This window comes from Vigna unguiculata, chromosome 10, assembly GCF_037176805.1.
Source record: "Vigna unguiculata cultivar grain cowpea cultivar isolate G323 ecotype 2 chromosome 10, ASM3717680v1, whole genome shotgun sequence".
Lineage (NCBI taxonomy): Eukaryota > Viridiplantae > Streptophyta > Magnoliopsida > Fabales > Fabaceae > Vigna > Vigna unguiculata.
The window spans coordinates 11454083-11526171 of record NC_140801.1 but is presented as its reverse complement, the minus strand read 5'-3'; the positions used below and the strand labels follow the sequence as shown (position 1 = coordinate 11526171).

General features: G+C 35.5%; 2 protein-coding genes and 1 pseudogene across 6 annotated transcripts; 2 read left to right on the top strand and 1 right to left on the bottom strand.

The window, feature by feature from the left end:
• Window positions 1–39219: 39219 nt before the first annotated feature.
• Window positions 39220–39920, top strand: LOC146882142 (uncharacterized). The gene is made up of 2 exons (XM_085667292.1): window positions 39220–39390; window positions 39618–39920. The coding sequence occupies exons 1-2, from the start codon at window positions 39220–39222 to the stop codon at window positions 39918–39920; spliced, it is 474 nt and encodes a 157-aa protein (XP_085523418.1).
• Window positions 39921–43289: 3369 nt separating this feature from the next.
• Window positions 43290–49537, bottom strand: LOC114165244 (uncharacterized). Of its 5 annotated transcripts, XM_085667821.1 has the most exons (10): window positions 47023–49537; window positions 45710–45792; window positions 45392–45628; window positions 44655–45317; window positions 44308–44570; window positions 44059–44226; window positions 43880–43984; window positions 43742–43790; window positions 43562–43657; window positions 43290–43472 (listed from the first exon to the last, which is right to left on the bottom strand). In XM_085667821.1, exons 1-10 carry the CDS (start codon window positions 49535–49537, stop codon window positions 43383–43385), a joined length of 4269 nt encoding a protein of 1422 aa, XP_085523947.1. In that variant the 3' UTR covers window positions 43290–43382. The 5 variants fall into 5 exon arrangements, with proteins under 5 accessions (XP_085523947.1, XP_085523951.1, XP_085523950.1 ...); XM_085667825.1 differs by lacking the exons at window positions 43290–43472; window positions 43562–43657; window positions 43742–43790; ... (2 more) ...; window positions 45392–45628; window positions 45710–45792 and having other exon boundaries at window positions 44304–44570; window positions 44655–44923; window positions 48028–49537; XM_085667824.1 differs by lacking the exons at window positions 43290–43472; window positions 43562–43657; window positions 43742–43790; ... (2 more) ...; window positions 45392–45628; window positions 45710–45792 and having other exon boundaries at window positions 44304–44570; window positions 44655–45230; window positions 48086–49537.
• A 1663-nt stretch (window positions 49538–51200) lies between these two features.
• On the top strand, window positions 51201–67915 carry LOC114165243 (alcohol dehydrogenase-like 7; annotated as a pseudogene).
• Window positions 67916–72089: the final 4174 nt, after the last annotated feature.

Here is a 72089-nt window from a genome sequence, read left to right as displayed (position 1 = left end):
TCGGCAGAGATTGCCCCACCCTTGTGAGAACAGCGACGCGTACTCCAGTTCCAGCCCCAGTTCAGAATCAGCAAAGGAGGGGAGGCAACGGGCCTCAAGCATCGGGCAGAGTGTACGCCATGACTGGAGCAGAGGCAGCAGGCTCAGGTAACCTTGTCATGGGTCGTTGTGTGATTGCTGGTAAATATGCATGTGTTTTGTATGACTCTGGAGCAACACACTCTTTTGTGTCTGAAACTTGTGTGCAAAGGTTGGGTCTGCCAGTTTGTGAACTGCAATGTGACCTTGTGGCATCTACTCTAGCATCGGGTTTGGTCAGGACATCGTCTTTGTGTACTAGGTGTCCAGTGGAGGTAGAAGGCCGCAGGTACAAAGTGAATCTGATATGCCTACCTTTACAGGAGTGGGAAGTGATCCTAGGAATGGATTGGCTCTCCGCCACTGTATCCTTATAGACTGCCGCGAGAAGAGACTGTTATTTCCCAACTCAGAGGAGCTTGAGTTGTTATCGCCTCACGGTGTTATGAAGGAGCTATAGGACGGTGCTCAGTGTTTCCTGATCTTTACGCACCTGGAGGTGGAGGGAGAAGAGATGAAGTCCGTGATACCGGTAGTACAAGAATTTGAAGACGTGTTTCCAGAGGAAGTACCGGGATTACCCCCTAGTAGAGAAGTGGAGTTCTCAATTGATTTGGTACCTAGAACCGGGCCAGTGTCGATGGCTCCATACCGTATGGCTCCGGCAGAGTTGGTGGAACTCAAGAAATAGATAAAGGATTTACTGGGGAAGCAGTTTATCCGACCCAGTTCCTCACCTTGGGGAGTGCCGGTGCTGCTGGTGAGGAAGAAGGATGGGAGTTCGCGGTTGTGTGTAGACTACAGGCAGTTGAACAAGATGACCATCAAAAACAAGTATCCCCTCCCGAGAATAGACGACCTGATGGATCAGTTGCATGGGTCATCGGTATTCTCGAAGATTGACTTGCGGTCGGGTTATCACCAAATATTGGTAAAGGCGGATGATGTGCAGAAGACGGCCTTCAGGTCCTGGTACGGATACTATGGGTACGTAGTTATGCCTTTTGGGGTGACCAATGCTCCAGCGGTGTTCATGGACTACATGAACCGGATATTCAGACTGTTTCTAGATAAGTTTATCGTGGTCTTCATAGACGACATCCTTATCTATTTCAGGACTCAAGAGGAGCACGCCGAGCACTTGAGGATAGTGCTTGGTATTCTGAGGGAGAAACAACTGTATGCGAAACTGTCCAAATGTGAGTTCTGGATGGATGAAGTTCAATTCTTAGGTCACATGATATCAGCACAGGGCATTGCAGTGGATCCAGCGAAGGTTGATGCAGTAGTTAAATGGGAAAGTCCCAAGTCAGCAACAGAAATCAGAAGCTTTGTGGGTTTAGCCGGCTACTATAGGAGATTCATAGAGGGATTTTCCAAGATAGTGGCGCCCCTGACCCAGCTTACTCGAAAAGACCAACCCTTCGCTTGGACGGATAAGTGTGAGGAAATTTTCTAAGAGCTAAAACGATGTTTGACGAGCGCCCCGATATTGGTTATCCCGGATGTTGAAAAACCCTTTGAGGTTTATTGTGACGCATCCCACCTTGGACTTGGTTGTGTTCTGATGCAAGAGAAGAAGGCAATGGCATATGCGTCGAGGTAACTCAATGTACATGAGAGAAACTATCCCACTCATGACCTGAAGCTGACAGCTATAGTTTTTGCCTTGAAAATTTGGAGGCACTACCTCTATGGCACTCAATTCCGGGTATTCAGTGATCACAAGAGTCTGAAGTACCTATTCGACCAGAAGGAGTTAAACATGAGGTAAGGAAGATGGATGGAATTCTTGAAGGATTATGATTTCGAGCTTTTGTACCATCCAGGGAAGGCGAACGTAGTAGCCGATGCTCTGAGTAGGAATACGGTGCACACCGCTCACCTCATGATCAAGGAGGTGGAATTGCTGGAGAAATCCAAAGACATGAAACTGCAGGTGGAGTTGGAGTCGGGATTCATTAGATGTAGTAATCTGACCATATCTAGTGACTTCCTGAACTCGATTAGAGAAAGACAACTGTTGGATAATAGTCTGAACAAGGTTAGGGAGCAATTAGGGTCAGAAGGGACAAAGGACTTCGCTTTGGGTAACGACGGCATATTGAGATTCCAGGGCAGAGTGTGTGTGCCTGATGATGTAGAGGTGAAAAGGCTAATCCTTGAGGAATGGCATAAAAGTCGTCTTAGCTTGCATCCGGGCATGACTAAGATGTATCAAGACCTCAGGGAAGCTTTCTGGTGGCAAGGGATGAAGAAGGATGTGGCACAGTTCTTGTCTGCCTGTCTGACCTGTCAGAAGGCAAAGGTAGAGCACTAGAGACCCGACGGGATGATACAGCCGCTGGAGATACCAGTATGGAAATGGGATAGCCTCTCGATTGACTTTGTGACTCATTTGCCACGAACATTTAGAAGGCATGACACCATCTGGGTCATAGTGGACCAACTGACCAAGAGTGCGCATTTCTTAGCAATGAACCTGAGGATGTCTATGGTTAAGTTGGCTCGATTGTACATCAAGGAGATTGTGAGATTGTATGGGGTGCCTTCGAGCATTGTATCAGATAGAGATCCACGGTTCACATCGCGGTTTTGGCACACCTTGCAGGGTGCTTTGGGAAACAAACTCACGATGAGTTCAGCTTATCACCCTCAGACAGATGGTCAGTCTGAGAGGACGATCCAGTCACTTGAGGACTTACTGAGGACATGCATACTATATCATTTGGATGCTTGGGATGAAGTGTTACCGTTGATTGAGTTCACCTACAACAATAGTTTCCATGCAAGCATAGGGATGGCACCTTATGAGGCTCTTTATGGCCGAAAGTGTAGGACTCCTTTGTGTTGGTATCAGGATGGGGAGGCAGTGTTGGTTGGACCAAAGTTGTTGGAACAGACCTTCGAGAAAATGATATTGGTGAGGGACCGTATGTAGGCGTCCCAGAGTAGACAAAAGGCTTACGCTGACCGCAAGAGGAGACCTTTGGAATTCGAGGCTAGGGATCATGTGTTCTTGAGGGTGACCCGAACCACCGGTCTGGGAAGGGCGCTCCGCTCAAGAAAGCTCTCTCCTAAGTTCCTTGGCCCCTATCAGATCACGAGGAGGATTGGACCAGTGGCTTATGAGATAGCTTTGCCTCCTCAGTTGGAAAATCTTCACCCGGTGTTTCACGTGTCGCAGTTGAGGAAGTATGTGTTTGATCCGGCCCATGTGTTGGAAGCTGAGGATATACAGATCAGGGAGGACCTCACTGTGGAAGTGCGCCCATTGCTCTAGAGGATACAAAGGTGGAGGAACGCAGAGGAAAAACAATCAGACTGGTTAAGGTCATCTGGGATCGAAGGGCAGGTGACTCTATTTGGGAGTTAGAGAAGGACATGAGGAAATCACACCCACAACTCTTCACTTGGTAAGTTTTCATTTTCGAGGTCGAAAATTTTCTTGTTGGGAGAATGTAAGACCCACTTTTCTTTTTGTGCCTTTTTCTTTAAAGGGTTGCCCCATCTTGTGGGCCTAAGGGCAGGCCCAAAGGGGAGGGTCAGACCTACTATGCCCCAACCCTAATCATGTGCTCTTTTTCGTAAAACAGAACCCATGTGCCTCCTTGAGCAGCCGCACTCTCTGCTAGGGTTTGCCTTCTCGCCGCTTCCACGTTCGCTCAAGTTGTTCCTATTCCACATGAGTATTTCCGATCCGTACTCTTCCCTTCTGTTGGGTTTTCGTATTCTCAGTTGGGTTCACCATGATAACTTTTTTTTGCAACTGTTCCACCGTTCATTTCAGCTTCTAGGATCTACTCTCTAAACTGTGGTGCTCGTAGTCTAAGAGTCGAGGTCTTCCCAATAGCTCTTTCCAGGTAAGGGAAGCTAGACCTTACTGTATTTTTCGTGGGATCTGCTTATTTTACGAGCTTTTGATGATTTAATGGCCTATGTGAGAATATGAGTGTTTAAGAATGCATGTTTGAACTGTTTGGAGGCGTGTGGCTGGCTGTTGCACGAGAAAACAGTGGCGGGTGCTGGTTTTCTCACCTAAGCGAGCTAGTCTCGCCTAAGCGAGATTATCAAAGGCTCGCCCAGGACTTTCCCACTCGAATTGTCGCCTAGGCGACTCGTGTTCTTTTTGAGTGAGGAGTGCTCTCACCTAGGCGAGAAGGGACTCACCTGAGCGAGACCTCGCAAAGTCTCTTATCCCCTCGTCGCGCCCTCGCCTAGGCGAGATTGGGTTCGCCTGAGCGAGAGGGTTCCCCTCGCCTGAGCGAGCCCTGTTAGGTTGAGCGAGGCAGAGGGTAGTTTTTGATGTTGTTATCGCGTGGTTTACCGATGTGTGGCTTGTTTATCTGTCCCAAATACTCTACTAGAAGAGTTGCGTAATGATAGTATGATTAATATGTTATATTTGAAATGGAAATGGCATGTTATTTGATTGGGTATGAATTGGAAAGCATGAGTGGTATGACTTAGTGATTATACATGATATTTATGTTATGGGAAATTCTTGATTGGTGGGTGGAACATGCTTAAAGTATGGGTAGGGCATAATTCCACGAATCTTGTAGTGAGAGATCTTGGTGGCGCCTCGTCGGTTCGACGTAATTCCATGGACCCTCTTAAAGGGAGTCCCTGGTGGTGCCTCGTCAAAAGGACGTAATTCCACAGGGGGTCGTGGTGGTGCCTCAGGGCCAGGGCATAATTCCACGAAGGCCACGTGGTGGTGAACTCCTGTAAGGGTATAATTCCGTGAAGGCCTCACGGTGACGCCTCATTGCTAGGACATAATTCCACTGCCACGTGGTGGTGCCTTAGATACGTATCCGGATAGTCAAGTCTTAGGTTTTGATATGGATGAGTACTTCACATGTGGGTGTCTGCTATGTATGTTTGAATGTGAAATGGTATGTTGAGTGCATGATATGATGACTTTTTCGCTAGCTTACCCTTTTGCTTGCTTGTGTGTTATGCGTGGTCTCTCCCTTTGCAATGATCATCAACCTGGTTGATGTGAGCAGATGTGAGAACCCCTGGCATTGGTGAGTGTAATAGGGATGCTGCATCTTGATGGATTGGACAGGTGTTGGACCCACTGTGGGGCCCATTATTGGAGGATTTTATATTATTTATGCTTTCTTGTCCGAACAAGGCCTAGTATATTTATTTGTTTTCTTTTCAGTATTTTTTTCTGGTGGGGCCATGTGGGGCCCTTTTCTTGTAATCTGGGTATATTTGACGTATTGTATACCTTCATACCCTAAATCCGTACTCTCTGAATATTCATGTATGTGATGTTTTATTAATTGAGGTTATTCAGTTTTTGGGGCGTTACAGGCAGAATGTTTTATATTAATTCTTTGGAACTTATTATAAGAAAACATTCTCAAATATGAAAATATTCAGGAAAATAGATGAAATTAGAAAAACGTATTTAACATGAATTTCATATCAAATACAATTTCAAAACTATAATTTTTTTAAGAAAAAACATACAAAAATTTTAATACTAAATTATATATACTTTTATTATATTAATAGTAATAATTAAATATATAAAATTTCGGTACATTATTTTTCCTCCTCCAAATTTTTTATCAAGATCACCCAATACTAACTTTCCTCCTTCTCTTCACATGAATCAAACGACACTCGTTTAAAGACTAATAAAAGAACCAATATATAAAAACAAACAAAAACTCAAGAAATTGTTAAATTTCACGACAAGCATCATAAAATGCATTAGATACTTTAACTGTGTGCTTTAAATAGTCTAGCTATTTTAACTTTAAATAATCTCAATCACCTAAATTATTATTTTAGCTAATTAAAATTGAAATATATTCATTATTTATACCTATTTTAATTAATATAGTTATCTATTATGATAAATAGAAAAACAAACTATATTTTGGCAGAAAAAATACAGTGTTGTCAAATGATTATATGAGATCTGTGTATATGACAACCCTTTTTATATTTTCATAATTAATAACTGAATTTATAAAAAAAATATTATATTTTAGTGTATAAATGAAAAATACATACAAGGTATTAGATAAATAACTAAAATTATAAATAAAATAAAGCTTTCAAAATATCAGAAATTAAAATAAATATGTTGTTGAAGATTAATTTATCTTTATTATTATTTAATTTTATTTAGAGAAAAAATAACTTTCAACATCGCCTAAAACATAAGAAGTACCCGTAACTTGTTTTTTTTTATCTGAAAAAGACAAAAACGTGAAGTGACGTAATTATGAACTATTGCTATAGATAAATTTTGTTTACAAGTACATAATTAAATTAATATTAAAATCATTTACATCATAATTATATATATATATATATATATATATATATATATATATATATATATTTGAAGTTAAATATTCATGATTTAAATTATAAAAAATTTAAAATGCATTTAGTTTAATTAATTAAAATTAAAGTATGCATTTACTTTTAATATTGAAAATAAGTTAGTGTTTTAATATATATTATCACCTTTTCTTTTGTTTTTGTATAAATATTAGTAATTTGTAATAAACAGAGCACGAGGATTGTAATCTATTATTTTTTTTAGAAGAATTACAATAGACGAAAATGTTTCAATATATAGAATAGTTTTTCTTAAATACTTTTTGGCCCACAAATGTAATTGCATTTTATATTTTTAACATCCTATTATTTATTACGATTGTATTTTTAATGTGTGAGCAAATAAATAAGTAATATTAAGTGTGTATATTTTAGTCAAATTCATTAAACTAAGCAACACTAATAAATTATATTTGATTCACTTTTTATTGTATAATATAATTATTTTTAATTTCATCTTAATTATTTAGATTAATTTGTCAGATTTCATATTTTTGAAAACAACTTGTATTAAGTATATTCTATAAAATATAACAGTTAAATTATTACAAGTATGTTAGTGTAATTATCATGTACAAACCCACTTATGGTTCTCACCGTCATATTTAATAATAAATATATGTGATATGGATTTTGTAATGATTTCAATATCGCCTAAAACATAACAAGAACCACGTAACTTGTTTTTTATCTGAAAAAAAGACAAAAACGTAAAGTGACATGGTTATGAACCATTGCTATAGAAATTTTGTTTACAGGTACATAATTAAATTAACATTAAAATCATTTACATCATAGTTTTATATATTTGAAGTTAAATATTCATGATTTAAATTATAATAATATAAAATGCATTTATTTTAATTAATTAAAATTAAAGTATGCATTTACTTTTAATATTGAAAATAAGTTAGTGTTTCAATATATATTATCACCTTTTCTTGTTGTTTCGGCATAAATCACTAGTGGAAAAAGAGGAATCTATGACGACAGGTATAAGCCACCTATCATAATAAGTTGACAGGTGACATTTTTGTAATAAAAATAACAATTATTATGACTGGTAAAAAGGAATCTATCATAATAAGTGAGAAGGAAAAATTTATTATGACAGGTGCAAAGGACCTATAATAGTAGATGGGCACGGTGGCAAAATTGAAATTATGTTAAAAATATATTATGACAGATTTACATAAACCTGTCATAATATCTTCAAATCCCTAATTTTTTTCCTTCCCTCATTTCTTTTTCTCTTTCTCATCTCCATTTTCTCCAACATTCAGAAGCATAGTTTCTTTCTCGAAATAGTCATTCGCACATCGTTCTCACGCCATTCGCTGACCTTCCACTCGCCGTTCACTCACCTTCCGCTCGTCGTCCGCTTGCCCTTCGCTCGTCGTCCGCGCGCCATCCTCATTGTTCGCATGCCGTCCGTGGGCCGTTGGCACTATTCGTGCGCCGTCCACGAGCTGTCTGCTCGTCCTCCGCGCACCATCCGTGAGCTATTCGCGCGTCCTCTGCACTATTTGCATGTCGTCTGCGTGTCGTCCGCACTGTCCGGGCGCCGTCCGTGAGCTGTCCGCTTGTCCTCCAGGCATCGTCCGCGAGCTGTCCACGCGTCCTCCACGCATCGTCTGCGAGCTGTCCACGTGTCCTCCGCGCACCGCGCGCCGTTCGCCCTCCTTATGTTGCTCTTTTTCACAAAACGAAATTAAAAAAAGGTTCCAAGTAACTGATATAATTTTTTGTCTTTATCTCAGGAACTGTTCCTTCTATTGTGCACCTTCTCACTCTTCCTTTCATCCCTGATTCTCCCAAGTGGCTGGTGAGTTGTTTTTAGCTTCTGGAATTTTTCTCTTTCATCAGTGCATATTGGACACATATCACACAAGCAACCAAGTTTTTTCTTCTGTTTGTTAAATGATTAGTTTCAACACATGTCATCTTCTGCAGGCTAAGGTTGGTCGGTGGAAAGAGTGTGAGTATGCTTTACAGCGCCTAAGGGGAAAGCATGCTGATGTTTATCAAGAGGCCGCCGAAATCAGAGTATACAACAGGTTCTTGGTTTGGTTTCAAATTGTTTGGTCTGGTGATATGAAAGTTATTTGCAGGTAAATTGAATGGAAAGAAAAATGGTAAAATAGAAAAATCATTAAAAAAAATCTGACTTACTATGACGTAGTTTCCACTACCTATCATAGTAAGTCTGACTTACTATGACAGGTTTCTGCAATGTCGTAAAAAACACGCATTTTCTATGACTCCTGAAACTATGACACCAGAATACCTGTCATAGTAAGCTCGTTTTACCTATCATTATAAGCCCATTTTCCAGTAGTGAATATTTGTAATTTGCAATAAACAAATCACGAGGATTCTATTTTTTTTTCAGCAAAGAATGAATAAATTAAAGAAGAGCATTTATCGGATACTCTAACCCTTTTACAAAAAGATCAATAACCTGTACAAAAGGATATAAAAACTTGGTATCAAAATCTTACAAAACATGACAGCCAATAACTAGAGATCCATCAAAGAATAAAAAGACCCTAAAGAAGATGCACATGGGACTAAAGCAGTAGCCATAAACTTGTTCTGCTGTTCCAAAATACACAGCCAAAAACAGAGACAAAAAGACCCTACACATGAATAGGTATAGGCAAAGTTTATAGAATGATGCATTCAAAGGTCACCAATACTGTGGAACCCAACCAGGAGCCAAACATAACCTCAAGCAATAAGACATAATAATTTATTATTTTATAGTTTAGAAGAATTACAATTGACGAAAATGTTTCAATATCACAGTATTTTTCCTCAAATATTTTTTTCTCACAAGTGTAATCGCATTTTATATATTTAATATTATGATTATATTAATTGTGTAAAACAAATTGCAAATTTGAAATCTCTAAAACTATTTATATACAAATATTATATATATATATACATATATATATATATATATATATATATATATATATATATATATCTCAAAAACACTACACAGTGAAATATTTCTAATTGTTATGAATTAATGGTCGTCGATTGATTTGATACAATTACTCATATGATTGATATGATTGATACTCATATGATTCATTACTCTTTATGTAAATATTTGTATTAACTATTTGATTTATATCCTTTATGGGTTACCATGTTATATCTATAAATAGGACTCTTCCTATCAATATTAAGACACAGTGAAGTTGCTCCTCATTCTCTCATTCTCTATCTTTCCTTTACTTCTTCTCTATATTATTAGCTTTATTTTATAACACGTTATCAGCACCATGCTCCAACCAACTAAATGCTAGTGGAAGCATTTTCCTCTCTGACGACAATGTCGTGTCTCAATCCAGTCTCTTTCTAATCCTTACTTCATTTACAATTTTATCTTATATTTTTATTCTTGTGATAAGAATTGTTTGACTTTATCAATTTTCATCTTCGTCTTATTATTATTATTTTTATTATGATGGTGATAATTATTATTATTATTTTTATGATGATTATTACTATTATTCTATGTACTAATTTTTAAACATGTCAAATCTTGCAAATTTTGAATTTTTCATCCTTGATATTACAAGGAAGAATTACTTATATTGGATTTTAAATGTTGAAATACATTTAGATGCAATGGGTCTTAGGATACCATTAAAGAAAGAATAAAGCATCTAAGCAACTAATTTGCTTCTACGACAACAATATTGTGAAAATAGATTTCACAAATATTATGAAGTTATTTCATGTCTTTGTATGGCTAAACAAAGCAATGAAGCTTTTGATGAAAAATCACGAGATTCGTCCAATCTGCTCCATTCCCTAAAGTGAATGCAACATTAAATATTATGAATTTATTTAATGTCTTTGTGTGGTTGAACAAAGCAATGAGTTTTTGATAGAAAATCATGAAACATGTCTAACACATTTTTTCACCAGAAGTGGCACAATAATGTGAAAAAGGGGAGAGAAAAATGTGAAAATATTGGTAAATAAGATAAAAGTATATATTATCATTACAATGGAAAAGGTCATTTGAGTTGTACTTGTCTTACATCAAAGCATCTTACAAATAATGAGAAGAACATAAAAACACACTTTTCTTATGAAGATGGTGATTCTGATTATGACCATATGCATTGGTGGATCTTAACCACAAGTTTTGGAGGGGCCAAATAGTATAATTCTTTTATCATTAAATTGTTGGATCATTAGTATAATGTTTTAAAAATTGGTTCCTCTAACTGAATAATTTGATTTTTAGTTTAATGTTGTGAAAGATATAATCTATCATGTTTTCATCTTCACGAATAGCTTCACTTTTATCATTTTTGAATAATGAATATATTCTTTTATTCTTCATCAATATACCTATTTTTAAAATAATATTAAAAATAATTTATCATACCTTACTAAAAAAATTGAGAAGCATAAATATTAAAGAAAAAAATAGTATACATAATACATTGTTATTTCTTCTATATTCATAAACAATGAATATACCAAAGGCTCATGAGATAAAAAAAAAACAATGTTAACTATTAAATTAATATTTCATTATCAAGTAAGATAAAAGATAATTACTTTTATTTTCTTCAAAAAAGAAATAAGACAAATGAGAAATGAGAGAAAAAATAATTACCTTTTTTCTTTAAAAAAAATATATGAGAGTGAGAAATGAGTACAATTTTTGTAAAACTAACAAGACAACAAGAAATAACATAAAAAATATCTTAATAAATATTTGGTTTAATTATTCTTTTGAAAATGTTAAGTTGGTCCTCCAATCTTGTTTAATTTCAATTTGGTTTTGAATTTTGAAAAACTGATGCAATTTGGTTATTTTCATTAAATTTTTTGAAATAGATCAATGTTTTTTCATTAAACTTAAAGTTGTAAATAAAGATAGTTTGTTTTGTTGGTGTAATTAACATAATCTCACTATTACTCTTGATGAAAATCCTTGATCCGCTTTAATAAATTTAACGAGAATGACCAACTTGTATCAATTTTTCAAAAGTCAAGATCAAATTGAGACTAAAAAAAACTTAAGAACCAACTTGATATTTTTAGATGAAAATAGTGACTAAAAGATTAATTAAACCTGAATATTTCTCTCTTTATATATATATATATATATATATATATATATATAAAATTTATGTTTTATTATCTATTAACATTAATTGGTTGTATTTTATAAATAAAAAAAAGACGAACAATTTAATTTTCATCCATTTATAAAATATACTACTTATAATTAAAAAAAAATTTAAAAATTTTAAAAATTTCAAAATGTATATATTTAAAAACAAAAATTCAAAAATCTTTGGAGGGTATTATACTTTCACAAAACTTCCTCAAACCAATGAGTTCTCATGTATTATACTTTCACAAAAGTTGATATTAAGACCATCACCAAAAAAATTAGAAATGAGTCAATTTCATTTTTAGAATGAATACATGGTGATATTTGTGTTCTAATACACTCACCATGTGGATCATTTATATATTTCATAGTTTTAATTGGTGCATCAACTAGATGATCACATATTTGTTTATTATCAACTCGCAATCAAGTATTTGCAAAGTTATTAGTACAATTAAGAGCTCACCTCCCAAATTATCTGATTAAGAAAATATGTTTTGATAATACTAATTAAATTACATCTCATGCTTTTCATGAGTGTTGTATATCAATTGGAATTGAAGTTGAGCATCCAATAGCACATGTTCATACTCAAAATAGACTTGTAGAATCATTAGTAAAACGTCTAAAATTGGTTGCATGAGCATTACTTATGAGAGCTAATATTCCAATTGCATTGTTGATTCGCATCAAACCAACAAGTTATCATAAATACTCTATTATGCAATTGGTTTTTTGGTCAATGACCTAATATTCTCATGTAAGAATATTTGAGTGTGGTGTATATGTTTTCCCCACTAAAAGGGACTATGATGGGTCCTTAGAGACAATTGAGAATATATGTTGGATATGATTCTCCCTCAATAATGAAATCTCTTAAACTACCAACATGAAACTTATTTACAGTTCGAATTTTCAACTATCACTTTGATGAATAAGTTTGTCCAACATTAGGGGGAGAAAGAAAACAATTGGAAAAGAATATTGGTTGAAATGAATTATCATTATTTTATCTTGATCCTCATAGAAAAGAATGTGAATTGGAAGTTCAAAAGATAATTAATTTACAAAATTAGTCAATCAATTACCAAATGTTCTTACTGATAGAAAGGGTAATCAAATCATATATATATATATATATATATATATATATATATATATATATATATATATATATATATATATATAAGTTGCTAATGTTCCGAGTATATTTGATATTAATTCATAATACGCTTGAAGCGTGGTAGGCCTATTAGTTCTAAAAACATGATTGAAGCGTTGTAGGCCTATTGGTTCCAAAGATAAAAACTCTTGAATGAGAAATGAAGCTAAAATGCAAGATGACCTAATCGAAAAGGTGAAAATCCCAAAAGATTCATTTGACATAATTAATGATTTGGTTCCAAAAGAATCTCAAGTACCTTAAATTGTTGAAAATGATGAGATCTCAATAAATTATGTCATGAATCATATAATATGGAACCAAAACGAAATCAACATTGATGAAACTTTTACATATAATATAGCGATGAATGACAATGAGGATCAATAACCAATGATCATTGAAGATTGTCGACAAAGGAATGATTGACCAAAATGAATGCAAAGAAGCATAATTATATTTGCTTGCTAAACAAAAGGTTTTTGGACCTATAGTTCGCACACCTAAAGGTGTGAAATCCATTGGGTACATATGAAATTTTGCACAAAAATCAAATTATGAATGATGAAATTGTTAAATACAAAACACAGTTGGTTGCTCAAGGTTTTTTATATAATGAAACAATAAAAATTTCTGATGGTTTAATAAATTATTAGAATTATACATGTAAAAAACAGTTTGTATCAAAACAAATTTAACCACCGGTATTGTTGCTAGACAAAAAAAATACTAGCAATTAAAAACCACTACAAAATTTTTGATTTTATGAAATTTTACCATATTTTAACCGTTAAAACTGCCACAAAATGTCATATTTTATTATTATTATTTAACAATTATTGAAGGTTTAAAATTGTTTAACTTATTTTTAAATCCTCTACAAACAGTTTAAGAACAGAGACACCCTGGTACAAAGAATACCACTATCAAATAATTTAAAAACAATTCAGAAAGCATTCTAAAATTTTTAGGCATAAAAGAAACAAGAAAGAGCTAACTAAGGAAGACAAAAATGAAAGGAATAAGGGAAACTTTACTTTGTGCATTCATCAAACGCTCGAAAGGTTAACCGTGATACATTGTGCCTTATATATGACATTCATAATGGGACACGAATAAAAATTTCAGCATCTATATAGATAGACAAAAGCAAAATGAAGGATGTGTTGAGATATCTGCTTAAGGAAAGTAAAATGCAGAAGAATATGAGAAGAACAATTAAAGCTCCAGTAACGAACTAGATTTAACAAAGCATCCTATGACTTAGACGGACAAAATAGCAGGTTCAATTGCTTAAGCCTCTTTTCATAATGAGCCAATCATTCGAAGAGATTTTCCCACAATAATGGGCAGAGAAGCAAAATTACTTATAAATTTGTTCAATTTAAGTCCAGTTCTAGATTCATTAATACAAAGAAGCCATAGGAAGAAAAGAAAGCCATAAAACATATTTTATTTTTATTAAAAGATGTAATTTTTTAAATTATTTTTATTAAAAGATGTAATTTTTTAAATTTGTAAAAAACTATAAATTAAAAGTATATTACTTTTAATAAACCATATTTTATCATTAATACATGTGTTAAACGATTGACAGTTGTACAATGTCATGTTAATAAAATTATTAAATATTTAATACAAGACATATTTAGATAATCATAATTATATAGTATTCTATTTTAATGATTAAATTTTAAGATAATACAAGTATGATATTTAATAAATTAAAGACAATTAGTCAATTTAAATTTACTTGTTAATATAATATAAATAGAAAATTGTTACGAAATGAGCCTAATAAGAAACAGAAGAAGGAGAGAAAGGATAGAGAATAAGAGAATATGGAACAACTCTCATATGTGTATTATTTATTAATAGGAAGAATCTTATTTATAGATACAACATGTAATCTATAAAGCAAACAAATCAACTAGTTAATACAAATATTTACATAAAGAGTAATAAATCATATGAGTATCAATCATATCAATCATATGAGTAAATGTATTGAATTAATTGACAATCATTAATTCATAACACTCCCCTTTGAGTGTCCATTGATAAAAGAATGTGTCTCGTTAAAATCTTACTAGGAAAAACCATTTGGGATAAAAAACCAAGTGAAGGAAAAAGAGTACAACCTTCTATATACTTTAATACAATATTGTTTATCACATATTCTATCTCTCCCCCTCGTATAAACTTACATCATTAAGGTGATGGAGTTCAAACTTGAATTATTTGCTCAAAAGTTCTTCTTAGCAAAGGTGGCAAAACGGGCCAACCCGACCAGTTTTAGCCCGACCCTATTTTAGCCCGCATAAAATAGGTCGGGCCGGGCTGACCCGTCAGGTGAAAATGGGTTGAAATTAAGAACTTAACCCGCGGGCTGACAGGTTGACGGGCTAGCGGGCCAGCCCGCCATTTTTTTTGATTTCATATAAAATAATTTGAAATACTTTAAATTAAACAATGACATTCACATGCAACTAAATAAATTGAGCTTGACGAACAGTAGCACTTTCTCAATTGGATAGAACATGCACATGATTAAAACAATGGCTTTATATAACAAAATAACCACTCTGGTATCTTTCAATTCAAAACAACAATAGAAATTAAAATAATCTTTAACTTAAAAACATCAGTAGAAATTTACAATTTATCCAAGAAGTTCAATGCCAATCATTTTCCATTAGACACAAACAATTATTTTCAATTCCAATTATTCATCGCAAGCTCTTTCAACAGGTGGTCCAATTTTCTTTATTTATTTACACAACTTCCATTACGGTAACAAGAAAGGAAATGACATAACATTATCTTCAAATTAACTTCATGGTTAACAGGAAATATTGACTTAGAACCACTGCCACTTTTGTAACATTCTTAAGGAATATTACTTTTAAAAAAATATAAGCGAATTAAAATAAAATAAAATAAGACGCGATAATATTGATAATACCTCATTTATAATCACATGTTCCTAAAATACGAGAAAATTGAAAATCGCAACGTTGCAAACATTATAAATGTTCGTAATCCAAAATTTATACAAACTATAAAAGCTAAAATAGCTAATGTTCAAAAACATGAAAAATATCAAAAAACTCAAAGTCTTCAAATGCCCATATAATCCTGCTCTCCAAACTCAAGCGTCTCTTGGCTCACTTGTCAAATGATCTGCTCCCGGATAATAAATTATCCGATCATCGCCACACACAAGCAGATAGGGTGAGCTATGCACATATAAATGTAAAATAAATATGACACCCATCCCAAGAAATAAATTTTACTGATATCTGTTAATTGCAAATTACCCACCTCTGATCTCATATTCCTTCATGAGTCATATGCATGAACTAGGTCTTGGGACTTTACTGTGCTCCCACGAAACTATCCCTTTCATGGTCCAACCCTACGAGCCAATCTTGCTCATAGTCCAACCCCACAAACTCCTCGTCTGTAGTAAGACATCCAAGCCTTCCTAGCTTGGACCCTGGCACGCACGCAATCACCATACTATGGACTCCTCGCCCAATAGTAGCCAACGGGAATAAAACTATTCCTTGCCCATCGTGCGTCTGACGCATGTAATCACCATACTAAGGACTCCTCGCCCAATAGTAGCCGACGGGAACTAACTAGTTCCATGCCCATCATGCGTCCCACCACCAAGCACATCCCAAACCCCTATTGGACTTAGTCCATCAAGCCCAAGCATGAATGTGAGTGAACTTAGTCCTTCAAGTCTACTAATCCACGCAACAACAATTCCACAGCAACCAAAATGCCTGGCGCCACCTAGACTCCGCTAGGCGGAAACTGGAAGTCAACCGCCCGGCGGCCAAACCCCTTGCCACCAGGCGCCAGCGGCCAAACAGGAGCCACGCTGCTCCGTCACCGCATGGCCGACACAAATCTGCCACTAGGCCTCCTGCAGACAGTGGCTACTGCCACTGATTTAGACCCTACCGCCTGGTGGTTCGCCCCGTGCCGACAAGCACCATACCAGTAGTGCAATGCTACTAGTTTTTGGCACTATGTACATGTCTTAAAAGGTACCAAACTTGCAATACAAATTTCACACATTAATCATAATAATTAAGACACATTACCATCACTAAAACACTCCGAGTACCACTAATACATGCCCAAATTAAATATCATTATGCCTTAACATACCTCACTTGATTCTTTAAAGGAACATGCTCCAAAACTGCAATATTATACCCACCATTACCACATACGAGCTATTCAGTTTACATTATCATACCCAAAGTATTGCACAAACACAATTATTTCCGCTTCAACTATATCCTGCTCCATCCCTTACCTTATTGATTACCATGAACCTGCTCTCACAATCAATATACCCCTGCTCCTATTTTCTTACCTTCTATTATTTCCATTATTCCTGCCACTCCTATCTGATCAGTGTTGTACCCATACTTGGGCTACCAAACTGACACTGCAACTATCAACCTGCAATAATGACCTAAATACCACATTCTCACCAACTCTTTCTCAAGCCTTAACAATTATAACTTCATGGCAGCTATTCTTTGTATTTTAAAAGGTCAAGTATTATATCCTAATCCACTTCAACCAACGTCCTTTGCAGCCATCCAAACAAAACACTTTGCTGGCCCTGTTCCAGACGTCGTTTGGCGGTCAACAAGGTGCTGCCATGCGGTATCACAGTACCTGCACACTCTAGATTTGCATACTCTAGTCCCGAGTCCCCCCCTTCCTTGATTTTACGCCCAATTCAGTTTACCAACCCTCACCAATTCCCTCCACTTCACCGATTGCATAATCCAATATTGTCCTTTTTTGCGTCACATACTCATTGTTACAATTACATCACTCATTTCCCCTTCCCGTACAAGAACCCAATTCCACTCGTGATTGTCCATTCATGGCTTCATAGAACCACTATTAGACTCTAATGCAAAACCACATTAAACAGACAATAGCATTCACAAAAATCACTTCCAGGAGTCCAATAAACACAACATCAATCGGAATCCAAGAAAAATACACGAACAAAATTGCACCGTCTGGCAGATATTCATCGTTGCCAGGCGGTTCAAGCCAAAATCAAGAATCGCACCAGTATTTGATGTGTCGCCTGGCAGTAGGGATTGAATCGCCAGGCGGTTTTTGGAAAAATCCAGAAACCTCAATAGAATAGTGCAGAACCAAATCAGAAAGAAAAGAATTCATGCAATCTTTACATAACGATATATGACTATTCAAAAACGAGTTAAACATACAATAAATAACTCCCCTAACCTGGATTAAAGTTTTCCTTGAGTGACTTTGTGCTTCTTCCCTTTGACTCTAGTTAACTTTCCTTGGCTTCTCACAATTCAGCCTGAAAAATCCACTCACACTATCAATTTCCCTCTGAATTTCGCACTCCTCTGCCTATCCCATGATAATCTCAGCAGAAACCTTCTCCCCTCTCTCAATTAGCTTTTTAATGATATTTTTAAGGATGGTTTAAGGTCCTAAAACGAAAATTGCATTAAGGAGTGGTGTAATTGCCATTCAAGCACACTTAATTAGTTTGTTTCCAGCTACCCTTGACTGCTAGGTCTGCTAGGGTTTCCTTTAACCCTTCAACTTCAAATCAAAACTAAAAATAGCCAAAATAAAGTTAAGATTAAGTTCTCCAAGACTTGAACCCACAACCATGCAAATGCCAAATCAATGCCAAACCATCATGCCAATGCATATTTCATGTTAACTAATATGATTCACGTACTATCACATTCCACAACATAATTAATATAATTTAAAAATAATAATAATAACATACAAAATGACACAAATTGGACTCGAACCCAAGTCCTCTCACATAATCAAAGTACTCTCAACCACTTGAGCTAATACTTTTCCACATCATAACATTCCGCATTTATTGCCTTAAAGGTCCTCATTACCCTCATTTATTAAATAATTATTTAATTAAATATTTAATTTTTCCCGGGTCTTACAACTTCTCTCTGCCATAGGCCTATTCAAGGACTCTCAATCCCTTTGTTAGGGTTTTCAATTTTGGGGAACAATCAGGGCAAATTAGGGCAAAATCAGAATAGGGCTTTCAATCATGGGGTTTTTAATTTTGGGGAACAAATCAAAACTTGTTCGTGTGGCTACCACTGCTTCATCAGAACCTCATCCTCGTGTTGGAACCTCCTTGCATTTCGGTGCTGGTCATTTCTCCCTCGTCGTGGTAGTGGTGTGGTGGCTGCGTCGAGTCTCGTGGTGGTTGCTGCATTGCGTGCTAGTGTGATGGCTGGCCGCGTTGATCGAGAGAAGTGAGATCAGAGAGTGAGTCTGATGGAGGAGACGAGTTCGATGTTGAAGATGAGAGAGTAAGGAGTGGTGAAGAAGACGAGAGTTTGCACAATTTCGAGATTTTTGCACATGTTTATCAGTGGTTAAACGGGCTGCGAGTTGGCCCATTTTGGCCCACGGGTTGGCCCGACAGGTTAGCGGTCTTGGCAGGCCGGGTTGCCTCAGGTTGGTGAGTTGATTTACTTGCCTAAGGCCGTATTTTTTTGGTCGGGCTGGCGGGCCGGCCCGTCGGGTCTGGCCATTTTGACATCCCTACCTGCCAGATTTTCACATGAATGAATTTTTGGATATCTATATCATCTTTTCAATTGAACAATACACTATTGTCTTCATATATGGTTGTTGATTCCATCTTTGTCGAGGATAACCACAAGTTTCTTGCACATGTTGAATTATAGACCTTAACCAAACATATTCACAACTTTTCTCGTAATTTTGTATGATTAAACGATGTTGCTACTATGGTTTGTTTCATATACCATCATGAAACCATTGTGCTACCACATGTGAACAAACATCTTGTTTGTGATCAACCATTGTGACATTGTGAGAATATGTAAAGTAACATGCATATACATAACCCATTAGGTCTAATTCTGAATCATTTGGATGGAATAAGCTCATATTCGTAGTACCCTTAAGGTAACGAAGTATATGTTTTACTCCAAACCATTTTCTTCTTGTAGTTGAAGAACTATATATTGCTTAATAAATTTACAGCAAATGCAATATCAGGTCAAGTATAATTACTAAGATACATTAGTGTTTCTATGACACTAAGATATGGTGCTTCTGGACCAAGAAGATATTCATCATTTTCTTGAACTCTAAAGAGAACATTTATCAACATCTAACGACCTCACAACTATTAGAGTGCATAATGGATGTGACTTTTCCATTTAGAACATTTTTACGCACCTTAATTATATAGTCTCTTGATGTATAAAAAACACTTTTGTTTAAATGCTCAATTTGTAATCTCAAAAAAAAATTTGCCTTTTCAAGATCCTTCTTCTCAAATTCTTTCTTTAAGCAATCAATTGCCTTTGTGAGTTCATTAGTAGTTCTAATGATGTTTATGTCATCTACATAAACAATAATTATTGCAAATTCATTTTTGGATCTTTTCATATAAATACAAGAACAAATAGGATTATATATATATATATATATATATATATATATATATATATATATATATATCTTTATTTTAATAAGTAATCAATAAGATGGTTATGTCATACACGTTCTGGTTGCTTTAACCAATAAAAGGTCTTTTTCAATTTTATTAAAAAGACCCTATTTAGAATTTGCCTTGTTCGGCAAATAAAATCCTTCAGGGATTTTCATATAAATATGATTCTTAAGAGAACCATACAAATAAGTTGTAACATCATCTATTAGATGTAAATGCAAACCTTGTTGTGCAATTAGGATAATCATATATTGCAATGTTGTTGCATCAAATACCAGAAAATATGTCTTTTCACAAATCAATATCAGGTTTTGTGAAAAACATTGAGCAACCAATTATGCTTTGTATCTAACAATTTCATCATTCTTAATTTGATTTTTGCGCAAAAATCCATATGTACCCAACGAGTTTGACATTGTAAGACCCGTGAAATTTAATTAATTAATTAAATAATTAATTAATAAATGCAGGTAGTGAGAGCCTTGATGGCATTAACTATTGATTGAGGTGACGTGGAAAAGTACTAGCTTAATTGGTTGAAAGTACTTTATTGTGTGAGAGAGCTTGGGTTCAAGTCCTATGTATGCCAATTATGTGTTATTTAACTATTATTATTTTAGTATGCTTGATCATGTTGGGTGATGATATAATCTTAGGATTACATTGAATGGTTGTGCATTGATTTGGCATCATGGTATGGTCATGGTTTCAAACCTGGATGGACATGAATTAAACTTTCTTTTTGCAAATTTTAGTTTTTGGCATGAATGTGAAAAGGCAAGGAAAACCCTAGCAGAAGGAGCAGCCAAGGGGCTGGAAAACTATTATAAACCACAAATTCAATGACCATTAAGTAGGTATAATATTAATTTTCGTTTTAGCCTTTAAACCAATTAAAAGTGGAATCAAAATTGGGGATTTAGTGCAAAAACAAGGAAGAGAGAAGCCTTCTGGGGTAGAACAACAGTGTGGGTTGAAAGTTGTGTGCGAGCAAGAGATTGGAGGCTTCTTGGAGTGGATTAAAGCTGACCAAAAAGTGGAGTCAAGTGCTACCATCATAAGTGAATTCTAGCATTTGCCTATTTTTGGAAGGAATCCAAGTTAGGGGAGTTCCTTTTCGTGTATGCATATGTTGTGATTAATTTCGTATTGAAATGTGTACATATGATGCCTCTACTTGATCACAATCTTTTGTTTTCGTGTTTTTGGAAAAATTCCAGAAACCGCCTGGGGCATGAGTGTGGAACCCAAATTCTGGGTTTTTGAGAGGAACCGCCTAGCGGAAAGGGATGAGCCGCCAGGCGACGTATGCGTGAAATGTTTTCTGCATTGTTTTGGTTGGTTCTGTGTTGTATGGTTCCTCTGGAATTGTTTATCTGTGTGATATGAATCCTCGAACAGGGTGAAATTCACAAATGTTTATGTGTGCTTATGAATCTTGGGGATTTAATGGGAAACTTTCACTTTTCGTAACCTTATTAGGGTTTGGGGAGCTGGTATTAAATTGATTCCTTAGGTATAATTAGGGGGAAATTACTATGGTATGATTTTAATGTGATTGGATAGAGAAAGGAAATAAAAAAATTGGTCTGAGTTCATGTAATATTGATTAAATTGGGAATTTGGAATCTTGGGTCGCATTGTTGTTGCGAAGGAAAAATCTGGGCTTGCCTAGATTGCTATGTGCCGCCTAGCGACGAGAATGCGCTACCAAGCGATGGGCGGGACAGTAGAGTTAAGTGTTGTATTAAATGGTTGTACGCAGGTTGGGTTCTGTGAGGGTAAGGGAAAAATTTTGCAATTGATAATAACGATAGATGCAAGTTAATGAAAATTGGTATGTGAATAGGTTTGAATGATGAAAGAATTGGGTTGGATGGAATAACTTTAATTGGGTGTGAGAACCACTGTTTGGTTGGACAAATCCATTGTGTATTACTTTACATTATTGGCACTCAAGAGTTGTGCTAGGGATTGACTGATGTAATTTTAAAGTGTTAGTAGGAGTACAAGGGACTTTGAATTAGTGATCGTATAATAAGAAATAAATAACTTATTTGAAATCTCGTATAAAGATGCTAAATAAAGACATGTAGATAGTTGATACGAAATACTTAGATGTGCTACCAAGTGTTAAATAGGTGGGGAAGCTAAATCAGTAGCTGTCGCGTTACTGTCAAAGCGTCTGACAGCACGGACAAGGCCGCAAGGCGACGTAAAGACCAGAGATGTTTCACAACTAAGGGGCGCCTGGCGGTGAGTGGCAAACTACCAGGCGATAACAGTGCAATAAGGTCCTGTTGTGGTGTGGTGCCAGGCGATATGCGCGATCGTTCGCCTGGCGGCGCATTGGCAGCACTAGGCGATTAAGGCTGCAACTGTACAATTCTTGGATGTTTATGATGGCGGGCTTGAAGGACTAAGTCCATAGGTGATTTGGGATGTGCTTAATTTAAGTCATGAGCGAGGAGTTTGTGTTGGGTGGACCGCATGCAGAACGTGAACGGTTTAGGTCACCGGAGGTACTCTTGTTTGGGATGAGTGAGTGAGGCAATTCATTTCATGCTCAAACTTGAGAATGTTATAAGCAAGGGAGTTCATAGTAGGAAAGGCGCGTATGCAGGTCCGGAATCGAGCAAGGAGTTCGGATGACGGGTGAGGCAGTCCGTGAAGCAGGACTACGAGCGGGATAGGCTCGTAGGTTGGACCACAAACGAGGAAGTTTGTGGGAGCACGAGAAAGTACCATGATCTAGAGAACATGCATAAACTCATAATGGTTATGAATGTGGGAAAATAGGTGTTTATTATAAATAAGATGAATAATTATGAGTGTTTGGGTGGGTTTATTTCATATTTATTTTATTATGTGCATAGCTCACCCTATCTGTTTGTGTGTGGCGATGATCGGGTAAATTGTTATCCGGGAGCAGATGGTGTTACAGGTGAGCTAGGAGATGCTTAGTGGCGGAGAGCGGGAGCAGAGTATAGGGGGATTTATAAAGACCTCTTTATTAAATTTTCATGTAATTCAATTATTTGTTTTTACTGCTTTTGACTTTTGAATTTTAAAGACCGATTATGACTGTTTTGTCTTATATCGCGAACATTATGTTTAAGTTTAAAAATTTCCCGCGTTTTGGGAAAATGGTTTGATAATAAATGAGGTAATTATTTCATTAAGCTGTTTATTTTTTATTATATTTAAGTAATATCCTACCTGAATGTTATAGACACCTTCAGGTGTGCGAACTATAGGTTCAAAAACCTTTCGTTTAGCAAGCAACTCTAGTTATGATTCTTTGCATATTTTTATTTTGTCTAATCTTTTCTTTGTCAACAATCTTCAATGATCATTTATTATTGATCATCATTGTCATTCATAACATTCATTGCTATATTATATGTAAAAGTTTCATCAATGTTGACTTCATTTTGGTTCCACATTATATTATTCATGACATAATTTATTGAGATCTCATCATTTTCAACAATTTCAGGTACCTGAGGTTCTTCTGGAACCAAATCATTAATTATGTTTAATGAATCTTTTGAGATTTCCACCTTTTCGATTAGGTAATCTTTCATTTTAGCTCCCTTTCTCATTCAAGAGTTTTTATCTTTGGAACCAATAGGTCTACCACGCTTCAAACGTGTCTTTGGAACTAGCAGGCTTACCACACTTCAGGCGTGTTATGAATTAATATCAAATATACTCGAAGCATTAGCTGTTAGTATATATGATTTCATTATCCTTTCTATCAGTAAGAACATTTGGTAATTGATTGACTAATTTTGTAAATGAATTATCCTTTGAACTTCCAGTTTACATTCTTTTGTACGAGGATCAAGATAAGATAATGATAATTCATTCCAACCAATATTCTTTTCCAATTATTATTTTTCTCTCCCTAATGTTGGAAAAACTTATTCATCAAAGTGAGAGTCAAAAAGTCGAACTATAAATAAGTCAAACTATTGATAGTTCAAGATATTTTATTATTGAGGGAGAATCATATCCAACATATATTCTCAATCGTCTTTGAGGACCCATCATAGTCTCTTTTGGTGGGGAAATTGAAACATAAACACCACACTCAAAAAATTCTTACATGAGAATATAAGGTCACCGACCAAAAACTAATTGCATAATAGAGTATTTGTGATAATGTGTTGGCTTGATGCGAATCAATAATGCAACATGCAAAATCGCATATCTCCAAGTAGCCATCAAAATATTAGCTCTCATAAGTAATGGTTTTGCAACCAATTCTAGATATTCTAGTAATGATTCAGCAATGGTTTTGTAACAAATTTTAGACGTTCTAGTAATGATTCTGCAAGTCTATTTTGAGTATGAACATGTGCTACTGGATGCTCAACTTCAATTCCGATTGATATACAATACTCATGAAAAGCATGAGATGTAATTTCACCAGTATTATCAAAACTAAATTTTTTTAATCAGATAATCTGGGAAGTGAGCTCTGAATTGTACTAATAACTTTGCAAATACTTGATTGCGAGTTGATAATAAACAAATATGTGACCATCTAGTTGATGCATCAATCAAAACCATGAAATGATCCATATGATGGGTGTATTGGACCACAAATTTCACCCTGCATTCATTTTGAAAATGAGATTGACTCATTTCTAATTTTTCTTGTGATGGTCTTATTATCAACTTTCCTTTGTGAACGTATAGTACCTGAGAACTCATCTGTCTGAAGAAGTCTTTTGACTCTTAAATGTGCGTCAACATGAGTTTTGCAACCTTTTTTTTGCATCATAATAATTGATCATGCCAACCAAGGAGTTCATTCTGATTCGTAAACTCCTGGTTTACCATGAGAGGCATTTTAATTATATTGATATATATGTAGTACAAACCATCCAACTGATAATGCCAAACAAGGCATCCATTTTGATTCATAAACTTCTGGTTTACCATGACATGCATCTCAATTGTACTAATATATGTGTAAACTATAAGAAAAATTTGATAATTTCTCCAATTCACATTTTATTTTCAACTCAATTGTAGAGATATAAAGATATTTCATATCTTTGTCATCGTTGTTTGTCTCAATATGATATATATTTAGACAAATATCCTTAAACTTAATAAGTTTCTATTCAAATTTTGGGTAGAAGTATAATAGTTCTTTTAGAGCCTTCACATATATTTGTAGTACTATAAATAATACTAACATTGATGTCTCACATTACCAAACAAGAGAAATAAATTATTACTCTTAAGAATTGTATACGTTGTTGCACTATTAATCAAACACATATCTTCATCATTAGTGTTAGTGCCAACATTCATTTTTCATATAAACATATATATCAATATGAGATTTTTTTTAACACTCTCATAACCAATAAGGTGATCAATGCTTCCATTTGGTTTAGAAAAGAAAATAATAATATCAAGATAAGTAGCATCCATATGGCCATAATCAGAATCACCATCTTCATAAGAAAAATGTGTTTCTATTATTTGTAAGATGTTTTGGTGTACAACAAGTACAACTCAAATGGTTTTTACTATCATAATGATAATATATACTTTCGTCTCATTTACAACAAGTCACATTTTTCTTTTCCCTTTTTCACATTAATGTATCTTTGAAATTTTCTTTATAACCATGTCCATAACCAATATCACGATCATGAAAATATAAATAAAATGTTACTGCATTCACTTCTGGGAATGAAGCAGAACCAATTGGACAAGTTTCATGATTTTTTATCAAAAGCTCAATGCTTTGTTCAACCATACAAAGGCATGAAATGTTTTCATAATATTTATGGATGCATTCACTTCTAGGAATGAAGCAGATTTTGGATGGATCTCATGACTCTTCATCAAAAGCTTCATTGCTTTGTTCAGCCATACAAAGGCATGAAATAAATTCATAATATTTATTGATGCATTCACTTTTGGGAATGGAACATATTGGATGGATCTCATGATTTTTCATCAAAAGCTTCATTGTTTTGTTCAGCCATACAAAGGCATGAAATAAATTCATAATATTTGTGAAATCTCTGTTAATAATATTATTCTCGCAAGAACAAACTAGTTGCTCATATGCTTGATTTCTTTATTTAATGGTATCACCAAGACCCATTGCATCTAAATGTATTTCAACATCTAATATCCAATATAAGTAATTCTTCCTTGTAATATCAAGGGTTACAAATTCAAAATTTGCAACATTTCGCTTATTTAGAACTAACACATAAAATAATAATAATAATAATAATAATAATAATCACCATCATAATAAAAATAATAATAATAAGATGGAGAAGAAAATTGATAAAGTCAAACAATTTTTATCCCAAGGATAAAAATATAAGATAAAATTGTAAATGAAGAAAAGATTAGAAAGAGCTTGGATTGAGACACGCAGAACATTGTCCTTAAAGAGGAAAAAAAACTTCTAGAAGTCGTCATTTGGTTAGAGCATCATGTTGATAACGTGTTATGAAATGAACCTAATAAGAGAGAGGAGAAGGAGAGAAAGAATAGAGATTGAGAAAATAGGGAGCAACTCTTTTGTGTATTATTTACTGATAGGAAGAGTCCTATTTATAGATACAACATGTAATCCATAAAGTAAACAAATCAACGAGTTAATACAAATATTTACATAAAGAGTAATAAATCATAAGAGTATCAATCATATGAGTAAATGTACCGAATCAATGAACAATCATTAATTCATAACAAAAATAACATTATTACAATATTTTTCTTGTTGGTGATTAAAATTTTCCTAATTATAGTAAAAATTTGTTAAAATACAAATTTATTATTTATTCCGTATATATTTCATTATCAAAGTATCAGTTGATATTAGTATGTAGAATCTCATGTATCAATTATTTTAATGAACTTTAAGACAATAAATGTTTTTTTTTAATTAACACAGATGCGTAATAACGGATCGTTGTTTTTTAATTCTTTTCTTTAATTTATATTAAAAAAAGAATATAATTATTATTGTGTTTAAATGATAATTTATTTATATAATTATATTTAAGTATTATAATAATGTATAGAATTTATTTGTTTTAAATTATGCAATAGAATCCCGTACAAAATAAATACACGAAATTGATGATAAAATTTTAAATAGAAACATATGTAGGGATAAATAATTTAAAACACATAAAAATGTTAAAAAACTATTGACCATACAAAATTAGAGAAAAAAAATGAAATTAAACTTAAAATATTGTAAACAAAAATAACATGTATATATAAATAAAATGCAATAAATTATGAAATGTAATCCATATTAAAAAGTTAGAGTAGAACGTTGTTATCAATGTAGAGATTAACTGTAATAACTAATTATTGTTGCGTACATATATATGATTTCTTTTGTTTGGAATTCATTTGGGTATTTTTTGTTATTAAATTATAAAATTGATATAACAATCGATTAATTATATATAATAAAATAATATTGTTATATTAAATCAATTATATTTTTCTATTTTTTTCTAGTGTTTTAAATCAATTCTATTTTTTTATAAATATTATTCGAACCAAATTGGGTGCTCACAGTTTTTCTTGATCTAAAAGGAGTATAGTGTTTTGTAGTAAGGTATATAACATTCATTTCCTTTTATTTTATAATGTTTTAGTGTTTTGGAGAAAAATTAAGTAAAATAATTTCGCTTTGAAAGTTGTCATTGTAATTCTTTTTTCTATTTATAACAGAAAGTATTATTGTTTTGTCCTTAAGGGTATGTTCACTTCTGAATATTGATTTGGGAAGAGAGAGAGAATAAATTCGAGTATATTAGAGGATGAAATTTGTGTTGTTCTTTGTAAGAGATTTGGAGGTGAGAGTAAGTAACTTTAAAAGTAAAGTTTGTGAAAGTTTCTGACTCATTTGATTGATTTAATTGATTAAAAATTAATTGAAAGAAAAACAAGATTACCTAATTGTGCTTAATGTTGAAAGTAATCTAACATTATATTTAGATGAGTTAGATTTATTTTATAAAAAATATTTAAATGAACAAATTAAAATATATATTTTTTAATAAAAATAAAATATATTTACTTCTTCAACTTCTTTTTTGATAAAGAATTTAGACATTTCGGGTATTAATTATTGTTGTAAGCCTAATTTTAAAAGTAATATTTTTACATTTTTATCATAATTATGCAACATTATTAATGAATTAACGAGAATTAAGAGAATGAGAAATGAATCGAGGGCATAATGGTAATCTTTCTCAAATTACCTTCAAATCATCTCATATGAGGAAAGATGCGAAAAGAAGGGAATCTTATGTTCCTTCCTTTCTCTCTCTCTCAAATTCCTAGAAGTGAACATGTAACTCACCCTCAAATCATACCTCTCTAATCACTCTCAACAGTAAATCCCTTAAAGTGAACACAACATAAGGGTTAGGAGAAGAATATTGTAAATTTGTCATTTAGTAATATTATATCACTACACTGTCTACTAACTTTAGAAACATTCTATTTGTTACATTTATTTTAAATGTGATGATACATAAATTTAGTTACATTTCCTTCGTTACACTTAAATAAATGTTACAATACATACCATTTTTCATAAAAAATGTCATTACAAATAAAACATTCTAAGAAATAATATAATAGCAAAACCTAAACCATGTGATGAGTTATTATTTTCCCTTATTTCATTTCCTTTTTGTTTCCATTTTGATGGTTGTTTAGTGCTTAATTGTCTATTGTTAGTGCATTTTCATCCATTGGGCTTCATTGGGCCATTATTTTGAATTTTGATTAATGTGGCATTAATTGATCTAATTTTCGTTTCTAATTATTTTTAGGTATTTTGTGAAGCAATTTTGGAGCTTGAATATTAATCTTAATATGAAGAGATTTTCCACATCATTTCTATGTCATTTCCACACCATTTCCATTTCATTCAAATGATTGGGCCAACATTTTGAGCCTTGAGTGGCAATTTTGTAATGTTGTAGCCTTGAGTTGCATTTTTGTAGATATGAGTGGCAGAGTGATGTGATCACGAGATTTTAGGTCTCATATTTATTTTGGACAACCACCTTTTTCCTCATTCTCCATTTTCATGTTTTTAGAGCTTGTATGGTGACCATGGAGGAACCCACTCATTTTTCTGCACTTTGAATTGACACCAACTTAGGGATTTTGATATTTTTGCACCTTGGAACAACTTGGGTATAATTTTTGTTGCAGTATTGTTTAGTTTCTTCACTGTTTTTTATTTAACCTTTCATTGAAGCATTTTGGTTTTCGTTTCTGCCTATTACATTTTAAGTTTTGCCCATTTACCTTTTCTTGTTCTTTGGTGCATTGAAAGGATGAATTTTATTAGGATTATATTTTGTTGCAGCTCCATTTCCATGGAGAGCTGATTTTTATATTGATTCCCTGAGGGTAATGCAAATTTGAGGTTTTGTCCATCAATGTTTTATGTTTATTATTGATTGGGTTGCTCTTTGTTATTTAATTTTGAAACTTGAAAACTTGAATGATTTTGTTCTAGGCAAGCTTAATATCCAATACCATTTTTGTGCGCTGAACTCATGCTTAATGGGTTCTATTATTAGTTGTTGAGATTATTGAACGCACACCTTGCTTAAGGGTATGATGAAACTCGATTATATTTACTTAATTGGTTAATTTCGAGTGGATTGACAGTAAACCCTATCAATGTAATCTATTTTGAACCTAGGATAAGTTGCATTTGAATCAGGGAATTAGTTCTTTTAATTAAGTAATTAAATATGTTTCATAACTACAATTTTAATTCTATGTTGAATCTGCCAAACCCCTCGTTATGTTGTGTTTGTCTACATTAGGAACCTTTGACTGATAATATTGGTTGGGAGACAAATTTGGGTTCATTACCAAGTACTACATTTAAATGCAATATTTGGTCGAGTACAACCCCGATCACCCTGCCTCCGCACCACCCACTACTAACTAATGGGCCTTTCGAAGTGGTTGTCGTGACAACAAGCCGCTGCAGTTCGTGATTGTTTGTCTTCCTTCATTAAAGCGATCTCTCCTTCCTTTCTCTAATTCGCGTTTCATCCTCTTCGACATCATGTCATCGTCTCTAGCGAACCACAATCGAACCAAAACAAATCGCAGAAGAGTGATTGGGAGTGCTTGGGCCGGTGGTGGCGAAGTACATGTTGTGGAACACGACATGCATAACCCACCACTAATGTGGCTTTAGGAGTGGGTTTCGTGACAACAACCCGCTACAGTCAACAACTTTCTATTTTCCTTCACCAACAGATCTCTCATTCCTCTCTTCGATTCGCATTTTCAGCTTCTCCAACACCATGTCATCATCTCCAGCAAACCACTAGCAAACTAAAAAAAATCGTGGAAGAGCGATTTGGAGTGCTTGCGACCGGTGGTGGCAAAGTACATGTCGTGGAACATAGTGTTTTTGGTGATTTGTGCGTCGGTGTTGTGGCGAGGCATTGTGGAGAAGTTGAACATGCCGCTATGGATGTGGAGTTTGGGGTTTTCGAGTGTAAGGCTAGGTATGTTATATCTCTTTACGTATTGGTTGAGTTTTGAGGAAGTATATGGTGAAAGTTTGTCCCACTTGTACTTTGCTCAATGAAATGAAGTTCAAATTTTAGCTGCGACAAGGATTCTCCTTTAGCTTTACACTCGGACAAGTTTGCAATCTCGTTCGTGTTATTGTGAATTTACCGTGTTTTTAATTTATTGTTTGTAATCAACTGGTGTGGTGATTAGACAAAGGCTTATGGCATATGTTCACATTGGTCTAAAGGGTGAGTTTTCTACCATAGACTTTGTGTTTGCTATTTTTCTTTTTTTTATTCAAGGAACATTGCATTTTTTGCAACATATACACATCAAACATTGCATTTTCCTTTATTAAAGGTTTCCCCTACAATATAGGTAGTCAAATAAGAGAGTATTCCTATATAAACGATAATATTCTTAAAATTGTGTACTATCTCTTATGATTGGAATTTGATCTTTTCATAAATTTCTCTATTTGTTGCTATTTTTTGTTTTCATATTGTCATTGAATGTAAAGAAGGTCCTCTATCCTTTAAATTGTTGTGCATTATCAATAAATTTGGCAACATTATAAATTTAGCTATTTTTCCAAATCAAGGCTTGAAATTATGATAAGTATGTTTGGAAGATAATTATTAGTTACTATATAAGTTTCTTAATAAAATGAAGGAGTTCTAGGGTAAAGTAAGACACATTGTTGACAACGTAGCGAGAAAACTCATCAATAGATGCTATAGACATTACAAAAATAATTGTTTTTAGTGGAGGTTATATTTGGTATTTTTGGGGGTTTTAACCCCCAATAATGGCTTTACCAGGGGTTTGTAATTCTCCTAGAAGATCCACCAGCGTAGCTAACATATTATTGGGAGTTTTTAACAACCCCTGGAACTAGCAGAACTTACCAGGTGTTTTTAAAACCCCGTTAATACTTGGGGTTCGAAAAATCTTGCTAATACATGGGGTTTTGAAAACTCTCGTTAACACATGTTGAATAGAAATAAATGTCACGATGGGTTTCGCATCTTGGATCCCAAAGGTGAAGAAGATGATGGAATTTTTTTACACATGTTCTTCAGTGTACGACACGTATCCATTCTTCATTGTCACATGTTTCTGAAAATTTAACATGATGGACTTGATTGATGCACTTAAACTTATTTAAAGACCAAATTGACACTTTTTTTTCGTAGGGTACCAATTTGACATACTTTACCCAGAGTGAATACCATAAAAATAATTAAACCTTTTTAAATTGATATAATTCGATAAAATGTTTTGGTTTTAACCATGCATTTAAACGACATCGTGTACTCCTCCCTTTTATTTAGTCCCATGGTTTTCTTTCTACTCTTTTTGTTGTCTACAACGTCAGAGGCGGAGCATCATAGGAGCAGGGAGGGGCCTAGGCCCCCCAAATATTTTTGATTTTTTTAAAAGTTATATATCTACTTTTGGAATTTTTAAAATTTTTGAAAATTTTGAAAATTATAAATACTATATTTTAGAAATTGATGATAATTAAAACATATAATCCAATATAAAAAAGATATTTAGGTTTAATTAGTCTTCTAGTATGTGTTTTCGTCTAAAAATATGAAATTGCAACTAAAAATTTGTGACTAAATTGAAACTAACAAAAAACTGGAAGACCAATTTACATTTTTGGAAACAATAACCAAAAGAGTAATTAAACCAAACATTTATTAAATTTTTTTTTTTCTTCTGTCATTGCCTTTTTAATTTTTGACAAAATTGTACTCATCTCTCACTATCATATGTTTTTTTGAAGAAAAATGAAGTTAGACACATACTCATTATCTTTGCTCTCATTTCTCATTTGTTTCTTTGGTTTCTCGAAGAAAAAAAATGTAACTTTCTGTTATCTTACTTGATGATAAAATATTAGTTTAATAGTTATTAAAATTATTTTTTTATCTCATGAGCCTTTTGTATACTAATTTTTTATGATTATGGAAGAAAAAATAATGTATTATATGTTTTTTTATAACCGATTTTTAATTGTTACTTGATTATAATATATTTTTCTTCTAGTACTTATGTATCTCAATATTTCATTAGATTATGATAAATTGTTTTTTAATATATTTAAAAAAAACATATCGATTAATAATAGAATAATGAATTTATTTGGTAGAAGTGGTAAGAGGGAAGCTACACGTGAAAATGAAAATAAGTTAAATTATACTTATTCACATCTTTTAAAGTATTTAAAGCATTATACTAATAATCCAAACTACGGATCCAATTGTTTTATGGAAGAGTCATTTTTAAAAGTGTTATACTAATGATCCAATCAAATGATCAAAGAATTATATTATTCTAGCCTCTCCAAAACTCTTGGTCAAGATCCGCCATTGTTCAACGTTACCTTTGTAATATTATATTTTTATGTTATATTATATAGTATTAAAACTAATTTATGAAATAAATATATTTTTGTTTTATCGTTATGTAATAAAACTATAATTTAAATCGATATACTTAAAATCAGGTTTCAGTTACTAATTTAAAATATATAAAAAATAATTAATTGTGGATTTACTATTATATTAAAAAATTAGAGTGATTCAAATATGATGGGTTAATCGTCGGTCTTTCGGCGTAACCATTTCACAAACTAATTAATAAATTTAAAAGAATGTTACGTTTACTCTTTCTCTAATTTTAAAATAAACATATTGTTATAATTTTATAAGACCTTTTATTAAAACAACAATTACATTTATTTTAGTTATTCTCTTAAAAATTTTACTTTATTTTATTTAAAAATAATATATTAAATAACAAGTAATAAAATTCAAACGTCAAGTTTTAAAACAAAAATTAAAAATATCTAAAAATAAATTATATTTTCACTTAATTATAAATCCTCTGATATAAAGAAAAAAAACACTATATTTACAAAAATGTTATTTTAATAAGAGTAACAAATATTTATAACATGGATGATTAAATTTGTTACATTTAAACACGGTTTTAAGTGTAAAAATAAATAAAATAAGAATTGTGTTTCAATTTATCAATAAGACTAAGATGGCTTTTTTTTTTCTTAAAATTAAAAAGTATATATTATTGAAAGATGACTTAAATTGTTAATATTTATAAAATAAATTTTAACTATTAATTATAATAAATCAATTTAATATATTAGAGTAATGGTTAAAAACATTAGTTAATCAATTAAAGTTTACATAATTAAAATATATATTAACATAAAAATATAATAGAAAAGAAAACTTTAATATAAATAAGAAAAAATTAGCATACTAATAGATTAAGATTTGAGTTCATCTAAAGTATCTAATACGTTTTATGATGCTTTTCGCGGAATTTAACAATTTCTTGAGTTTTTGTTTGTTTTTATATATTGGGTTTTTTATTCATTTTTAAACGAGTGTCATTTGATTTATGTGAAGAGAAGGAGGAAAAGTAGTGTACTGTATAGCCCATCGTCGAATCATCGGTCGGCGGACTAAGGATAAGCGGTCGCAGGCCGTTCGCTACAGGCGGACCTTCCCTTGAGCCGTTGATGTAACAATCTCTCCGGAGTGCTTTAAGGGGGCTCGCGACCAAATGCCTCCTGCGGAGACATCCTCATTCATGAGGACAGCCGACAGGATGCACGACCCTTCAATCGGACGGCCACACCAAAACCTAGATCAGTGAGAAAAGTGAATTAAGATAATACAAATCAGTAATCAAGTTTAAAAAGCAATTGAGCCATGATTAAGAAATCCTAATCATGGGCCCATACCAAAAACTATAAATAGAGGCTCAAGGTAAGTTGGTAAAGACCTTTAACTCGCATTTATTACAACATTTATTATTATATCCCGATCGAACTGAAAATTGACTTAAGCATCAAAGCCTTTTAGACAGATACTCCGATTGAACTGAAGAAGGAATTGAATAGCTAGTTGAGAAGAACATCAAACTAAAGGACTTAAGGGTAATTTGAGTGTTGGAGATAGGTGCTTGGCCCCTATACCCAAAACATTTTGGCGCCCACCGTGGGGCCGAGCAGTCATTTATAGACCTTATACCCTTATGGTGACCACAAGAAACATGACAAGTAACGTTGACGGAGGAGGAATGGCAGACGACTAAGCTGATACGAGGGAGATGATCAGGGCTTTGCAGTAGAGAATGGATGATATGCAGAGAACTATGAAGCGCAACTGTGCGTTCTACAAGAAGAAAATGCCGCTCTCTGGCAAAAGGAGGATCCCATCCCCTCAACACCGACCATGTCGGTCCCCGCTCGAATGAGTAGGGAACGATTGATGAGCCGACCTCATCTGACGGGAGTAGAACAATTGCAACCGCCGCGGGTAGAGAAGACTCTAGCGTCTAAGGGAAACTCGATTCATATAGTGGTCGAAAGCTCGAGAGCAAGCAGGGGCGGGCCGATGGAAGGATCGAGAGCAAGCAAGCAGGGAAACTCTAGCGGTACACGCAGCGGGGAATTTCCCCTTCACCCAGTTCATCCTAGAAAACCCACTATCTGACCGATGGAAGGTGCCCACGTTCGACAAGTACGATGGCACGACCAATCCTGAGAACCATCTACGAGTGTTCACACACCAGATGATGTTTCACGCTGTGAGTGACCCGATCTGGTGTCATGTTTTTTCATCTTCCTTGACGGGGGAGCACTCAAGTGGTTTTTTGAGCTGCCGCCCAACAACATAGACTGTTTCGCCACGCTGAAGGCCAGATTGAGCACACAGTTAACACCTCTCTGATCGGCCATCCTCATAACGGATGCATTGGTCAACATTCGCTAGGAGGATGGCAAATCTCTAAGGAGCTACCTAGACCGATACAACCGTATGTCAATCAAAATCAAGGATCTCAATGACGAGATCGCCCAGCACAATTTCTCCTACGGCCTGTAGTCGGGCGTCTTTACGGACAAAATAAGTTGTAAGAAGCCAAAGACGATGGAGGATCTGAGGGAGCGAGCGAACCAGTTCATACAGATGGAAGACATGCAAGACTTCAGAGTCAAAAAGAAGGAGAGGGAGTATGCGGTGGTAGAGAAGAAGCCCCCAGATCGAGCAAACCGATTGCCAAATCGGGCGAACGAAATGGCCCCAAGTTCACCACCTACACAACCCTAATCGTTCCCAGGGTAAAAATCTTGCAGGAAGCATTCAACACTGAAGCACTTCCACCTTCGAGGAAGAAACCATCTCCCTCCAATGCCGATGGCAGTAAGCACTTTCAGTACCATCAGACGATCGGTTATACAACAGATGAGTGTCACCCCCTCAAAGATAAGATAGAGGAGCTCATCCGCCAAGGGCAGCTGAAAAAGTACATCAAGCAGGATCACCCTACTTGTAGCCCTGAGAGGAAGAAGAGCCCGGCGCGAGCATACTCTTTGTCTAAGAGAGACGAGGGTACATTAACACCATTTCTGGAGGGTTTGCTGGAGGAGGATCCAGCTTGTCCGCTCGGAAGAGGCACGTCCGAGCACTCAAGTCAATGCACCTGGTGGAAAAGAAGGTGCGATCCATACCACCTATCCCTTTCACCGACGACCATTTCAAGGCGCCTGACCCTAATCATGATGACTCGATGGTGATATCCATCAAAGTGGCAGAGTACGAAATTGGCAAAGTCCTGGTGGACCAAGGGAGTTCTGTCAACATCCTATACTAGAAGACGTTCTAGAAGATGAACCTCTATGAGGATTTGATCGTCGCCTATAATGAACAGATCGTCGGCTTCTCAGGCGAGCGGGTGGACACCCGCGGCTACTTGAATCTGCGCACCAGGATAGGCTCAAGGCGCGACGGTCAGGAGGTAAAAGTTCAATACATATTGGTCAAAGCTAACACCTCTTACAATGTTTTGCTAGGAAGGCCATGCCTGAACGCCTTTGGAGCGATTTTTTCCACCCTCCACCTGGCAATGAAGTTCCCATCTGACAGGGGAACGATCTGCACTATACACGTCGATCAGCAGATCACTATGGAATGTTATGCTGCTAGAACATCGGTCAGAAGTCGCGATGACTAACCTCAATCCGGGAACCAACACGGAGGATCGGATGCAAACCGAGGGGGAGACCAAAGAGTTGTCGATCGGCCACAGCCAAATCAAGTCACAAAGTTGGGAAGACAACTGACGACAGAGGAAGAAGGGCTCCTGACCAAAGTCATCAGTCAGAATAGGGACCTGTTTTCCCTGACATCTGCAAATATGCTGGGCATCCATCCTGATATCATGTTCCAAAAGTTGGCCACCTTCAAAGAAGCCCGACCAATAGCCTAGAAGAAGAGGAAGATGGGCGAGGAACGAAGACTAGCGGTCAAAGAAGAAGTGAAAAAGCTTCTAGAGGTTGGGTTCGTCTGGGAGATCAAATACACCACTTGGCTAGCCAATGTGGTGATTGTAAAGAAGTCAAGTGGGACATGGAGAATGTGCACAGACTTCACCGATCTCAACAAGGCTTGCCCGAAGGACGTTTATCCATTGCCAAGCATCGATCAGCTCGTTGATGGGGGCTTCCAAGCACAATTTTCTGAGTCTTTTAGACGCCTACTTGGGATACAATCAGATCTCAATATACGTCCCCGACAGATCCAAAACAACGTTCATCACCAATTAGTCAAACTATTGTTACGATGTAATGCCTTTCGACCTAAAGAACGTAGGGGCCATCTATCAACGTCTTATGAATAATATCTTCAGATATCAGATCGCCGAAGCAAGGAGGTTTACGTTGATGACAGGGTGGTAAAGTCACAGACATCCGACGAACACGTCTGCGACCTTAAGGAGTTCTTCCATCAGTTGCGGAAATACAACATGCGGCTGAACCCGGAGAAGTGCGTGTTCGGGGTGCTGGCTAGGAAATTCTTCGGATTCATGTTAACCGCCCGAGAAATAGAGCCAACTCCGATAAATGCACGACGATCGTGGAAATAAGAAGTCCAAAGAACCTGAAAGAGATTCAGCAACTGGTCGGTCGACTGACATCCCTAACTCGTTTCTTGCCACGATTGACATGGAGGATTAAACCAATCCTCAAGGTGATGAAGAAGCAGACAATCGACAAATGGGACGACCAGTGCGAGAGTGCCTTTCAAGAAGTCAAGGCCATGATTGCCAACCCGTCCATCATGTGCTGACCGGTCGCCAGTCTTCCTCTACAGTTATACTTGTTAGTCTCGGAGGAGACCATTAGTTCAACTTTTGTACAGGAAAATTCAGAACATCGACTGGTGTACTTCAGAAGTTGGGTCCTAAGGGACTCAGAGACAAGGTACCAGCTCGTGGAGAAGATAGCGTTGTCATTACTTGCAGCCGTCCGACGACTCTGCCAGTATTTTCAAAGCCACTAGATAATCGTCTGCACCGACCACTTGATCGCTAAGATCCTCAGGAAGCCCGATCTATCCGAGAGAATGATAGCCTGATCTATGGAGTTGTCCAAGTTCGGCCTAAAGTATGAATCACACGGGTCCATAAAAGGCCAACACTTAGCGGACTTCGCCATGGAACTGCAAAACGCAGCCGAGCAACCGGAGCAGGGATGGACTCTCTTCGTTGACAGGTCATCTGACAAATGTGGCGGAGGAGGAAGCATTGTGATCGAGGGACCAAACGGCTTCTTGGTGGATCACTCATTGACCTTTAAGTTCAAGGCATCCAACAACCAGGCAAAGTACGAGGCTCTAATCGCCGGTTTGAGGCTACCCAAAGACGTAGGGGCAAGGAGGCTGAAGTGCAACAATGACTCACAGTTGGTGGTAGAGCAAGTCAGAGGAGATTACCAAGTCAAAGACGACCTTCTGCTCCAATATTATCACTAGGTGATAGAAGCAATGAAAGATTTCAAAGAGATGACTCTACACCATATCCCCCGAGCAAAAAGCACTAGGGTCGTCTGGTTGTCAAAACTAGCATAAGGGAAAGAAAGAGGGCAGCTTAAGACGATTATCTGACAGACTTTGACCAGACCGTCAGTAGGAGAGTACGCTTCCATCGATCGAACGACCGATTACAGAAGTGAAATCAGAGAGCTCCTAAAGAAGAACGATGAAGGAAAAGAAATCAAACCCAGTGAGCGAACACGAGAGCTCAGGTTTGTAATCATAGGAGAAGATCTATACAAGAGGGGGTTCACTGCCCCGCTCCTAAAATGCTTGTCGGAGGAAGAAGCCTCATATGTCATGAATGAAGTCCATAATGGGGTTTGTGGCATGCATACTGGTCGACGGACGATTTCAAATACTCTGAGCAGGATACTATTACCCAACCATGGAACAAGATTGCGAAATGATGATCCGCAAGTGCGAAGGATGCCAGGCGCACGGGAATGATGTCAAGAAAGCACCGACGGAGCTTCATAATCTGACAAACCCTTGGCTGTTCGCACAATGGGGTATGGATATCGTCGGCCATTTCCCCATCGGTCGTGCGCATAATGGGGTATGGACATCGTCGACTACTTTACCAAGTGGGTCGAGGTAGAGGCTCTTTCCAACATCACCGCTCGGCAAGTCCACTCATTCGTGTGAAGGAATATTATATGCTGATTTGGCCTACCTCACACCATTATCACGAACATCGGTCGATAGTTCATTGATAAGAAGCTGAGGGACTTCTACAAACAAGTAGGAATCTGAAACCTGACTAGCTCGGTCGTGCATCCCAAGACAAACGGCCAGGTCGAGGCAATAAACAAAATCATCGTAGCCGAGCTGAAGAAGAGGCTGGGAGAAGCGAAGGGAGCTTGGCTGGACGGGTTGCCACAGATTCTATGGGCTTATCGGTGCACCCCACATGGAACGATCGGTGAATCCCCCTTCAACTTGATGTATGGAATAAATGTCATGTTGCTCGTCGAAGTAGGAGAGCCAACATTGAGGAAGGAGATGAAAGATTTAGACGTCAACTGTGGGCGAATTCGGGAGGAACTTGATTGGACAACCGAGCGGTGGGAGAAGGTGGCAATATAAGTTGAAGCTTGTAAGAGGATGGTGGCGAGGAGATACAATGCAAAGGTGAAGCCGAGGAACTTCGTCAAAGGAGACTTGGTGTGGCGAAAGACCAAGGATGCACGCAAGAAATCCGCTCACGGGAAGTTAGCACCTAACTGGGAAGGACCGTTCCGAGTGACCGAAGATATGAGCAATGGAGCTTACAGACTAGAGTACCTGAGCGGGAAGAAGTTACCCAACACTTGAAACACCACTCATTTAAAGATGTATTATAGTTGACATTGAAAAGATTGACATCAATAAAAAAGGCATTTTTCCTATCTCGATTATCACTTACAAGAGTGGCCGATAGGCCGACTAGGGCTCCCTACGGGACTCGAACCAAGCCTATTCGCTCAAAGGGTGAGCTTCCTCGAAAGCCCTGTTCGAACAACACCGACCCTAGTGGTCAAACAAAAACCCCGATAGGGTACAACAATGACATGAGCTGTTAAAATGAATGCCCCAACAGGGGCTTCACAATAACTTAGTTAAAAGCAATTTTTCAATTGTGTTGGTCGATTAACAAATAAACAACCAAAGCGTTAACAATATAAGTCGATCGTCATTGCGATAACAAAGCAAACAAGCAAAATCCGTTAAAAGATAGATAGTCGATCACATCATTAAAGTATTCGTCACTACTAACTCACCGATCATCCCGACGATTGAAGTCATTAAATCAAACTTCTTTATTACGTAATCACTCACCGATCGAGACGTTAAAGAAATTACAATTTAGGATTGATCGCTCAAACGATCAAAGCATACTTAAACAATCAAATAGTAGTAAATTTGTCTGATCAAAACAAGTAATTAATGTGCGAGACATAATCGATCGAATAGTATGAAGATAATTAATGATGGATTAAAAAGTCTAAGTCAATAACGATCGATTGAGCGTGATCCACCGATAGGTTGATCGCGCTCGACACTCGATCGATCATCCAAAAAATTCAACACAAAATACAAAAAAATACAAACTAAGAATCTAAATCTTCAACGACGGGAGGAGGAGTTGTAGCAGTTGGAGGCGGATCGACAGTAAGAACGAGGGGCTTGTATACTTTGGTGAGATTCGCATCAACCATGCCAAGTTGGACGTCGATTCGGTCGACGAGAACATTGAAATGATAGGCTGCCTGATCCGCAGCCCTTTGGAACCCAGACTCGTACTGCGCGAAGACTTGTTCATCCACAATCTGCAACTCGAACTCGAACTCTTCCGCCTTTTTGCGCCACGTCTCAGCCGACCGAACATACGCCAAGTTCTACAACGTTAAGTCGTCGAAACGACGTTGAAGCTTGTGAAGTTCTTCAACAGCAGCCTTGCTTCATTACTGCTCCTCCTTCAACCGGTCGTCAACCTCTTTAAGCTGACCAACGTACTTCACTTGCTCAGCCTTGACCAGGGACAACCGATCAAACTTCGTCTTTAACTCGGAGGCTGACGCTTTCACCTCCTACAGTTCTGCCCAAGCTGTGGCCAGGTCCTTCTCCAAGGCGTCAACCTTGCTCTGGTCAACCTTTGGAAATTTGGAGCATAATACAGAGAGCCTAAGGTTTAGCTCCCTAGCCGTGCGGACGACCTCATCGCCAAACACGTCCTTCAACATGTCTTTCACCCTGGACCCAAGGTGATAAGAGACTTCCTCCCCTAGTTGGACGTAGCTTCCTAAAAAAGTAGACCATAAAGACCCAAAGGCCTTCCCGCGCTTGCTCCACTTTGGTGAGCAAGCAGAAGATGGACCTTCCTTGCCCTTTTTTTTTCTCTTGGTCGTCACTCCTTCGGCGATCGAGATTGTGAGGAGTCTCAAGCACGTGGGAGGCTCACATGTCTTCGATGCCTGACGCCCCGGTAGGAGCATCACACTTTGGCGTCGGCTCGGCGGATGGAGCGATAGGACCAGTCTGTCGAGCGACAACAGCCTTAGAAGATCCCATTGGTTTGCAGCGTGTTTTGGCCCGCTCCATGAACTCAACGTTGGTAGCAGTCGTGCGGAACATTATATCTGCAAGCAAACAAAAAATTTAGATAAGTTAATTTACCCCCAAAATAACCGGGCGGATCAGAAACACTAACCATAAACCGCCCCAGATAAATCCTACGAGCGAAGACATTGGATCAAAGGCCTTGGTGGAATTTTGTCAAGAAGACCCTTAAGGACGGCAAGGTCCGCCCACTTGGTTGGGGTCATCCGGTCCTCAGACTAGGGGTCAAGAGGCGGCAACATCTGCGTCCAATACAAGGGGAACTTCGGTCGGTCCTCCTCGTCGAAAATGAACTTCCTCCTACAAAGTACAATTGAGACCTTGAAAAAGCTGGTCTTAAAGCCCTTGTAGGAGGTAAGGTAAAGGCCGATCAGGCTCTTATTAGCCACGAGGAACGACACCCAACCCTTGGTCAAAAAGGGCAGATTTTGTAAAAATGGACGAACAGGGGCATGGTCGTAGTAAGCCGGCCGCCCGACATAGCACGTCGAACGCCTGCATGGATGCCCAGGCATTTATATGGATTTGGGTGGGAACACATTTGATCTCCGCAAAACGTCCATCTACCAATCGGCGAAGGGCACAGTTAAATACAAGTCTTGGAAGAAACAAGCGTAGACGTAGAAGAAGTGTAGCTTAGCCCCTTCCCGATCGTAGCACACCCTTTCGTTACCAGCGCACACCTTCAGCCGAAGAAACTCGTCTTCGACGTCATCCCTGAAAATGTTTGCCTTGCCGACCAGGTCAGCCAGATCATTTCCCCATCGGAACCTAGTCATATAGGTCCTAGGCTCATGAGGTGACCACTCGTAGCCAGGAATAGGAGGAAGGTCACGCCGATCCCCTTCGTCAACACATTCGATCCTAACAATAACACAAAAAAGCCTTTTAACGTCCGACATTTTCGATCTTTGACGTCTGCCCAAACACCGACGTCGTATCGGGTGACGTCAAAATAACGTCGGAAAAATAGCAGACGTCACTTGACGTCGGTCCTTTTGGGAGTCCGACGTTATCCAACGTCGGGGCCAGTAATAGCAGACGTCAATTTTCGCACCAGAAAGAGGGAAAAACCTGAGCAATTTAACGTCTGTCAGAGACTGTCAGACGTTAAATAACGTCGGCCCTGCAATAGTCAGACGTTAAATTACGTCGGCCCTGGTACAGTCCGACGTTAAATTACGTCTGTCAGGGCACACCAGACGTCAAACTGCTCCATTTTTTTTAAAAAATTTGACTGTTTTTACAATATCCACACACCTGAAAATCAGAAAATTCCCAGAACAATTTAATAAAACTTTCAGCACAATTTTAGAGTTACAGTTATATATAATAGAACTAAAGTTTCAACATATATTCTAAACTAATATAAATAACAACAAACTAAAAGTTTCAACATGAAATTCTTGTACAATAAAGTTTTTAAAACGAGTTCTAATTCATGTGGTATCAACTCCATCTCTCCAATAGATATGCTGCCCATTCCTGTCTTAGTGTGTGGATAATGTCATCTGGTAGAGGTGATGGATTCTTGAATCGCTGAAAAAGTAATACAATTTCATTATGTATGAATATCATTCTTTAAAGTTTGATATGATTTATAATATGTGAAAGATATATATAATTACCTCTATCCATTCATCTTTAACTGCAGCTCGAATGATTGTTCTTATCCAAGACATGACATAATATCCACATTCCCATGAATCTTCTTGCTTGTTACACTGAACATTACAAATAAAATAAACACATCAAAGTCATAAGTTGACATACAGAAATTAATAACTTTAAAATGAATGAGTTCTAACCTTTGGATATATGACTTTAAGTTGTTGGCCTCTAGGTTTACCCACAATTCTAATGAAATTTTGGAAACATAAAACATATATAAGTTTTTATAACTAAGTAGATACATAGGTTAGGATTGAAAAAAAAATAATACTTACTCTTGTAACATGTTTTTAAAAGCTGGTGGAATCTTCCTATGGCATGAACAAAACCATACAACTAGGCATTGTCTTGGAATGATGAGACAAAGTTGCCAATGATACCTACCATTAATCACAAGTACTTAGCCAAAATAATTAATAATACTTCACAAAATATTATTAGCAAAAACACTTACGAATCAATGTATGGCGCAAAGTAGATCTCTCTATTTGACTCAACCACCCATGTTTGCAAATAAAGTTTGATTTGGTCAGGTGAGTTTCCCGAAGGTTGAATTGTTTGAGGTTCAATGAATCCATAGACGGAAGATCGACCTTGGTCCACAATGACTTTGTCCATGTACCTACAAGAAGACAGTTAGGTATAATATTAAAAGGTACCAATTCCTTGCTTTAAATATGAAATACAATAAAAAAAATCTTACATGCACCATAGTTGTATGACTGAAATATTTAACATCTTGTCTCCTGTAATGATCTCTAGTGCATCATTCAGGTTTATGTACAATGGGACATGACAATGGAGGCCAAATACTCTTAACTCCCACTCTAGCTCTACCGGTCCTCTTTTCAACTTGTGTAATTTCAGAAGCAGCTTTCCTAGAGGATCATCTTCTGCTTCCGCCATTTCATCATCTTCACGTATAACACGTGGACGTCGGACCGGCTGTTTTTCAGGACGAGTGGACTGAAATAAAGATTTAGAAAGGTTTGACGTTAAAAGTTTTATAAATTGTAAGATTGAACTACTAAAAACATGATGTCATAATACCTTTGGTGGGCTAAAGTATGGCATGATCAATGCTTTAGGCCAAGCAATAAATGTGCCTAAAGCTTCCCCAACAAATTGGATTTCTGAAGTTGGCACAGGCACTTGGGCATGGGGATCTCGAACTTCATCAATCATCACACGCACATGATGGGGCAATAGAGGAACACCATGGATAGTCTCCCCACCCTGAAGTTGTCGTCCTATGGCCACTACGCGCGGGGGGTCTTCATCAACCAATAGCTCATACTGACTTGTGTAGTCAGTATGATCTACACTAGAGCATGAGCCTTTTGTACTCACACGTTGTCCTGTTGGAGCTTGAGTGGGTAATTCCATGTTCTGTTGCTGCATGGACTGAAGTTTTTCTTCAAGTGTTCTTTGTATTTGTTGTTGCTGTTGAAGTTGTTCCATAAAACGTTGCTCCATAATTCCCATGCGTTGGTTGAATCTTTCCTCCATTTGTTGCTCCATCTTCCTCAAGGCCTCTTGACTCAACGATTCATTACTTCTTTGTGGAGGACCAAAGTAATCTCGAAGACCAATGGCACCTCCAACACCACGCACACGTCCTGGGTGCTCTGGCCTTCCAATTGTCGTTGTGAGTATATCGTCCCGACCATGGCCAACAAACGAACCCTGAGTCTCTTGCTCAATTAATTCATCCTACACCACAAAAGAAAGTTTAATCAAAAGGAGAAACATATGAACTATGATAGTCAAATAAGGTTTGTACTTACTATTTTTTGAGATATGATTTGAGTTGATTGTGATGTCATTTGCCCATCGGACTTAGTCCGAGCAGCCTTCCACATCTCGTACCTAGGAATTGCATCCACTAGGTCAGGGGACTCAAGTCCCAGAGACTGTGCACGCGACTTTTTCAATTTTTTCTCCAATAATGCATAACCACCTCGAGAGAGTACATGTGGTGTATCATTAAGCCTTTGTCTTTGTTGGGTTGCTGTCCTTTTTTCCTGTCACACATAACATTATTTAATAGTTTGAATACAGAAATGTATGACTAGTGTCACTATAAACAAATTTAACAAACAAACATGCCAGTCTCCAGACTCTCTACATGCACGAAATTGCATCCACTCCTCCTCCGAAATTTTGTACTTCTCACAAGGAGTGTCATGTTGTCTATCTCCAAACACATATAAACGTGTGAGCCTTGCCTTGAAGTCCCTCCATCTGGTGGCTATGTGAGATAAGACTTTCTTTCTAATTCGCTCAGTGTTCGGAGTAATCTCAAATTTGTGCTGTTTAAAACATAAAATATGTTATGTTAACAGTAACATAAAAAAATACTATAGTTGGTTTAAGTAAACATACCACAAGATCCTGCCATAGGAGGTTCTTCTCGACCTCCGCGACGTCATCCCAACATGCAATTGCAATAGAAACTTTCGTTTTGGCCAACATTCCTATGTAGCTACGGTACTTTTTTTCCTAAGGGCCACTGGGTTCACCCGATCGAGGATCAATGTGGACCGGCATCCTCTCTCGTCGGTTTGTGACATCTGGCAACCGAGTCACAGATCTACCAGGTCCCTCCTGGTCTGATCCGGAGCTTGTCATACCTGAAACATATCATTAGGAAATGTTAACAATGAAAATATACTCAATTAACCTCTATTATATTAAAACAGGAAGAAAAATAAAAAAAAGTAAATGTGACAATATTATTAAATAAACACCTATCAAGAAATTGTGTTCTCCCATATGCCTTCATTGTGATCACTTCGAATAGCATGGATGTCATCAGTTACATCATCAACTTTGTCTTGAATGGTTCTTGATGAGAAAGACGTTGTCTCAAGTATGTCTAGACAATCTTCATCATCATTTACGTGCATGTTTCTCCCTTCCAATACAACTGACAATTTCTGATTGGCTGGATCAATGACATAAAAAATTTGTCTTGCTTGACTAGCCATAATAAATGGTTCATTTGTATCACTCATCTTGTTAAGATCCACCAAAGTAAAGCCAAAGTCATATGTGCTAACACCCGAATTACTATCAACCCATTTACACTTGAAAACTGGCACTCTAAAAGTCACATAATCAACTTCCCATATTTCGTGTATTATTCCAAAGTAACTCATGGATGCTGTAACTGGATTCTTGTCCTTAGAACTGGCAAAATGTACAGATTCAGCTTGAAGTGTAACCCCACTATTTTGAACTCTACTTTTGTCATCTTCCATCTTTGAATAAAAACAATGATTGTTTATGTAGTACCCGCCATATGTAATGACATCATTGTTCGGTCCACGAGCTAGCCTCAATAGAGTTTCAGAAACATTTGGAGTCGCGTAAACCTTTTTCTTAAACCATGATAAGAATGTTTTGTTATGTTCATTAAGTGCCCATTTTTCACTCATTCGTGGATGTGCTGATTTCGTTTCATCAATGTGTTGCGTTATGTAAGGAATGACCTCTACAGTGTTGTTTAAGATGTACAAATGGGCTTGATCAACTAATTTTCTACTAACACTTTGAATCTTCACTCCACGCACACCCTTACCTTCACATTTACCTTCATGTCTAGTCTTAGGAACTCCAATTGGTTCACAACTTGGCATATAACTTGAGCATAATTCAATGGCTTTTTCTGCAATGTACCGCTCTATAATAGAAGCTTCTGGTCGATACTGATTCTTGACATATCCCTTTAAGATCTTCATGTATCTTTCCACTGGGTACATCCATCTCAAGAAAACTGGCCCACATAATCGAATTTCCCTCACAAGATGAACTATCAAATGAACCATGATATCGAAAAATGAAGGTGGAAAATACATTTCCAATTGACACAATAGTCTAATGGCCTCATTTTCCAAATCGTCTAACACTCGAGGGTCAATAACTTTCTTGCATATGGCATTGAAGAACATACACAAACGTGTTAGAATACCTCTGACAGAAGTAGGTAAGATGGCTCGAAAAGCTACTGGTAAAAGTTGTTGCATCAACACATGACAATCGTGAGACTTTAAACCGACTAACTTTAAATCTTGCATAGAAACAAGGCTACTAATATTTGAAGAGTAACCTTGGGGAACCTTCACACTTCTTAAACACTCACAAAAAATTTGCTTCTCTTTTCTAGAAAGAGTGTGACAAGCTGGAGGCAGGTAGGTTCGTCTTCCAATTGATTGTGCATGTAACTCAGAACGGATGCCCATTTCAGCCAAATCTTGTCGTGCTTTAACTCCATCTTTAGTCTTTCCTTTTACATTTAGTAAAGTCCCGATGACGTTATCACATACATTTTTTTCAACGTGCATCACGTCTATACAATGTCGTACATCAAGTTTACACCAATATGGAAGATTAAAGAAGATTGATCGTTTCTTCCAAATGCTTTTTTCCGTGGTCTTTTTCTTTGGATGTTTCCCAAACACAATGTCAATGTTTTCCACTTGGTTGTATATTTCTTCACCATTGCGGGGTCTCGCTACAACTTCATCCTCAGGACTTCCATTAAATGCTTTTTTCATTCTACGATAAGGATGATTTCGAGGAAGAAACTTTCGATGTCTTGTATACACAGTTTTCTGACCGTGCTTCAATTGAATATAACTCGTGTTTTTTTCACAAATGGGACATGCAAAATGACCTTTAACACTGTAACCGCTCAAGTTTCCATATGCTGGAAAATCATTTATGGTGCAAAACAACATTGCACGCAAACAAAACAATTCTTCAGAATATGAATCATACACATCGACACCTTCTTCCCATAATAGTTTCAAATCATCGATCAACGGCTTTAGGTACACATCAATGTCATTTCCAGGTTGTCGAGGACCCGATATCATCATAGACAACATCATATATTTCCTCTTCATGCACAACAAAGGAGATAAATTGTAAATCATCAGCAAAACTGGCCATGAACTATGTTTGCTACTTAAGTTCCCATAAGGATTCATACCATCTGTAGCAAGTCCAAGTCTTAAGTTTCTTGGCTCAGCACCAAATTCTGGAAATGTTTCATCAATCTTCTTCCATTGTGGAGAATCAGCTGGGTGTCGAAGAAGATTATCACACTTTCTTCCATCAACGTGCCATTTCAGGTTTTTTGCATCTTCTTTAATGGAAAATAGTCGTTTGAATCTAGGAATTATAGGAAGGTACCACATCACCTTAGCAGGTGGACCATCTTTGTCTTCATCGCCACTATTTCCATTAATTTTCTTTTTAAACCGCGATAAACCACATGTTGGACACGCCTTCAGTGAAGCAAACTCGTCTCTGTATAAAACACAATCATTTGGGCATGCATGTATCTTTTGATATTCCAAACCCATTGGACATAAAACTTTCTTCGCTTCGTAATTACGGATAGGTAACGTGTTATTTTCTGGAAGCATCTCCTTTAACAACTCCAACAATTCTGTGAAACTTGTATCCGTCCATCCATGCCTTGCTTTTAAACTGAATAATTTCAAAGTTTCTGACAGTCGCGTAAAGTTAGTGCATCCTGGGTACAATTGTTCCTCTGAATCGGACTTAAGAGAATCATATAAATGAACTTTTCCAAAATTCTCCTCCCCAACATCACGTACCATATCTTCTAAATGATCATTCATCCAGTCATCTACATAATCTGTTCCTCGTGACGTTGTAGGCTTGTCTAATACTTCTCCATGCCAAGTCCAAAGTGTATAACTTCTCATTATACCAAAGATGAATAGATGATCACGCATTGTTCCTAAGTCATGACGTATTTGATTAAGACAACGAACACAAGGACAAAAATATGTCCCGTTACTTGAGATTGCGTGTTCTTGAACATATTGCAAAAACTCAGAAACCCCTTTTTCATACTCTTCACTTATGCGACGCTCATTCATCCAGCTTCGATCCATACTATATGTTCGTAAAAAACTCAATCAATCTCAAACTTTTAACTCTCACAAGGTGAGGCCCTACCCATTCGAAAAAATTATTTTTCATAATTTGCTAACACATGTACAAATAAGTCAAACATCATAAATTTCACAAAATTTCGACAGCATTTCGCATTGGTCTCTGAAGTACACGAAATGAAAGTGATTAATCATGATCACAATCAAGTATGCATCCAGAGAACAACACAAATTAGCCTCAATCGAAATTTTATGAAATTTATGCGTAAACCTCAATGTACACATTGCAGCAAATTATGAAAAATAATTTTTTCAAACTGTCCAATCGGACAATTCAAGATTTAATACAAACGATTAAAAATTTAATCATTTGTATTAAATCTCAAACGGGAACTAAGTTTCGCTCACTGTATACTATAAGTATTATAAATCTACATATATAAAATAACACTGCAACAATAATATTCAAAAATAAAATGCAATGAGAATTATTTAAAATGCATATATCTAATAATAAATATAATTTTATTTACTAATTTTACAAATATTATTATAAAATTTTAAATAAAATATAACAATAGTCTAAGACTAAAACTATAATGACATTTATAAATTATACAAGTAATTCTATACATACAATGAACAAATATATACATACAATGAAAAACTAACCTTCTCTAATTGAAAGACGAACTTTGATAGGAAGTCTAGGGTCTCCGCACACTGCTGGCCAAATGGGAACGAAGAGCAAGTGGGACGAATCTCAAAACGCTGCAAATGGGGATGAAAACGAAAAATAATCGGTTCAAAACGCGTAAAATCAACCCATAATTAAACCCCAATAAGTTTGATGGCGAAAACCTTTCGAAACTCACCTGGAGGGGGTCGGAAATGGCGTCGCCGGCGGGAACTCTCGCGGAAACGATGAACAGCGCGAGGGTTTCTGCGTTTCGCGCAGAGATAACCTAAAACTTAACGTCGGGGGTTTGATGTCCGACGTTAAGTGACGTCGGGGGTGGGTGGGGCCGACGTTAAGTGACGTCTGGCGCGCGCTGGTCCGACGTCAAGGGACGTCTGTCGAGCTGGGGGCCGACGTCCTTTTTTGAGTGACGTCGGGGTATTTTTTAACAGACGTTAAGTAACGTCTGCCCACTCCAGGTCAGACGTTAAATATGTCTCATTATTTGCAAAAATGCCACCGCTCATTTTTAACGTTGGGCTTTTTTTAGGCAGACGTTATTGGGGTGACGTTAAAGGCCTTTTTTGTGTTAGTGTAATGTGACCCCTGTCCTCGCTGCTAGAACCATCACCTTCCTCTGGCTGACCGCCCGAACCCCCGGCCCCCTCCCCATTATTGTTATTTACAAGGGAGCTTGAATCGGATGACCCCTGATTGAGTGACCCCTCCATCTCTGACAAGCTAATCGAGAAGGAAGAAACTGACCCACCGCCACCCCGACCAGATGACCCATCAGAACTTGACAAACTAACGACATCCATTATTACCTGAAAAAAGCGAAAACGATCGGCGCGTCGAGTAGAGAGAAGCAAGAAAGTGTGAAAATTACGTAGACCACACATCGCTATTTATAGAAAATTCAAGTGCCACGTGGCAACACCAGATCCACATGATCACATGACGATCAACGGCTGAAGCAGCACGATGCTTCACCTCCCCTCTGACAGGCACGATCTACGAAGCGTCATAATTGTTAAAGGGTCTCATCGTTTCACTGATCCTCGATTGGGCTTCTCGCTAAACCTTTGTCGCTTCGTCTCCAACATCGCTCAAGGCTTTGGGGGCTTTTGTATTGTATGGCCCATCGTCGGACCACCGATCAAGCGGACCAAGGACAAGTGGTTGTAGGCCGCCCGCTATAGGCGGACCTTCCCCTGAGTTGTTGATGTAACAATCTCTCCGGAGTGCTTTAAGGGGGCTCGCGACCAAACTCCCCATGCATTCATTTCCAATTGAACTTTGTCTCCAACTCTGTGGAGACATCCTCATTCATGAGGACAGCTGACAAGATGCACGATCCTTCGGTCAGGCGGCCACACCAAAACCTGGATCAGTGGGAAAAGTTAATTAAGATAATACAAGTCAGTAATCAAGTTTAAAAAGCAATTTGGCCATTATTAAGAAATCCTAATCATGGGCCCATACCAAAAACTATAAATAGAGACCCAAGGTAAGTTGTTAAGCACCTTTAACTCGCATTTATTATAACATTTATTGCTATATCCCGATCGGACTGGAAACTGACTTAAGCATAAGAGCCTTTTAAACAGGTACCCCGATCGCCCAATCAACCGAGCGGGAGACAACTAAGGAATCGAACTGAAGAAGGAATTGAATATTTAGTTGAGAAGAACATTAGACAAAAGAGCTTAAGGGTAATTTAGGAAAATAAACTATTACTATGCTTTGCTAAAAATGAAGATAAGTTTCACAATTAGTCAAAATGAATTTGTTCAATTATAATTGTTTATTCTGCATGCTTTATAAAATTAAGCATTAAGTGGATTTTATGCTTAGTTTTTAATTTCATTTTAATCATCTCCGTATTTGACATATCATACAATTTCAGTGTCGTTATTCAATTCATATTAATAAAAAAAAATATTAATTATAAAACTACACCATATTTTAATATCTTATATTAAGTTTATTTTAAAAAAGTTATGTGTTAGGTGTGATATTTTTTGATATCTAGTATATGGACATTATTTAGTTTTAGTCTCTTGATATTTGTTTTCGTTAATTAAGTTTCTCTTTTAATTTATCAATTTTGGTCCTTATTCTGTTAGTTGTATTCTCTATTTGAAATGTTAAATATTTCATTTTCTTTCTAATAAAAATATTTAGAAATTGAATTGATTAGTTTTTTTTCCATCTCATATTTTCAATTTTTTAAAATAGAAGTTCTCAAAAATTATCCAACCCTAATTTACAATTTGTAAATGATTTTAGATTTTATGGATAGGATATATAAGTTTTTCCTTTTTTTTTTTAGTAAAAACCAAGATTGAAGTTGGTTTGTTATTTTAGTTTTATAAGTAATTTAGAACGTCTTTTGCATCAATTCATTTTATGATTTTAATGAATAAAGTACATTAATATTTTAGTCTTTTTTTTTTTAAATCTAACTCTATTTAGTCACATAGCAACACTAAACCGAATTAAGTGGAATATGATAATTTAAGTTAAGCACGAAACCATCCACATGAATTATAAAGGACAAACTTAGTCATAATTCATATTGTTTTTTAATTAAAATTGAGCCTTTTTTTTTTCCCTTGAAAAATGTATAGAGACAAATAATACTAAATTGTCTTTCAAGGACATGTGCCCTACTCAAAGCTTGCTATAAGGTTATAAACTAACAGACCTAAATAAATTTAGCTATAAAGAGCACGAGCAACAAGTGCTAAACACTTGGACATTAAATCTTTTATATCGTGTTCCAGACAAAATCTCTTAAAATTAAAAAATTAATTTATTTAATTTTATTTAAGAAAATTGAATTTTTTATGTCGTGTTCCACACAAAATCTCTTAAAAATTAAAAAATTAATTTATTTTAATTTTATTTATAGAAAATTTGTCTTTGTAAAAAAAAATTGTCAAAACATAATTTTCCTTATAACAACAATAATAATATATGCCTTATTCCTAGCCCGAATTTCCAAAAAACATAACAAATGGAACAAATTGTCAATCCATTGATACTTCGCGAGTAAAAAACTTGAAAAGTTTAATACTGATAGCTAAATGACCTTTTAACATCAAAACCTTATGCTTACCAAACAGGATCAACTGCAAGGATTCTAGAGTGTTATCCTATTATACTCGATCACAGATAAATTCATGAAACCAATGTTTAAAAAATAATAATAGTCATTAACTAGGTTTAGATACTTGGTTAATCAGATACAGGTTGAACCAATAGGCCCTGTTTTATTTTTATTTTTTTTTTAATTTCAGCTAAGGAATAGACAATCAATATTAAAATAAATATGAATTCCATTACATAATTGGAATGAGTGAGAATAATCAACAAATGTCAAGATAGACATAGTGAAGACACAGTGAGATGGTTGAAGTCGAGTGCGGTTTCTCTGCTAGGATAAAACATACTGAGCTTCTACTGGACTATTCAAACGATCTCATTTCACTTGCGTGGACCGGATACAATTGAATAAAATTGGCCATAAAATCCTGGATTAACCTCCGGTAGTTCCTACAACCTTTGTATAGAAAGTCTACTCCAAATTCACATATATTTGTTCCTTAATCCCCACTTATCTGTCACTACATGATTGTCATTTTCATTTCCAATAGCTTGAAATAATGTATAGATTTATTTTAATTGAAACAAGTTCATTATCGAATGGGTGGTTCACAAAGAGACTCATGATAATCAATTGACATAATAACATTTTGTGTACAAAAAGTGGTATTCAACTCCCCATTTGTTCGCACACAACTGCACAGGTGTACGTTGTAATTAGAAAATATCACTATTTAAAAATTTATGCACATTAAGAGTCCTTCAATTTGACTAAGGTTATGACTTGCATGGATTGGGTCAGTTGAATAAAAGTGGGCATAAAATCCTAGGTTAATATTTGGCAGTCCCACAACCTTTGTACAAAAAGTCCACTCCAAATTCCTACATGTTTACTCGTGAATCCCCACTTATCTGTCATTGCAAGGTTGGTATTTTCATTTCCAATGGGTTGAAATAATGTAAAGATTTATTTTAATTAAAACAAGTTCATTGTGGAATGGGTGGTGCACAGAGAGACACATGACAATCATTTTGCATGACAACATTCTGTGTACAAAAAGTGGTATTCAACTCCCCACTTGTTCGCACACACTTGCACAAGTATATGTTGTAATATGAAAAGATCACTATTTAACAAGTTATGCACATTAAGAATCCTTCAATTTGACTGAGGTTATAACCTGCGTGGATTGGCTACAATTGAATAAAATTGGGCATAAAATCCTGGGCTAATATGTGGCAGTTCCCACAACATTTGTACAAAAAGTTCTCTCTAAATTTCCACATGCTTGCTTGTGAATCCCCACTTATTTGTAAATTTATGGATTGTATTTTCATTTCCAATGGGTTCAAATAATATAAAGATTTATTTTAATTAAAACAAGTTCATTGTGGAATGGGTGGTGCACAAAGAGACTCATGGAAATCAATTTGCATGACAACATTTTGTGTACAAAAAGTGGTATTCAACTCCCCACTTGATCGCACATAACTGCACATGTATATGTTGTAATTAGAAAAGATCATTATTTAACAAGTTATGCACATTAAAAGTCCTTCAATTTGACGGAGGTTATGACCTGCACGGATTGAGTACAGTTGAATAAAGTTGGGCATAAAAGCCTGGGCTAATATGTGGTAGTTCCCACAACCTTTTTACAGAAATTTTGCTCCAAATTCCCACATGTTTGCTCTTGACTCCCCACTTATCTATTACTGCATCATTTGTATTTTCATTTCCAATGGATTGAAATAATGTAAAGATTTATTTTAATTAAAACAAGTTCATTGTGGAATGGGTGGTTCACAGAGAGACTCATGGCAATCAATTTGCATGACGATATTTTGTGTACAAAAAATGGTATTCAACTCCCCACTTGTTCGCACACAACTGCACAGATATATGTTGTAATTGGAAAAGATCATTATTTAACAAGTTATGCACGTTAATTGTCCTTCAATTTGACTGAGGTTATGACCTGCGTGGACTGGGTATAGTTAAGTAAAATTTGCCATAAAATTTTGGGTTAACATATGGTAGTTCCCACAACCTTTGTACAGAAAGTCCACTCCAACTTCCCACATGTTTGCTCATGATGCATCAAAGTGAAGCCATACTAGAATTCAAATTGTATTAGGAAAAAGAATTGAATGCAAAGGCATAGTTGGTATTCAATTTATAACAACCAACCCAAACAAAGTTTCTCTAGATATAATGCAATTGCTAGATGCAATGGCAGCAGAGAACAACACGTGACAACATTGAATTTCTACATAATTGAATGCAAATTTTGAGCTATTGCAGAAATGCATATGCAAATGTAGATTCTCCAATAATGGCAAAACCTACTTGCACATGTAACTAATGCAATAGAGAAAAAGAAACACACGCATAACTTGAATCCATTGTTGAAAAATGGCAACATTTAAAGCATAATTTGGACTGCAGAGTTTGGTCTATGATAGCAGCAACACACCCACATTTTTTCACTAAAATGCAATGCGAATTTAAGATGGAATGAAACCACTTGGAAGCAGATGCCAGCATCTAGTTCAACGACAATGGAAAGCAGAAAATAGATTCAACTAGCTTCACACTACTAAGAATCATGCACGAATCTATTTATGATGCAGAATGACATTAGGTAGATGATATGCATTGCAGATGAAGGATGAATTGGGTCCTAAAAGGCTCAAGATGCAAAATGACTAGAATGAAAAAAAAAACTAGGATGCTAATGCAGAATTTTAGAATAGTTCAAGATGCTAAAGTAAATTTATGAATGCACTACATGAATCAAATAAACTAGCTACTACAGGAAAATTAAAATTAATGCAAGGAACCATAAAATGCAGAAACGTAAACAAAGTAAAAGTTTTTCAAAATTTATTTAGCAGAACACTTAAACCAGACACAAGAATAATGGTTTGCTCATGAGTTCATCTACACTCAAGAAGATATCTAGGCAATTTGTGCTCACTTTAGGGTCACTAGGTTTCCAGGAGGGAACATTGATGTCTGTAGGTTACGAACCCAAACTCAAACCACTAACTAAAGATTGCAAAACTAAATTTAAAACTGGGATACAATAAAGAGAATTTAAACAGATTTAGAAAATTAAAGCTGAGAAACATAAAATGCAAATAAACTTAAATAAGCAAACTCAGAAACTAATGAGCCAAATTTGAAACTGAAAAGCAAAATGTATTTCATTAGATGCTAAGAAAAATTTAGACAAAGAGAAGTCTAAGAATTAAATTGGTGCAAGGAATCTAACTTAGATCATCCTCGACCATTTTGTGCTTGTGGTTGATGGAAATATAGCTACTTTGGACACTAGGGAAAACTCAATCTTGCCGGCCACTTTGTGCTCATCGGAATGTGAGTAACCCCTATACAATGACTCTCAATCTCTCGCTCACACCGGAACACAAGAAACCAAGAACCCTAACTTTAGTATTTCTCCCTTCACACATTGTTAGGGCTATCCAACAAAAACCTAATTCTGCCCCTTTTAAACCCCTTACCAAGAAAAATCAGAAAAAGAAAACCCAATTCCTTACATCTCGAATCAAAATCACAAACCTTGAACCCTAATCATGGCACCCTAGATCAGCCTTGCTCTTCTCGTTTGTCCATTATTAATCTACCATGCTCATGCTCCAATTTGATCCTCGAATCATCTCCATCCATCACAAACCAACATGCATCAGCCTTGATCTTTTCCTTTGGGTCAGATTTCGTGCATCACCATTCACTCATCAAGCTTGGATTGTGTTGGATTGCTCCTTCGTGCATCAGCCATTTAGTAGAAAAAGATGGGTCATTCTTTAACGAAACAGTGTGTTACGGAGAAGGATTAGGTCCAACTTGCACAGAGCTGCTCTCTTGCATAACATCTTTAGGCCCAATTCCACTGATTCGAGCCCAACATCTTTGATTCAGCATTGTGGTGCAAATGGTCTTTCTGCAATAAAAAAGAAAGTTAAATCAAGGGTTCAAAACCTTAAAACAACACGATAAAAGGGTATCCTGACAAACTAACTTATTAAAAAGGGAAGTCTTAAAAAGAATAAAACCAAATGCAAGAAAAATACTTTTAAAAGCAACCTTTTTCTCAAATTTTTATGAAAACTCTATTTTTTTAAACAAATATTAAAAACTACTTAATTAAAGAAAACCTAGTAATTATTTAAATTGAAAAGAAAGTTTTAAAAAGCAAAAATAGTGAAAAATGGAGTGCTCAACAAGAGTTTCATGGAATTACATCAATCTTATACCACAATCATGTCTATCCAACCAACCACAAATTATCAAGCATAACAATCTCATGTTAGTATTCAACCAACTAACCAACCATGATTCATGCATTTACTCATACCAAGCTCATCAATTCCAGTCCCATTATGTTATATAGAATATATACCAGGCATCATACATAAACTTTTTAAAGCAGCAAACCATCCAATCATTAGAAACATACACGTATCCAACCAACTCTGTCAATCTAGCTCAGGCTAAAGAGCTCTCACTCGGGCGAGAGGAACCCCTCGCTCAAGCTACCAACTCTCGCCTACGCGAGATTGCACACATAGGACACGTTGAGGTCTCGCTCAAGCTAGTCCATCTCGCTCAGGCGAGTGGCCTTTGCTTAGACAAGCCCTCAAAACAGAGAGGGGGTGAGTTGCTGTTGCTCTCGCTCAGGCGAGAGCTTCTCGTTTTAAACGACCACCCAACTCGCTTGGGCGAGTTTAGTAGAACCCACATGCTCTCATGCGTGCCAAACTAGATTCAAACAACACCATGAGCACAAACAGTATATTAACACATGTTCAACAGTACATATCAAGCACCCATAACATAGACAGATCCAATCAGGCAAAATAACGTAAAAATAGTGAAACCCTACCTTTCCTTACCTAGAAAGATGCTATCTAACAACATAGGCAGCCTATAGAGGAGCACCGCAGCTCCAGGAACAACTTGGTGAGCTGAAATACTAACACCAGAACAAAAACAAGGTTACAATGATGAACTCTAGTTGGAACCACGAAAGTAAAGCTAGAGAAGAGAAGGTATGCGTTGAGGACCAACTTACATGGGATGAAAATGGAGTTTAAATAGCTCGACGAAAAGTGGGGTCAAACCCTAGCAAAGCTTTATTAGACAAAAAGAGAGTGAGAGAAGCATCTGCTTTTACAAAGTGAACAAAATGAAAGGAACAAGTGGTTGTAAGGGGTCTTGGAGTACCCCAACAAACACAAAATGCCCACCAAACATCACAAAACCTACTCACTGACGATTCTCTTCACTCTTACACATCCTCACACGCATTAGTAATTAACTTAACAAACTCAATTGGCGCTTCACTCACCTGAAGACGCTACAAAAACATAGTTAAAAAGGGAGCGAGATTTCCTGGAGTTCGAAGAAGACAAAAATAGGGAAGCAGAGAAATAAAAGGGAAACAAAGAAAGAAGAAAGAAGAAGAGTAAAGGGGAAAGAAAGAGCAACCAAGAATCAAAACGACATAGGTTTTATCCTTACCCAGATTCCTAATTTTGCTTCACCATAGGATGAATGTTTGTTTCATTTGTTTTCGTTAATGCTATTAAGACAAATGTTGCAATTGTTTTGTTTTCAATTTCATTGATATTGTGTTGTGAATATTACTTGCTTCGTTTTGATTCATTCTTTTATCCTCACTAGCATGATTTGTAATTGTAATTCGTATCACCAATACAAACACACAAAAAAGAATAAAATTCAATTCCAGATTACTTCAAAATCTAATTGCATGATTCCAATTTTCAATTTGAAACAATATTATTGTAACATCCTAGGCCTATATTACTTAAGAAAATAAATTACAATTTAAAACAAATTCAAATAATAATAATGTTCCCAAAAACATGGGAAATTCAAAATCTTCAATGGTGGTAATAGAAAAAATATTTCAAGACAACTTATTACAAGCTTGATTCCAAAAAACAACTTAAAAGAAAATTAGAAATTTTCTTCAAAACCAATTCCTTAAATAAACCCAACAGTTATTCCTAGCTCTGTCCCTATGCATCGCCATCAACACTTAGATCATCGCCAAACACAAATAGAAAGGGTGAGCTAAATAAATACACGTACATAAATAAAGATAAATACAACTCACCCAAATCAACTTAGCCATTTTCTCATTTATAAAACATTTATACCATGCCACCATGGTCTCATAGCCTATATGAGATGAGCACACACACAACCATAGTCTTCGGGATTCCAATGCTTCCACGAACCTACCCGCTTATGGTCTGACTCTACGAATCTCCTCGCTCGTAGTCCAACTCTACGACCCTCCCCGTTCGTAGTCCAACACGCGTGAACACCTCTTATTATGAACATCCCCGCTCATAACAACCTCAAGTGTGATCATGGAACATACGAACATCCCCACTCGTATCCCACACAAGAGTACATCTAATACAAACCTCTCCATTTATATCTATCACGCGTTTCCAACTCCATTACGAACCTCCCCGTGCAAGCATACCTCAGACTATTAACACTCCATTTTTCAGTATTTTTCCTTTCTAAAACTTTCTTCTTAGTTTAAATAAATTATAGTTTATCTTTAATTAACTAGTTTTTGTTAATTGCTTAGGAAAAATTAGTTTTCAATAAAATGTTATAAAAATGTAGTTTTAATAGAGTTTTTATTGCATTTAGTTTTATTCCTTTAGAATTCCCCTTTGTATAATAAATTAGTTTTGTTTGCCAGGAAGTCCGTTATTTTTGCTGATTTGCATGTGAGCCCTTTAATCTTATGAGCAAGGCTTCCCATCCAAAACGCGTGTTTCATTAAAAGTGTGGTAGATCCCTTGCTGCTGAAACCGTGATGAAAGAACAAGATTGATGCTATATCACAAGAGTCTAATGCGCGAGAAAATTTGATCAAAGGAGTCATCCATCTCAAAGGAAACCTGATTCTGAAATCTGACGAGGTTGATGCATGGATGGATGAAGGCTGATGCATGAGATTTGGAGGCGTGATCGGGGGCACGTGATGAACGAGTGGAAGGATCAAAGTGAGATCAAGGGTGTTACGAATTGGGTGCAAAGTTAACAATTTTTGGTTCGAGAGCAAGGATTTTTTTTTTCTTTTGGTGCTTCAACCACCATATTGTTTGTGTTGAACTTTAGTTGTTTTGTCGTGGAGTCATGATGTGTGATTAGTTTGAGATATCTGATGTTCAAATAAGTTGTAATAAATCATTACTTTTTCTTCTTCTACTGTTACCATGTATCATTCACTTCACTATTAACTTTTGTCCTTAATTTTGTGTTTATTGTGTCTTTAAAATTTACAACCATTTCAATTCACGATAATTCTTAATCCATTACTTTTAGTCAATTCACGATAATTCTTAATCCATTACTGTACCGTACCTAGCCAAACTCAACCAAGTAAACAGTGTGCATATCGAAACCGCCTAGTACCCAGGCTAGGCCGAGTTAGCACTTCACATCACCAACATAAGCCATCTAGTCAAGTAGCCGGTCGAGACCGACTACTCCAATAAACTTAAGCCAACATCGATGCCCCCACATTCAATAGGTCTCAAGGGCCTGGGTTGGGGCCCAGGCCCATTCATGGCCCAAACTAGAGCCCAAGTCAAGACCCAGCCCATGAAATGGTCAAACGTCATTAATGTCCTATAAATACACGTGGACCCCATCATTTAAAGGTACGCATTCATTAATCACTGATTTGACTCTCTAAGAGCTTTGACTTACTTGAGCTTCGGAGATTCTTCTGCAGGTAGCCCCTCCTGGGTTCAAGTTGATATATATCGACCGGAAAGAGACCAACTGAGGAGATAGCGGACTACATAGTAAGGTGACATTTGTGCCTAACCTCTTATTTGTTCTCTGTAGAAACAATTACTTTTAGTCAATTCACGATATTATGCAGAAAAAAAACTCTAATCAATGATAATTCTTAATCCATTACTTTAATTCACGATATTCTGAGAAAAAAGAAAACACTAATCAATATATGATACTTGTGTTAAGGAGAAGAAAAAAAGGAAAGCTAAATAGCTTTGAAATGGCAAATACGGGGTTTTAAAACCCCAGACACTTATAAGGGTTTCAAAATTCCATGCCGTAAAATGGTTTTAAACCTTATGCAGTAATGGGGTTTCAAAACTTCTAGGCAGTAATGAGGTTTGAAATCCCAGGCAATACCAGGAGTTTTGAAAATCATTGGTAAGTTGCGCTAGTTCCAGGGAGGAACCTCGGATAAAGCCATTAGTGGAGTTAAAACCCCATAAAAGCCAAAAATAACCCCAACTGAAAATAATTACTTTTGTAGTGGATGTTATACTGATATTTTTATTAAAATTTACATTTTCATTAAATATATTTTGTTTAAGGTTAGAGCTGGTTTAAAACTAGAACAAAAATTTTAAAAAAATTTAAGAGGTTAAAAACCACATAAAATTTTTGATCTCATAAAATTTTAAATTAATGGTGTTAATCCCTACTTTTAAAATTTTAATTTTAATTTTAAACATACTCTAACTCTAAATTAAAAGTATTTAATAAAAAATATGAATTTTAATAAGAATATCACTATAACATTTATATAAAAATCAAATTTGGTCTCAAGTTGGAGAGAGACAAAATTGCTTAATTTTTAAAAAATTGAGACCAAATTAAACAAAAATAATAAATATTATGGCCAAATTCAATATAAAAATGTGATCCTGACATGATATTGAATTGACACATGAACATTTTTTAAAATTAAAAAATTAAAAAAAATTAAAAAAAAAAAACATGAAATGCTAGTGTCTGTTCACAATCACAATCCGTTAATTATTTTAATAATGTTAGCGAAAAAAATTAAATTAAACAAAATTGACAAATATTATAATCAAAGAAAAATTAATGTTTGAGTATTTTATTTATTATTAAATAATATTTGATAATTTGAATGTTCGTAATATTATTATATGATTTTTATTTTTTTTTTACTTGTGTTTTCTTTTGAAGGTTCCTCCTGCCATTTTTCCATGGATTCTGGGTCATGAGGCAACTGGTTGAGTTTCTATAGTTTTGTCAATTTTATAATGCTTTTATTTACTGAAAATTTATCTTATTCTCATGAAGATTCAATTTCGTAAATTTTTGAATTGAAATAAACTACTTACTTTATACAGGTGTTCAGTAATAGACTATTTCTGGAAAATGATTTTTTTCTTCAAAAACATGTTACTAAAAATAAAATAAGTAATTACTCCTACAGAAAATATGAACTAAATGAGCACATTAAAAGATTTTGAATAGAGTTTGTACCACACCAAGCCAACTTAACAAAATAATGATAAAACGATCACCATACCAAAGCATTCAAGTAACCGGCCTAGGCTGGCCTAACTGGTCAAAACTGGTAACCTAGACGTCTAGAGGAACAACCTGTCTAAGACAACACATGAGCAACACAAACCGCCAAGGAAAGTAGTCGATTTAGGCCAACAACCTCAATATACTTAGTAAAATCAAAGCCCCCCGTGTTCAATAGGTCCTAAGGGCTTGGGTTAAGGCCCAGGCCCACTTACAGCCCAAGCTAGAGCCCAAGCCAAGGCCCAGCCCATGGGATAACCAAACATAATTAATGCTCTATAAATACACGTGGACCCCAGTAATTAAAGGTACGCATTCATTAATCACAGATTTGACCTTTTTAGAGTTTTGACTCACTTGAGCTTCGGAGTCCCTTCTGCAGGTAACCCCTCCTGGGTCCAAACCAACATGTATCAACCGGGAAGAGACCAACTGAGGAGATAGCGGACTACATGGGTAAGGTGACGCTTGTGCCTAACTTATCTTGTTTGTTCTCTGGAGGAACAGAGTTGTTGTTAGTAGAAGTGGACGAACTGCATTTTGATATACACACTTGGGTCCCCCATTGTTTAGGCTACGATTCTAACTTATGAAGTGGTTTAAACATAATATACGTATAAAACTGACATGTAAGATAAGTATTGTTTCTAAGATATGATTTTATTTTAACGTTTAAAGTAAAAATTTATCTTTATAATATAATCATGTAATTATTTTATAAGTTTTTAATTAATTAAATTAATGATTTTAATTAAATAAAGTCAAATAATTATTAAATTACATATTATTTTTCCAATATATTTAAATAAAGTAAAATTTAATTTGTAATTATTAATAATTTAAATTATAATATTATTTCAAATTAGTATCTTGAAATAATATAATATAAAAAATTTAATTTTTTAAATTATTTTTTATTTTATTTTTTAATTAAAAAAAGTGAGTCAACATGGTAATTCGCGTCAGAACATTTTGCGAATTATCAAAACATATACAATAAATAAAAACAATGAAATGGATGAGAAATGTAACATCCCATTTAAATAATAACATAATTAAATAAAATCTTACATCGGATAATATAAAAAGCCAAATTGTGGAGTATAAGGTCACTCCTTACAGTTATCCAAGGTACTTTAAAAGAAAGGCTTAAATATACATCTGATCCCTATTTTTGTTTATTTTATTCAATTTGGTCCCTATTTTCGTTTTATGTTCAATTAGGTCCTCATTTTCGTTAAATTGTGGTCAATTTGGTCCTTTTCACTAACGGTGTTTAAATAGTTAACGTTTTTGAACAGTATATGCTACGTGTCAACTCCTGTTTTTTTTTTATTTATTTTTTTAATTTTTTTTTAATTTTTTTTTTAATTTTTTAATTTCAAAAAAATGGTCCACATGTCAAGTCACAGTTGTGCCACGTGTCAATGCTAGTGCCACGTGTCAATTTGTGGTAGTATTATTTTTTTTGTTCAATTTAGTCCTTATATTCGTTATTTTTGTTCAATTTAGTCATAATTTTTGTTCAAATTAATCAATTTTGTCCCTTTCAAATTGACACTAAATTTAATATCTTTTATACAAATTATATTAATATATTTTCTAAAATTGACCTTTGAATTTATTATTTTTTAAATTCAATTATAAAATATTAAATTTAATTATAAATTGAATAAATGTTTATATTTAATTGCTAAATAGAATAAAATTATTTAAAATATTATAAGAATATGATTATTAATTTTTTTTCTAATATTTATATTCTAAAATATTTTTAAAATTGATATATAAAATATTTTAAATATTCAAAATAAAATATTTTAGAAAATACTAAAGCTCACTACAAAAATAGGGACCAAATTGAATAAAATCAACAAAAATAGGGACCAAATGTATATTTAAGTCTAAAAGAAAATACTAAAGCTCACTACAATGCCTACAACCAAAAGAGTAAGAGATAACCATTATTCAAAATAAAGCCTTAAGGACAATACAATACACGGGCCTTAACCCTAAAGAAAAGCCCAAATAAAACGTGAGGTCCAGCCCAAGTAGACTATGCAGCGGAATCATCTCTCCTGTTGACCACGAGTACATCTCACATCTGCTCCCATCATTAAATTGATGATCATCGCAAAGGTAGAAGAACAACATACAAGGCAATCAAACAAGCAAAGGGTAAGCTAGAGCCAAAAAGATTTTATCATGCAATCAGATATACTTTCACAGTCCAATATACACAGATCATCCAAGCATGTTATGACCTCGAAATTAATACATTAAGACTCGACTCGACTCATCCGGATACATATAACCTGGTCGGATTGAGCGGATGCTTGCACTTGTGGTGGATACCTCTTCTCACCCCTGAGCTATGTGTTACAAGTGTTACAATGAATCAATTCCTTCACACACAAGGTTAACCCTTGATGAGTTTCAGGCCTCCTGCTACTCTCACCACAAGAGTCAGTCTGCTCTGAGTGAGACTAACTGACTCCTTAGAGTGTCAGTATGCAATCCTTACCTTGAATCCTTACAAGTTATATAGATGGGGCACCACTATGAACACCCACTAACAGGAGCCATGAAATTATGTCCCGACCACTGAAGCACGAACAGGAAGTCTCACCTAGAGACTCAAGGATTTACGTACTGACAACATACCAATCACATTCCAAACAAACAAATAATATTGATCATGCATTTAACACCTCACGCCATCCTTTGTAACCCATCCTCATTCATATTCCATGTTGATTTCATACCATCCCATTCTTCTCAATTTGGGGATATAGAACTTCACCTCATACCAATACCATGCCATCAATGTAACATTATTATTCATACCGAATTCATGACCACATATATAACCAACCATTTCATTGAAATCGCATGCCAAGATTTATCCAAGTTCATCATTCACAATCCATGAATCACATCACTCATGCAAATTCATTCATCTCATACTTTATAAATGCATACCAAGACATACATATATCACAAAATAGTATTCATCCCAAATAAATGAGTGCCAACGTTTAAGTACTTTCAATTCCATACAATCAAGTACAAATTGAGGGACCTTGACTGCTTTAGGGGTCTTGGCACCCTATGGGTCAGCCTTTTAGGCCCAATAGTGTGGCCGCCCTTAACATTAGGGCACTCAATAAAAGTGGGTCTTACCAGAAATATCTTAAAGATATGAATAAATTCTGTGAATATTTAATAAGTTAAAAACAACTTAAGAAAGAGAATAAAGATTTGTGTCCCTAAATAAAGTAATATCGATTACCGGAAAGAATAATGAAATTAAGTTTTTTAAGTTATCTTATGAATTACGAGTGTTTTAGTTACTTAAAAACAAGAGTCTGAGTATGAAAATGAGTATAAAGATGGGGACAAGGACGAAGAGAGATGAAAATTACCTATACTCATACATAATTTAAAAAATCATGTATTACTCGTACATATGTTAGATGAGTATAAAAATTTTCGTTAAAATCGAGACAAATTTAATCAATATTTATCTCTCATCCCTATTGTGCAGATGACACAATAGAATCAATAGATTTTGTAAAGAAAGTATATTGAAAAGGAAGAAACTAATACGACATATGAGAAATCGTGGATGCTTAGAAAACAGAGTCATTCAATTGAAAGATTGAAGGGTTGGCAGATGATGAAGTGTTTCAAGAGATTTTGATAAGTTTTGATATGATGACAGGGTTGTGGAAAGTGTAGGGAAGGATGTAAGTGAAGTTAAAAAAGGTGATGTGGTTATTCCAGTTATCCTACCAGAATGTGGGGAGTGCATAGATTGCAAATCAAGCAAGAGCAACCGTTGTACTAATTTCCCTTTCAAGGTGTCTCCCTGGATGCCTCGACATGGTTGCTCTAGGTTCACTGACAAGAATGGAGAGATCATATACCATTTTTTTGTTTATTTCAAGCTTCAGTGAGTACACTGTGGTGGACATTGCCAATATTATCAAGATTGATCCACACATTCCCCCTCACAGGGCATGCCTTCTTGGATGTGGTGTTTCATCAGGCAAGTTTCTTTAACAATTACTTTCCACAGACAAAATCTAACAAATATTTTAAACACATGTTTTATCACCAGTTGAAATTATTGCTCCACACGTCTTTTACCCATTATATTTTTTTAATTTAAAATCTTTATTAATACCTTCAAAGTTAATTCCACACCAATATTAATTTTTCTTTAATAAAATTATGTGACAATTAGTAAAGATGAAAAAATTCTCAATTATATTAATTATTAATGGAGTTTGAATAAGACTAATGTAATTAAATTTATTGGATTAAGACTGTTATTTTTTTTATTATACTAAACAAAATATGTCAATATTTGTTGTACTAAACCAATTGTTAATTTTTAAGCTGAAAATAACAAAGTTATCTTATATTAACAAATCACACCGTTGTTTTAATCAATGTTATAAAGTTCTGCTTCCACATGTAGGGGTAGGTGCTGCTTGGAGAACTGCTGGTGTGGAACCAGGGTCTATAGTAGCCAATTTTGGGCTGGGATCTATTGGATTGGCAGTATGAAGTCTTTCAACAATGTTTTCTTTTGTTTGTAACTTCTGTTTCTGTGCTAAAATGCTTGTTGCAATTCGTTGGCTTCATAGGTTGCAGAGGGAGCAAGACTTTGTGGAGCAACTAGGATTATAGGTGTTGTAGGTGTTGACGTCTATCCAGAAAAATTTGAAATTGGTAATGCACTGTTTGTTTAGTAACATCATAGTAACCATTATATTGTTATTCAAGTATGAATTCTGACTTTTATGGTTTGTTTTTCTCTTTCAATCAGGAAAAAAGTTTGGTGTCACAGACTTTGTCCATGCAAGAGAATGTGGGGACAAACCTGTGAGCCAGGTCTAACCTCTTGGAGACATCAATCTTTTTTGTTGAAATTCCTTTCTCTTTGCATGTGATGAAATGAAAAGATTAAAACAACTTTCATTGATGTAAGTTCAATGCCTTCACTATTTCACTGCCATTGTATTCAAATGTGGGTGCTAAGCAGGTTATCATAGAGATGACTGGTGGGGGAGCAGATTATTGCTTCGAATGTGTTGGCATGGCATCAGTGGTGCATGAAGCATATGCTTCTTGTAGAAAGGTACATGCTACACTGTCAAAATTTCCCAACAGTTAGCAGACTAAACTATATATTGACCAATCAACAACACTCATGAGCTCCACACAGACTTGATGAAAGCATGAGTTGCAAGCTGATGATTTTGTGTTCAGGGTTGGGGATAAACAATTGCTTTAGGAGTGGACAAACCAGGAGCCAGGATAAATATCAGTTCCCATGAGGTCCTTCATGACGGCAAGTGCCTCATGGGATCCTTGTTTGGAGGTCTCAAACCCAAGTCTCATGTACCTATTCTCCTTAAACGTTACGTGGACAAGGTAAATTATGCAATTGCTTTTACTTCTCTTTTCAACAACGCTGTCTGTCCCATCAAGATTAAGATATACGTTATTAGACTAGTAGAAATAATTATGTAAAACTTGTAATGAAAATATTAATTAAATATCAAACTTTTGGGACATCCCTAGTCTATTAACTTTTGCCCCATATTTTTATAGGAATTGCAGTTGGATGAATTTGTCACTCATGAGGTGGAGTTTAAGGACATCAACAAGGCTTTTGATTTATTGAGTACAGGAAAGTGTCTTCGATGTGTGATTTGGATGGATAAGTGAGTACATTGTTAAGTATCCCTAGTCCTTGATGATGATATGCAACATGAAACATTTATTCCTAGCTCTTTTGTATTTGATAAAACATATTCAATAAAACAGACCTTCTATTTTACTGCACTGCAAATGCACTTGAAGCACTAGTGAAGTAACTAATGGGGGAGGTAATGGTGATCCTTGTTGCTCCAAAGTGTCTTAGTCTGTATACTCCAGAAATAGCACCATCTGGTATTTCCCATTCGATTGTAGCTAATCCATGCAAGGAACTATTATCTACTTTCCACTTCAAAAACAAGTTTAAATCATCATCATCATACGTAGCAATCCATCTTTTTCCTTGCAGCCTCTCCACAGCAGCAAATGTGCCTTCTGTGAGAAGATCATATCTTGGAATAGCAATCTAGAATGTAGCACTTGGGGTATCTCCCTTCCTAAAATACCCTGTTTCTGGAAAGGCTATGTCTTCTTTTATATCACCAAATTCGATTCCTTCTGGAGGTGAGTCTCCAAACGGACCAACTAATAGACTTATTTGTACAGATGAGAGATCAGGTGGAGAGGGACCTTTTATAGTGATGTTCTGTCCTTCAGCCATTGCTTGTGCTAGTTTCTTAAATTCTTGGATGTATGCTGACAATGTGTGAGGACCATACAGTGTTGAAGCAGCCTGAAATTATATTATTAAATAGCAATAATTTAGATATAGTTTGTCTCAAAGATAAAGCCCAAAAGCTGTGGTAGCACGTGCTGCTTGCTTGCTTGTGTCTGATTATGATATAATTTCAGGTTAATAAAGAACAAGTACTTTGACTAAGTAGATATTATACAAGTGTTCCTAATAGTTTACATTCTTAAAAGTCAAGGTTAAAGACAGTTTAAATAATCTTTTATCTCCTTCCACCCTCTGAATATTTTAAGAACAAAACCATGAGGGAGCTCTAGGTTCCAAAGCGGACAATACCTCCGATGAACAAACTTGGATAGACACAATAGGGTTAACTAAGTTAGCTTGACCACTCATGAAATTTAAGATAGATATTCCTTCGCATCAATTGCTTCTATCAAATATAAATATCTAGTAAGTTTTTGTAACTTGATGAATTGGCAATCCATTTCTATTCATCATACCTCGTAGCGTTGGTGTTGATATTCTTCAAAAGTAGCAATGTACTGTGAGTAAGCATTTGTAAGTCCAGCTATAACCACATGTGTTTTGTCATTAAATTCTCCATTGCTGCTAGATATTAGTGTCTCTTAAAAGTGCCATGTAACTTTAAAAACTTTACATTACTTTTTTGGGTTTTAATGTTAACTATATATGGTAATATCAAATGGTTACTATTTGATTTTCATTCTTACATTTTGAAAAGGAATAATTAATTTGATATGTCACAAAAGTATTTTAATTACCCATTTGAATTCACAACAAAATTATTTTAGCCTTAAGTTGTTCACTTTGCTCCTTTAGATCTTCAACAAGATTCAAAATATTTTTATAATAATTTTGTTGCTTCGTAACATTGAATTAAATAGAACTAATTGTCATGCTATAATTTTGCAATACCTCAAAAATGTTCTTTGGTTGCAAATTTTTAAGAACCTTATTCTCTTTCAATTTTTATTAAGCTTATTATGCTATATCTTTATAGATTCCATGTCATAACTAATTTTAAAGACCTTCAATTATGGTAACTCTGATCTCATTTGTTTCAGTTATGTTTTATAGTTATTTTTAAGAAACTAAAGAATGGACTCTAACGATGGCAAACTCTGCATCTAGTGTCTGGTTTGAACTAAGTAAAATTTTAGGATGGTTTTTCTTTCTAGAGTATGAGCAAGATGAAAACTCGTTCCAAGTTTTACCATTGTTATTATCCTCAAACTTCTTTTTATCACCAATAAATTTTCCATTGTTGGACTTTACCTTTGGTATGTGTTATGAGGACACCTTTCATACTCCCCTCGATTATAAGAAATCATTTGTGTTCAGTGGCTTGTAAAGCATTCACAGATTTTGTCACTGTTATCATGTAAAAAACCTTGTTCTCTTCTAGAAAGGATATTTAATTCAGGAATACAAACTAAGATTTTTTCCACCACAAATTGATTACTCAGTTCTTCATTAAACAACGTCATACATGTTGCTGTTAGGATTTTTAAGGCTTTTAAAAATATGAGAGATATATGTAATATGTTATATGGAGGAACATGTTTTTGTATTTTACTGATATACCCTATATATAGAGCAAAATATAACAAATATCAAGTATAAAATATTTAGAATATCTCACTCCTAATCTAAAATAATAACTAATTTCTAAAACTAAAACATATCTCTAAAATTGAAATATTTTCTAAAAACTAATTTAAATAAAAAAGATATTAAGTAATATTCTCAACATTCCTCCTTACTTAATATTTGTTTATTTAAATTTTATATGTTCATATTTGATTCTTCGTCTTTTGATGCTTGGTTTTCTCCTTTTTTTGTGCTTGTAATATTTGTTTTTTTTTCTTTCTTCCATGGCATCACATCTTTCTTCAATTTGGCATCATCCTTCATATTTTTCCTTATATCAGCATCATCTTCTTTTTCTTTGTCTGGTGTGAATTTCATTGCATTGATATTGGATCTTTTATGAATATTAGAATGTGAACATCCATCTACTTTCTTCACTTGGACATCTACTTTCTTCTAGATATATTTATCTTCTGATTTTGATCCTTCTTTCATACTCACTTTCTTTGTAGTGAATTCCTCCTTCATAAAATCCAGCGCAAATCTTTTGCCTTTCATTTGCACTTTGAATACCTCTATGTTGTTCGTATTTTTGATCACACATAGTTTATTTTCAAAGGAGACCTTATAATCTTTCTCTAACAATTGAGCAATACTTAACAAATTCTGGGTAATCTCAGGAACATATAAGACATCAAAAATTAATTTAATACCTAAATGAGATTTAATTGAAATTGTTCGTGTACCTTTAACCATAAGTTGTTCTCCATTCTTAATTCTTACCTTGGAAATATTTGATTTATTGAGCTCCTTGCAAATTTCTCTATCATGAGTCATGTGGTTTGTGAAACCACTATCTATAATCCAATATTTTGTAAATTCGTTGGTTGTGACACATGATGTTGTAAGAAGTAGATCCTCCTCTGATTTATCCTCATATGATTTATTCTCCACAATCTGAACATCTTCTTGAGAATCTTTAGATTTGCATACCTTTTCCACATGTCCCAATTGACCGCATTTGTGACATTTGACATCTGGCCTCCACCAACACCAATTGGGTTGATGACCTTTTCTCTTGCAATGGGGACAAGATGGAAAAACCTGTGTATTATTGTATTTGCTCCTTCTATTTTTCTTGACTATGAGAGCATTCCCTTTAGTGTAATTTAAATTACCTTTAACCGCCTCATGATCTTCTCTCATCAATCTTCGTTGTTCTTGTGCTTGCAAGGCATGTAACACCTCTGTAAAGGTAATTGTAGACAAATCTTTTGTGTTTTCTAAGGAAGCAATAAATGCCTCATATCTTTTCGGCACCGTCACCAGAATTTTTTCAACGAGTCTGGAATTTGAAAACTCCTTTCCCAACAATTTTATC

Bases quoted from the DNA above. Each gene is read 5' to 3' on its own strand.
- LOC146882142 (XM_085667292.1), top strand. From the start codon at position 39,220: ATGGAACAAGATTGCGAAATGATGATCCGCAAGTGCGAAGGATGCCAG. The intron at 39,391-39,617 runs GTATGGACATCG...GTGCATCCCAAG, and splicing joins TCGGTCGTGCGCATAATGGG to ACAAACGGCCAGGTCGAGGC.
- LOC114165244 (XM_085667821.1), bottom strand. From the start codon at position 49,537: ATGGATCGAAGCTGGATGAATGAGCGTCGCATAAGTGAAGAGTATGAA. The intron at 45,318-45,391 runs GTAAGTACAAAC...TTTGTGGTGTAG, and splicing joins AAATCATATCTCAAAAAATA to GATGAATTAATTGAGCAAGA. The intron at 44,571-44,654 runs GTATTATGACAT...TCTTTATTTCAG, and splicing joins CATACTTTAGCCCACCAAAG to TCCACTCGTCCTGAAAAACA.